The sequence below is a fragment of the Papaver somniferum genome, chromosome 3 (assembly GCF_003573695.1).
Source record: "Papaver somniferum cultivar HN1 chromosome 3, ASM357369v1, whole genome shotgun sequence".
In the NCBI taxonomy this organism is placed as follows: Eukaryota; Viridiplantae; Streptophyta; class Magnoliopsida; order Ranunculales; family Papaveraceae; genus Papaver; species Papaver somniferum.
In genome coordinates, this window is record NC_039360.1 from 228,636,654 (window position 1) to 228,708,742 (window position 72,089).

A 72,089-nucleotide genomic window follows, 5' to 3' on the forward strand; every position below is an offset into this window, starting at 1 on the left:
TTTTGTAGAAGGAAATGGAGGAAGTAGAGATCCAAGCTAGCCAACCAGGTTCTGATATTGTGCTACAAGGACGACATGATGCTTTTTCCCAAGTGCGAGGACGGGATAAAGGTGGCCGTGTTCGCTGTCTAGGAAATGGTATAAAGCCAAAGAAATATTAGGGTGAAGAATCATCCACCAATCCTACCACTGACCCAGATGCTGAAGTTTTGAACCTTAGACATCAATTGGAGAATACTGTTTCACAACTTCAAGCAGCAATGCAACGGATAGCTGAACTGGAGGCATTTCTTTCGCATCATGGACTGGGAACTGCCAGCACTGTTACCCCATCGACTGACGCAGAGATCGGGAACAGTCCATGAATGGAAGATCTTGGTGCACATATATAGATGCTTGACTGATATGCTACTAATATATAACCATGGCGACTCAGGTGCTTGTTTTTTTTTGCTACAAGGGACTGGTATCTCTTTTATTTTGTTTTCATGCCATCAAGTGTGTTATTATCATGTCCCAAACTTTCCACACGCATTTTGGATGTTGATAATCTTAGTTACAAGCTTTTTGAACTCTCTGGGTGTTGTTTGGTTGCCCAGAATTATGTTTTTTGAACAATGAAACATCTTACTGTTGTTTCTATAGTGCATCTATGTAAAACTTTGATTGGAATGGTATAAGAATTATGAATGGTACAAGAATTCTGCAATGGAAGGTTATCCAGTACTTCAAATGATGCAAGTTCTGAAAATCTATCTAATTTTTATGTGAGTCGCAAAATCAGTCGCCGACGACGGAAGACCGGTATCGAGGTCCGGCAAACATCGAGAAAAAGCCGCAGCCAATAGTTAATATATTAGTGAGGGTTTGTAAACCGTCACAACAGAAAAATCCGGCGACGGCTGCCGTTATCGGGAAAATATGACGGCGGCAGGAAAGTACTTATGACTGTTTGACCAAGCGTCACAAATATATTCGTGACGGTTTACCAAACGCCACAAATGGTCGCAACCGTCACAACAAACATTTGTGACCCCATTAGTCACGACGGATTGTTGCCCGTCACAAAGTCACATTTGTGACGGTTATTTTGATATCTGTGACGGTTTGAGAACCGTCACTAAAGGCCCTCTGTTTTGTAGTGCAAGATCGTTTTTCTTTCTTTTGTTAAGGCAAGCATCTTTACTTTTTCCTTTCTTAGCTTCCTTGGCTAACGCCCTATCAAAATACGTACGAAATAAATGAACGAAAAATAGTAATCCTATCTAATGCCGACAGAGAAATATTGAAAAACGACATTGCAACACCTAAGTCGGTATTGTATATCGGCAACACGACCATGCCGGTAACCTATGCCAGAAGTGTCTTTTGAAAACACGACCATGCCGAGACTGATTTCCGGTATTGACGAAAAAATTGGACGATGCCGATAATCCCAGGTATTCCTATGTTTTTCCTGTATACCAAAACTGCAGTGCCGGAATTGTCGAATAATACAGAACAATGCCGGTACTAAACATTGATTGTCTGGTAATTTTAGGGTCTAGGCCGGCTTGGTATCCATCGTAAATCCAATGCCTGAAAGAAAAACGACATCACCCTAACATCAATGCCGTAAGCAAATCCCGGCGTAGTATTCATCCTAATTTCAATGCCGGAGCTCGTTCAGTCTCAACTGTTTGAGTTAGGATTTTTTATTTTGACCTAAATCCACTGCTGTAAATCGATTGAAACAATGATAAACAGTTAAAAATCACTAACCTTCTAACAGAAGCCATTTCTTCGAGAGTTTGATGGTCCGAATCCTCTTGTTGTTGTTCTTCTTCTTTCTCTTGAGAAATCAAACAAATCCTTTGTTCTTGTTTTTTTTGAGCAATCGATTTTGAATTCGATTTGGTAACTGGGTTCTTTCGTGGAGGCATTGTTATAGATTCAAGTAGGTTAATCGACGAAGAAATTTTGAATTAACGATTAATCGTCGATGAAGAACGGATAAACAACGACGATGAAGATGAATTTTTTTTTTTTTTAAATCTAACACTAACCGAGTGTGCCGGCACAAATGGGAATGGGGGATAACTGATTTTGTTTTTGAATTTAAGTTTTTTATTTTGTGGGAAGGGTATAACAATCTTTTCAGAATGATTTTTAATTAACCAAAGGGTGTTTTAGTATTTTCGCCCCCAGAAAACACCCCTTAGCAGACACTATTGGTTGGGGGAAGTAATTCATATCCCCCAATTAGTTTTGATATCCCCCAATTGCGCGTTCTTGAAAAACAACCGTTTTTTTTCCAAAAAAACACCCGTTAAGGCGGTCGCACCCATATATTGTGGCCGCGAGGGTCCCCGAACCCTGTGCCTATATAATGCCGATAAATAAGAAATAACATCATTTTTTTAGGACCGTTTTTCCATTTTCTCACACGTTGTAACCGCTTTTCTAAAATTGAATTTTACGTTTTTCTATCTACATGACATTTTAATGTAAGTTTTTTAGACAATTTTTCCCGTTTTCATGTCAGTTATAACCGTTTTTTAATAATTCCCGTTTTCATGTCAGTTATAATCGTTTTTTAATAAAAATATTTTCTTACAATTATTTATATTTTAAATTAAATATTAAAAATTACAACAAATATTTTTAAAATAAAAGAATAAAATAATACCTCATATGTTTCTAAAAGACAGTCAGCTTTGACTTTGTCAAAATATTAAGGAGACCATAATACTTTACCTGACTATCCGTAATTATTTACCTATTTTATATTAATTAAAATGAAAGTATTAAAAACTTACTAAAATTGTTAAGAGCATTATAAATAGGAAATAAAAAAGAAAAATTAAAAGATATCGAATTTATGTAGTATAAACTATTTATGCAATTTAATTATTGGAGCCAAATATATTGTCTTTTAAAGGAATGAAAAATATATTTGTTTCTTTAATTGTACAAATTTCTTTAATATTTTAGATTAGGTCCCATTAATATGCATTTATGAATATAAAAAAATTAAAGGTTATAATAGCGAGTTCATTGAAAAAATACTCCTATAAACAGAAGTTGGACACAATTTTGAAACTGACGAAAATGGAATAGAGGACGGTCATTTTGAAATAGATGGAGTAATATGTAAAAAACTTTATAACAACGTTGTTAGATCCGTTATCACTATTTTCACGCACGTTGCAATTCTTTTCCATTTTTTATTTAACCGTTATAACACACGTTATTTTAGAATAACATTTAAAAAACGCGTTTTTTTCCTAAATAAAACGATTTTCATCCGAAATATGCTCATACCCGTCAAAACGCATTATAATGGTCACGTCGGGTGGTCGTGACATGAACCATGACCTGTTTTTCAAACCTTGCTGGATAGTAGGGAAAAAATTACCGAAAATATTTAATAGCCTTAAATCTGACATCAGGGTTCAAAGTTGCGGAAGTGATACACATCCAGGGGGATTAATCCCGTGGGTTATACCGCAAGAGAGAAAAAGGAATGGTCACCTTGTAACCGTCAGATTTGCAGAGGGTGGGTTCAGCGTGGGTTCCACCCCTGTGTCTTGCGGTACAATTCCGCAGGATATAAATCATTTCCGTCAAAATTGGGGGTCCCGATCTTCCGTGTCAAAATATTAATGTGCCTTATGTATTGCCAATACTTTTGTGACATGTGTCTTTCCCAATTTAAAATTAAATATTTGCATATATTGTTTCTTTATTCACTCTTATCAAGAAGACCGAATTTTTTTGGCCCTCTCCAGACCCCAGGGCAGCTATTACAGGTATGTTTCTATCTGATATTTGTAGGCCAGAGAAGGGAGTTAAGCTGCTAGGTTCTCCTGTTAGCCTTGATTCCCAATTCAACGCGGATCTGGTGGTAAAAAGAGTGCATAAAACGATGGAGCTCATTGATGTGGAAAAACTTGAAGATCCACAGTGTGAGCTTCTTTTGTTTAGAAATTGTGCTGGAGTTTCTCGTTTATATTTTGCCTTACGTACTACCTTTCTAGAATGCACATTTGCGGCTCAGGATTTGTTTAACTCTCACCTCTACAAGTTCCTACAGAACGTAATCACAGGAGATGGTCCGGGGTTCGTCCCCTTGCAAATGCGGTTTCCACGCTGCCCTTCAGATTAGGTGCTTTAGGTGTTTACTCGATGCAAGACACAAGACACAATGCACTATTGCTAGTTAGCGTCTTGTTTGCAAACTCTAGACTGCAGTCTGTCATCTTGAGCGTGCTGCAGCTTCTTTCAATTCTCTGTGTAGTCATGTTTCTCCTATATGCATCGATATCACTCACTAGTGGAAAACAGAAGTTTCGCGACCGTTAGGACAAGTCATATATACGAGTTATACGACTAGTTTTAACCGTCTCTGTTGGGGTCTCTGATAAAGCGTCTCTGTTTGGTACGACCCAAAGCCGTGGGTCTCAGAATAACGACCGATTTTAAGGGTGGCGAGGTACAGACCCTTAACCGTGGGTCTCAGATTTAAATTATAATATAAAAGAAAAATATAGATTCAGATTTGCTGAAATGCCTGAATGGCTAAATCTGAAATAATCTAACTGCATCAAAGTCAAGTCAAGTCAAATTGAACTCAAGTCAAAGTCAAGTCAAATTGAACTAAAGTCAAAGTAAAGTCAAATGGAACTCAAAATCAAGTCAAATGAAACCCAAACTTAAAATTCAAATACACATAAACATTGGAAGATCCAGTTTTCATTAAAGTCAAATGACACCCAAACTCAAAATGAAATGAAACTTCAAATTTAACTCAAATTTAAAGTACTTAAACTAAGAATTCATTCATTTTATCCATTAGGTTTAAAATTACACAAGAAAGGATGAAATTCTGAGTTCTGAACAACAAAATGATGAACTAATAGACATTTGATTAAACAACAAATTGGAGATCTCAAGCTTCTGCACATAAAACTAGCCAGTTCATTATTTAAAGATACTTGTATACAGAGAAATACACCTGTAAGATAAGTCAATAACCAAAATGCAATGCAATATCAATTTTTAAAAAGTAACATGCAACTGGTGGGAAGTTATGTGAATGGTTTAAAAGCATGAACTTTATAGACTACAGAGAAAAGCATTTGTATACTCAGTCTTTTCTCTGCATGACGAGCTATATCTTGGCTGCTAATTCATCTTTCTTCGATGAAGCTGCCTCACAAACCAAAGATCGACGTGCTACTTTCTCTACTTGCTTCAAATCTAAACCACCTAAAACATAAACAACAAAGATAGCGAGTCAGTCCGTATTCCCTGTCATAAACAGACACAAGAAAACCACCAGGCACCAACACCAACAAAACACAGGAAAAAGCACCAACGACTCTATAGAAAACCTGCATTAGCAGCTGCGTACAACAAACCTACAGGTACCTATTACTTAAAATTGCTGACATGGATTCATGTACGATGTATCTCGCTGCTAACTCATTAAAGACTAAACTATGATGAGTAAAAAATGGAGATTACAAGTGGTCCATTTCTATCTGAGTAAGAAATGGAGACCTATAATTCTTCTTCACATCCACCGACATCAGTATTTGTTCATATAATGAAACCAACATGATTCGAGTACGTGAGTATTTGGGTGTCATATCTTATGATGAAGATAATCAAACAACGATTGCAAAAATTAAAATCTAGTAACCCAAATTGAACATGCCCACTGAAATATTCTACAAGGTATGAATACTTCCATATTAACAGTTTTCAATACAATGCAATATGTTGGTAATTTTTACCCAACACAATAACAAAAACTAAAAGAGTTTGAAGCTAAGCATTCACTTTCCTTTGCTGGGAACCTCGTGTCTGTCAAGTGCAACACACTCTAATAAAAACCCCAAATGATGTAACCCTGCAAACAGAAAAATCCAACGATCAGTACAATGGATGATTAGAAAATCACAGTGCACTGGAAGAGAGCAACAAATGATTTTCATAACTAAACAATGCTCATAAATGCAAATAACGACATGAACAAGAAACAAAATAATGAACTTACACTAACAGATGCAAGTATTTCAGACCTACTAAAAGAGTTCTCCCCATCTTGTATCAATCCCACATTTTCTATATTATTTATTATAAATCAAAAGGAGGGCTAACAGTACATAACCATTAACCCAAAAGGGTATGTCTTGGACCAGATGATGATTTTGGAGCCTACGAAGATTATCCATTAAAACCAAAATCCAAATAAGCATCAAGTATGAATATATCAATTCACTAGAAATGGAATGTTGATTCTTACAAAGGCACCACCAAGCTTGTCAAGCACACACTGCTTAAGCGCATTGATCCTCTTCAAAGATTTTTCAACCCTCTTTCCTGTTACCATACCAAAACTAGTACACATGAAAGAAATAAAGGATATTTTTTTTACATATATATGTAACATATTCAACAATGAACAATAGACATAAAAATAACATCTACTACTACGGACTATATATCAATCAGTTAAACTATCTCCTCCTTTTTCAATTACCCAAGTTTGAAACGCAGAGTCATGAGATTTTCAGTGTGACATGATACATCACTTTAAGATTTCCATCTATTTTTACTGCCCTAAGCCACTAATATATGTTTCGTAGACCCACTGAAAGTCGAATAATAACTTTACAACTTAATACAACTTGTAATGATACCTGGAGAAACTAATTAATAACACCTAAAATGATAACAAGGACTACATTCTTGTGATTTACCTGAGTCTGAGCGGTGTTGGTCGATAGTACTACAACTTCTTAAGGAGTAAAAGTCATAGTTGAGCCTGGGATACGAGACTTGATTACAGTTTCTAAGTGCTGCAAAAGAAACCATTATGTATCAATTTTGGTACGAATAACCAAAGATCATAAATAACTAACCAAAACTTCGAGAAGAGTCAAACAACATAAAAAATAACAATAAGTGACAACTATATTCCATTTAATCCAAAATATATATGGAAGAAGAAATCTTACCTGTGATATCATCTTTCCTAGATGCTCAGAATTCATCCTATGAGCAAAAAGCCTGTACTCGGGGGGTGGAAGAATGTCAAAGTTTGAGTCTTTGACAATTAGTACCACTGTTGTGCATCCGACTGTAACTAAAATCCCTACCAGGGATCTTGTCCATACCTGCAATACCAAACAAGGAGCATTTAAAAGAGAACAATGTGCACATCAGCATAACAAACTAAGTTTATTTATCACTTTAAGAGAAATGTCTCAAGGTAAGGTAAGGAATAACAGCTTATCCAAACCTTCGTAGACAACACAGAGCCATTTGATCAGGTTAGCAGCAATTGTCTCTTCCTTGTTTGGGAGGTGAAGTCCTGCAATACAAACAATAGCTAGATTCCACATCATGAAACTGGCAGGCCCTCAACTGGTCCACCAAATTATGTTTAAAGACTAAATTCCATTCATGGGTAGAAATATCCCTGGCAAAGAAAACCAAACAAATATTTTAACAAAACTCTATTTTTTAAAATAATAGTAACTAACCATTAAGCTTATCAACAACTTCATGAGCTTCATATGGATATTTATATCGAAAAAGGAAATGAACACGAATTTCCAGTCCTAATTCAATATGATAGCATCCAATTCCAATATTTTTTAGTGCTTAAAAAGACTAGCAAACAAATCACTGAGGCCCACAGAATCTAGTTGATCATCTCTTTGGGATATGAGATTGTAGTGATCAAAGGGGAGAATAAATAAATTCCAATCAAATAACTGAACTTACCCATATCTAACACAATTGGAGCTTCAAGGACTCTCAGGGCATTCCTCTATGGTTAGATATGCCTGGCCTACCTTTCTCTCCAAATCCATCTGCAGCCAAGCATACAAACACCATCAAAAAAGGTCCACAACCAGAGTTACAAAAGCAAATGAAGATGGAATATGAATAGAACCTACAAAAGCCAGGAATTCTTGATAATTGTTTTATTCAATTCAAGGAACAAGAGTCAAGAAGCTTTTTCTGCCTACAAAACAAGAACAATAAAACCCCAAATTCACTCATTCAATCTTCAAAGTGCAAAAACTAAAACTCAAACAAAATCAAATGAAGTAAATCTATCAAATTCACTTGACTGAAATAGCAAACCTGAGTGCGTGCAACACAGTACTAAGTATTTAGAATCACCCAATTCTTGTATCATCAGAATGTCGTTGTACACAGAAGATACGAAAACATCGAGTTAACAGCTCTTGAAATCGATCCAAAAACAGCTCCTTTAAAAACTAGTTACCACTAAAACCCATGAGATCAGAGTTTTTATAAAACCCACAAAAACAAACTAATTAGCTCACCTTACAGAACAGAAGCAGTGTAACCAACAATCTCTTAGCAAACTGAGCCATCTTTTACTTCATCACTACCACCACACTATCGTTATCAGGAATGACAACACGAACCATTTGAAGTAAACATCAACTCTAATGAACAAAAATAACACTTCAATCGAAACTACAACCAGGAAAATCAAGAGCTTCGAAATTCACCCTAACCCTAATATTAAGAATCAATTTCTATAGTTGAAAATGATGAATAAAATTGAGACATAGATAATTACCCAAATGATTCGTAAGACGGAATTTATGACTCCGTAAATCTCAATTAGGTTTCTCTATATTCTACACAGAGACTGATCTCAAAATCACACTCTCCCAATCCATCAAAACCCAATCTCAAGCTCAATCTGATTAATCAATCAGTCGTGATTTCAGAATTCTTTTACAGAGAATTAACCACAACTCGAAAACTCAACAGCTCCGGAGACAATTTCCCAATCTGGAAAACCAAAATCGAATTCATCATATCCAACATCGAAGTCTCATACGTCCTCCAACAACCAAAATCAGATGCACCATCAGACTCCAAAGAACACAAGAAATCGATAACGGACGATTTCACTTGCCGGCACGCAATTCTGGGCATACTGGAAGACGATCTCACAACACACAGACTACCATTGAAATCGATTATTTTTTTGAGGGTATTGACTTCTATTTCACCTTCCGGATCTGGATCCGTTATAGAAGAAGAAGATGGTGGTGGTCGATCGAGAGAAATTTAATGTTTAAACTTACGGAGAGAGGAAAGAAGGGCGATGCATTCTGCAGTGAGTTAGTGAAACAGGTATGGCTGAATAAAGATAATGGATACGAAGATAGAGATGAGTACAGATACATCGATAATAACGAAGTCACGATCAAGCCGTCCATTCATCTATATCGATGGCTCAAATTTCTAACATTTTCAGCCGTTCATCTGACTACATATACATCACTAATCATGGGTAGTAGAATCGGTCTCTGAACGAGGGTAAAATAGTAAATATTCAGAGACTGTTTTTTAGGGATTAAATTTTTTTTTTTTGTATTTTTATTATATCACAGACCGATTTCTTTAGTCAACAGTCTGACTACCGTGAATGAGGGTCTCTGATGTGGGTGGTAAAACACCCATTTTCCACTAGTGACTGCCACCCATTCTATGTCAACTCTGGCAACTGTCTATTTTGATGCAGTAAAGAAGAAATTGACTTCCAATTTCAAGATGTCTGCACGTGATTCATTCATATGGCAGAGTAACCAAATGAAGCATGCCCTGGATTTCTTACTTCCTATTCCTATTGCTGGTCTAAATCAAAGAATTGGTTCTAGGAAGTTTAGTGCGATACTATGTTATAGACTATGTATCCCCTTGTTTGAACCATATAGTTTGTGCCCCTTCTGCAAGAGAGATATGGATGTTTTTGGCGACCATTCAGTGCACTGTGCGAATGAAGTGGCTTTAAAATTTTGGCATGATTTGGTACGCGATACGATTGCAGACATATGTTATCGAGCTGGGGTGCCTGCACGGAAAGAGGTGGACCTGGGTCTTCTTGCAGACAACGATACTTTTCTGAGACCAGCTGATGTTCTTGTGCTCAATTGGGATAACGGTCGGGACGTTTGCTTCGATGTGACGATTGTGCCTCCCTGTGCTAGGAATAATGGTCGTTCTTTGGAGGTGGGAAAATCTATCAAGGATGTTGTCAGTCGCAAGAATGCCAAGTACTTTGAAAAATGCACTTCGCAAGGATATGGGTTTGGCACTTTGGCCTTTACTACTCTTGGCGAGCTTGGTCATGGTACAACAAACTTTATTAAACGGCTTCGCAACTTTATAGCTAGCCAGGATGCTAATGTGCGTTTAGGAGATTTCCTTTTTCATAAGTTAAGTGTGGTAGTTCAAAAGGGGGTTGGAGCCCAGTTTGTTGCTCGGCTTCCGACTAGTTTTTTGTATGATGAGAATTCTTTCGAATTTGAATAAAATTGAAGAAAAACTTTGGACTTGGAGGATGGCCGAATAAATAACCATTTTTCTGAAAAAACCAATAGTGAATGAAACTTAAAATTCATCGTAAATATTAATGTATTAATCAGCGGTATACATCTTTTATTTTATGGGTTCGATTTGAAGTAAAAGACAACAACCACATATTTAGATGCAATTATAATTAAATCATCAATAATACAATTCGGATTTTCCTTCTTGTTAAATCAAACTTGCATCCATGCGATAATTAAGCCAAAATCTTATCTTATTCTCTATATAAAAATAGAGTTTTTTCGGGGACTCTCATTAACCGGAGCTCCTGGTTGATTGTGACCCTACCGTTGTTATTATTTTTAGAAATTTAAAATGTTTCAACCAATAGAATTTAAAAAGAATATTTCTTACCCCACAATATATTTTTTTGGCCAATCACATTCAAGAACTTTTTCTTACCTAAAACAACTAAATTTTATAAAATCTTACGCTATGCCAAAAATATATCAAAGAATCATATAAAAATATATTTAATTCTAACATTAAAATTCACAAAAATTGAAATAAAATCACATCGAAATATATATCGGTCATCATGATTTCATCGCAAAATTATCGGGATTTCATCGAAATATATATCGGGATTTGAAAGTGTGGCAGTTTGTTAAAAATCCCTATTATCATCTTCCTGGACTGTATCGGGAGCGTTGGTATCAGTTGTATTAGTAATCCGATCACCGTTGCATAGGTTCTGCGTTGGGAACCTACACAACAAACTGTTGTTGGTGTAAGCTGAACCATCGACGCTTAATGTATCAAAATGAGCTCCTCTTGGGATCCTACCACTCAAGTTATTGTAAGATAGGTTCAAATACCCAAGATGGTCTATAAAAGTCAACGGCTGTGGGATTTCTCCAGACAATTTGTTGAAACTCAAATCCAAGGACCCTAAACCAGTCATGTTTCCGATACTTTCAGTGATATTACCTGAGAAATGATTATAGGATAAATTAAGCATAGCAAGTCCTTTTAATAAACCAATCTCCTTTGAAATATTTCCATCAAGAATGTTACATGACAGATCTATTCCTGAACTGTAGATGTATAACTGCTCAAACTGTGTCATAATTCCTTTTACCACCATTTGCAATTGCAGATCAATACCAAAATCCTCCAGAGAATATGCATCAATAGTAGGCCTTCGTCTTAGATTCTTTAGCTTTCCCACCTTCTTAGAAACAGGGCCAGAGAGATTGTTTATAGACAAGTCTAATATTTGCAGATTATGCAAAAACCAAATCTCTTCAGGGATTGACCCATTGAACTTGTTTGACCTCAAAGAAAGGATTTGAAGTTCTTTAAGTGTACCGATGAAACTGGGTATTCTACCTTCAAGCCTGTTGCTCCCTAAGTTGAGAACTCTCAAAAGTGAAAGTTTTTCTACAAATCCTGGAAAAGACCCGGTAAAACCGTTGTCGTTCAGTTGAAGATAGATTAGAAATACTGCTTGTTCAAGCTTCTTTGGAATATTTCCTGAGAGATTGTTGCCGCCAAGGTTTAAAGATCTAAGAGCACCGCAGTACTTAATACTAGAAGGTATAACCCCGGAAAGATTGTTGCTGGAGAGATCAAGAGAGTATGGAATGACACTGTAGATAACAATTTCCCAACGTCGATTGAGATCAAGAGAGGTGCATTGCTTGATAAAGAAATGTATGCCACTGTAGATAACAATTTCCCAACGTCTATTGAGATGTCGCCACTGAAATTATTATGGGACAGATCAACAAAAGTAGCTCTTTCTGGTGGAAGAGGAAAAGGACCGTGAAAGTTGTTGTAAGACAAATTTAAGCTTGTCTCCCATTCCGATTTCATAAACTGAAAGTGCGGTAATGTCGTTTGGAGCTGGTTTTGCGAGAGATCCAAGTAACTGAGGTTTTTGAGATTAAAGAGACAAGAAGGGATAGCTCCTGATAGTTTTTTATTAGACAAGTCCAAGGTAGATAGTTGAGTTAAATCACAAATGAAAGCAGGGATAAGTCCTCTCAAGTTGCATGATCGTAGCCCCAACTTGTCTAGTTTAAACTTGGATACATGCTGCTGTTCATCTATTACAGCGGTTAGCCTATTTGGACTTAAGTGTAGGCTGTTTAGGTTTAATTCATTAATCAAAGAGATCACCGAAACATTTCCCTCAAGAGAGTTTCCATAAACATCAAAGCGGTTAAGGTTTCGGAGCTTGTTGACACAACTTGGTATAGTTCCCATAAAATTGTTATACGCTAAATCAAGTACTTGAAGAGTAGAAATTTCACATATTGATTCAGGGATGGGTCCTTGGAAATTATTATAGGATAAGGAAAGAAACTGCAGGTTTTTGAGATTGGAGAATGAACCTGGGAGGTAACCTGTGATGCTGTTGGCAGAAAGATCCAGATACCGCAAGCGAGAAAGATTGAAGATTGAAGAAGGAAGCTGTAGTAGTATTAAGCAACCAGAAGCGGTAAGACTCGTCAGAACAGGTGCATTTATAATTGAGCTTGGAAGTGATCCGTTTAATTTGGTTTCACTGATTGCAAGTGTTTGGAGTTCAGGTAGTTGATGTTCAAACAACAATGTAAGATTGACATTTAGATCAGGATTAGAAGTCACATCAAGTTCTTTAAGTTTAGGAAGATAGGGAAGATAACTAAGCGTACCTTCTAGCCCACAATGAGATAGGTTAAGTGTAGAAAGTGATGAAGTTAAATTAGCAGGCAGAATTGGAAATTGTAAGTTAAGGTTATTCTCACTCATTTGGAGAGACGTTAGACGGGTAAGATGAAAGAACTCATGCATGAGGAAAAGTGGACGTGAAATATTGCACCTAGAAAGTTCAAGATGCCGGAGATTGGAAAGAAATGATATAGATTTGACAAAATTCTTCTGTGTAGATGCAGCTTCATATAAATCAAAACCTCTTAACTTTAGTACCTTAAGATTGGTCAAGTCTCTTACCCAGTTTATGGAGGATGATGTTAGTAGGGACGCATAATCGCAAGAGATATCAAGGTATTGCAGAGAGGACATGTTTTCAAACTGCGTTGTAATGGAATCTAAGAAGTTTGGGCTGCCGAGATCAAGATGAGTGAGTTTCTTGAGGTTAGAAAACCCATGTGGGATCATGGAGTATTGAAAATCATTGAAGCTAAGATCGAGATGCTCGAGATGTGTAAGGTTGAATATGGAAGTAGATAACTTACCAGATAGTGAAGTGTTCCATGGATCTTGGTTCTGGCTAAATAATGATTCACCTTCTATGTTCCGGAGGTCGATTGAGATGACATGAGATGAATCACCTGAACATTGTATTCCATGCCAAGTGCAGCAGTTTTTATGACGCCCATCTATTTTCCATGAAGACAGCCGATTTGAAGGGTCTTCGAGAGAGGATTTAAAGGTCAAGAGCGCGATTCTGTCTTTATCCTGACAGCCGTTAGAGATTACTGAGAATCGAGTGATAAGTTTAGAAAATCAGTCTATGAATGTTTGGTACACTACTCCTCCAAATTACATTCTAGAAAATCTAGAAAAAGACCTTTGTTCTACGATTTAATGAAATGAATTTCTTTTCTTATCAAAAAAAAGAATCGAGTGATAAGTAGGAAAAGAAAAGTAACACTAAGAAGATGAAATGCTACTTGAACTTCTCCGGTCATGATCATGGTTGATATCTAATGCTGAACTAGACAACTACTTTATGATAAATAATTTATGTTTTTCTGCTGCTATATATAGGCGAATTAGCAAAACATCACTGCAATGATGGACAGGGCCGGCCCTGGCATTACTACTGCCCAAAGCGGATAAAAATAAGTTGCCCCTTTAAACGTTTGACTAAGTCAGGATATGTTGACCATCAACGAAATTCTGTCAGCAAGCTATTAGAGAAGATTGATTTCCATTTTATTGTTTTGAAGTTTCTTTGGGTTATAGTTACTTTGAACTTTGCCATTATTACCAAGGAATTAATTAATTATTACTACTAAAGAAAGTTAATCACCATTGCCAAATCTTATGGTCCATTTTCGACGGCCAAGAACCCTTAAAAGATCAATAATGGAGAGAGCAATTCTAAAATCGCATGCAAAATCGGAATAACTGATTGACTAATCCTTGTAGTTTCTTTTAATCAAGTTAAACCCCTCTACTTGTCATAAATCAGCTTCAGGACCTCCCCTCAACAACCATCTTTTATATTTACTGTTTGTCACCCCCTTTAATTAATTAAAGTTCATTTTGTTGCCCCTACTAATGATTAATCTTTTCAAATTGGGAAAATTAGGTCCAGGCCCCATCCATGGATAACCCATAATATGAGACCCTTAATTAAAAGAAGTTTAAATCTATGCCCCGAATTATTAAAAGACCTTGATACCCTTATGAATATTGTCAAACCCATAATTAAATAAAATTTAAATCTAGGCCCAAAATTATTAAATCTAGGCCCGAAATTATTAAAGTATAGTGCGAATGTGTAAACATAAGTTACATATGCATATGACATGTGTATCCAGAAGTTACACATCCTTATGGCATGTGTAATGCAAAGTTACACTTGTATATATATGCAAAAAATAGACATAAAATAGAGTACATAAAAAAAAATACATGTATTACTTTAATATTCATTTACAACAATTTTTTAGCATGTGTAACTAGAATTTACACATGCATCTGTCTAGTGTAATCGAGAGTTACACATGCATCTATCTAGTGTAATTGAGGGTAATATTAATAATCAACATCTGCAGATTGACACACCAATCCAAAACACCAATTGATCATCATATTCTTCTCTGTCATCTCAAGTCTTACGCAATCATACCTCCTAACTCATCTGCTCAGAGAGGGTAACCTGTAAAAAGATGGATAAATCAATATTTATGCATGGAAAGACTGACTGGTATTCCAGTATCAGACCAGAACATAAAAAAATATGAATGCATGACATAAGATATACAAATCTTAAGTTTTACACATATAATTACCACATGTAACCAGCAGTTACACATTCAATTGGCATGCCAATTGGCATGTGTAACTAGCAGTTACACGATTTCCGAATTTTGACATTTTTGCAGCCTAGTTAGATCGAACTAGCTAACAGGAGAAATCACAAAACATAAGAATGTTCATAACATGAACCTAACCCTAACTTTATTGAACCTGTGTTTACCATGTCAGTCGCCGTGTCGATGCACAAACATGTATACCCTTCTATATAGTAAAATATTTGACCATAATTGTTATAACAGTGCTCATTCTGTATAGTAAGTAAAATCCAAGATTTGATTCAACAATCTAAGAAACATGGCAACATCATTATATGAAAGAAGGAAAAGCATGAGCAGAAGAAAGATAACTATACAAGTAAAATCCCATATTTTCACCAATCAAAAATTGATTATTTGTATAAAAAAGGTCTGCAATCATGAAATAACAAGCAGTGAAGAACTGATAAAAAGAATTAAGGTTCAATACCTTAACAGATCAAGTAAGATCCACCACCATCACTATTGTAAGAGGGGAATGAAGTAGCTGAGCTAGAAATACAAGCTGAAATAATCATTCAAGAATAAAAAGTAAGTTCAGATTTTGGTCAACAAGCAAAAGTTAACAAATTTGAAATCAAGATAACGAAATCAAGATAAAACTGCTCTAAAAAACTACATCAAAATCAGTATGTGTAAGTAAAAGTTACACATCTAATTAGCATGTGTAACTACAAATTACACACCTATTCAGGTTGTGTAACTACAAATTACACACCTATTCAGGTTGTGTAACTAGAAGTTACACATCTAATTAGCATGTGTAACTAAAAATTACACATCTATTTAACTTGTGTAACTAGAAGTTACATATCTAGAAGTTACATACCCACTCCATGATCATAAATCAACGTATTATGTTGTTTGTGCAGTTGCTCCATCAAACTTACCAATCGGTGTCTTCATATCACTTTCTTCTTTATTTCAGACCTCTCTCCTAAATCTTTCAATGAAACAAAAACATTTCTTAAATAACATTACACATCTTTTCACAATTGCTTAAATAACATTTCAAAGCCCGCGTCTGACAAGCATTGTTCAACAGTTGCTAAAGTTCAGCAGTTCTTAGGAATATGAATCACAGATATAAACATATTATACGCAAATCAACGATGCACGAAGTAGTTTCTTCTAGCAACTAAAGCAATGATGATTTTCACATATATTTATATCAAATTGAAAGCATTACAAGTCCACGTCCAGTATTAACTAAACATAGGAGATAAAAAATTTGTATTCTCCACTACTATTAGCTCATAGACAGTTGAAGGGTTAGGAAAAACTGTACATAATAAAACTGAGTGCACCACCGAGACCAGAATAACATGTCATGCGATTAGGTACTGCTAGTCCTCCTACCTACAAACATCAATTGAAACAAAAATAAATATTACTCTCAATCAAATACTAATTAAACCACTTTGACAGATCTTAAATACAAATTGAGTTCATATGAAAACACATACTCCTAAATCCAGCTATACATACCTGATTTATAAAATTGAATCCACATACTCCTAAATTATTCTTCAACCCAACTGAAAATCACCTAATCAAAATGAACAAAACAAAAATTAAATTATCAAAAACAGATCAAGATTGGTTCCCATAGGAAATTAGATTGTGATAAAACTAAATCAAAATTGAAATCGAGAATGAAACTAAAATCGAAACGAGAATAATTACTAACAACAACAACAACTAAAAAACAAATTGTACCTTGATTCTGTTGCTATTCTTCCGAAACAGTGATGATTCTTCTTGATCTCAGAAATCAAAAGAAACAACAACAACTTCAAATCAGAAAACCTAACATGGAGTAGCTTTGAAACAACAAACTATAATCAATTGAGAATTCGTAGATTGATGATCAGTTGTTAAATAAATTTGAACCAAATCATTCAGATCTGTAAATCCATTGAACAAAAATCGATTAAATCAATTCCTGAGATATCTTCGAATCAACTGAAAAATCCATATTTAATCGACGTAGATCAAATCTATTTATTTCAATCGATTAGTTCATTGAGCTATTCAATCAAAATCATCAACGAAGATCCATAAGCATCGTCATCTGAAATCGATGAAGCTAAACTCGTTTTCTTCTTCTCCGTTAAACTACGACGTTGACGATCTGAAACTGAAAACCTTAATACTCTTCGGAGCAAAAACCAGAGAGAGAAAGTGATGTTGATGTAGAATTTTTGTTTGGATAATCAGGATATTTGTTTGCAAAATCTTAGATCTAAGTTTCGAAATCATTTTTTCATTGAGAATTTCGATTAGGAATTGTTTCTCGGACTGGTTCTTCATCCGAGAGAGAGCGCTAAAGAAAATTAGAGAGAGAAACTGAAAAAGAAAAAGAAACCAAAAATGAAATCTACGCCTAGTTTTATAACTATATATACTAAAGGGCTGTTTTGGTATTATGAAGTAAATTTTTTATTTACAGGCCCTGAATTCTAAAGTTATGGGCCTAGAAATATCAAAATGTGAAATAATGGAGTTGATAGAGAAGGATCCATTTTGTGGGGCTTCTCTATATTCAACCCATATAGTAGGGGGTTATAGTATTTTTCGCTTTGAAATTACACCCGCCCAAAAGGTGATTTCGGATTATATCCATTAGGTAACAAAACAGTGGAGAACAAGATTTGCTGCCCCACTTTTGCTGCTGCCCAAAGTTAAACTTCGCCAACTTTGGGCCAAGGCCGGCCCTGATGATGGAAACGGAGTGAGGATTTTAAAAAGGGAGAACAAGAATATTATGACTTTCTTTGTCTACCCAAATGTCTATTGTTGTTTGCTGTTGTAGAGACAAGCTTTTTGTAAGCGAGATGACCGAGTCTCTTTGACTTGTTTTTGGATGATTGTTTTTCTTTCTTTTCCCTTTTCCTTTCTTCCGACTGCCTAGCTCCCCTCGTTGTACCCCAGATAGTCCGCATCTCATTTTACGGCACTTAAACGTTGTTTACTTGGCAGGTACGGTTCGATTCAGTGATCCAGTCCGTGAGTTATAACAAAGAGCTAGCAACTAGATCTCTTTATAGTGTCACAAGAGAATTTCCTTGTATGATGGTTTGTATTATCTTAAAAATAAATAAAATTCGTTGACCAGACCAGAGTGCTTGACTATTATTAGTAGCAATTTTGTCCATCCTGTAGGTATGGTTTCTCCGTCCGGCGTGGAAGAATGTGGAATATGGCCAGACAAAACAGCTGTGCACAAAATAAGCATCCCAAGTTCATAATACCACGCACGCTCGGCAATGTTATTGCCAAGCTGCTATTGTTTGACATTTATAGGCAAGCCTTCAGTTCTACCTATTTGCCCATCCTTTTTGGGCATTTGCCTATCTCATAGTAGCCCCAAAAATAAGCAGAGATGCTTATTTTCCTATCCCATTCGATCTGCCCTGTCAAAACCTTGCAGTGAATAGAATACCGATGCTCAAGCATACCTGATGAGCTTGGTCTAATCTCATAGCTCAAATTTTCAACGCAACTTAGAACCCCCTTTTAGCCAATTTATTCACCGAAAAGTTTACCTCACTGCGTTAATGGCTAAACTATCACATAAAGGCTTAAAGGTATCATTGTTTGAACTATTAGTCTCCCTACTAAATATAACTATAGACTAATAGTCCCACATAACCTAAAACCTCTAGTCTTTATACACATATAATTCTATGAGCCACTCCACTAATTGCAAACGAGTTGGTTTTGAGTTGGAAACCCAGAAACCTTACATGGTTTCAGAGCGAGGCTCATGCATGAGGGGTTGCTATTTTTTTAGTCTCACTACTATACTAAATACCACTCTAGACTAATAGTCCCACATTGCCTAAGACCTCTAGTCTCTACACACAATTGGTTTTGATTTGAGTTGGAAGCCCAAAAATCTTACAGTCACTAAAATAGTACATAAAGGTTGAAGGTTAAGGATTTCTTTAATTCTATGGAGAACCTTTTGATCACTCACTTCAAAAATATCAGTACCACTTTTCATCCAGCCGACTCTTTTCAATTTCTACAACATATTCCTTCCTGCATTACTGATCAAGATAATCAAAAACTTATCAAAATTCCAGATGATGTTGAAATATATGAAGCACTTATGGCAATGCAACCATAGACCAGTCCAGGGCCTGATGGATTCCCACCAGGCTTTTATCAAACACAATGGCAGTTAGTGAAAGATGATGTTTGCAAGAAGATGAAGGCTTTCTTCAGTTCAGGATACTTTCTTAAAAAGATTAACAATACTAGAATCACTCTTATTCCTAAAAGCAGTGGAGCTCATAAACCTGAGAACTTCAAACCCATTGCACTATGCAATACAATCTACAAGTTAATATCAAAATTTATATCTCTTAGACTCAAGCAGCACATGGTGAATATCATATCTCCAATGCAATCAGAATATGTGCCTGGAAGACTTATTCCTGAGAATATTTGTCTGTTTCAGGAACTAGTAAAGGCTATGAACAAGAAAAGAGGTGGAACTGGTCATTTATCCCTCAAAATGGACATGTCTAAAGCTTTTGATAGACTAGAATGGGCTTTTCTTGATGGGGTTCTAAAACAATTTGGATTCTGTGATAAATTCTGTCATCTCATACAACAATGTATCAGCACTACAACTATTGAAATCATGCTTAATGGATCACCTACTGCTTATTTTAATCCTACAAGGGGAATCAGGCAAGGAGACCCCCTCTCTCCTTATTTATTCATTCTAGCTATGGAGGCATTTTCTAGATAGATGCATCACCTGGAAAACACTAGACAATTGACAGGAATGGATATTTCAAGATCTGCTCCTAAAATAAATCATCTATTGTTTGCAGATGATTGCCTGCTATTCTGCAAGGAAAATTTGGTTCTATTGATGGTGGCTTTTAGTTCAGGGCTAAAATTGTAAAACCCTGCATCTAATAGGCCAGCACTTTGTAAAGAGACATATCCGTATGAAGGTGATGAGTGTTTAACCTCTTCACTGGCACACTAATTGAGAAACTCAATATTCTATGATAAAATTTACCCAGAATGGTGCATGTAGTAACAATCCCAAGTATTCTGTAAATTTTGGCACCTTTCCTACATTCAATTAATATAAGTTTCTTTGAATGCTTCCGGTGCTATGTTCCCCGGCTGAACCCTTAATGTTGATATGGCATGAAAATTTGTGTCCACTCGCAGCAGAGTAGCACGAATTTCCAAGCATCAAGGATAAGGTCTTTGCATAAGGTATTCAATCATAAAGCATGCTGCTCTCTGGAAATGAACTTAAAATAACTCTATGTCAACATAGATTTCAATCAATGATCCAGACTAATTTGTAAAAGTTAGGGTTTTGCGCCTTGCGCAGTATATCAGACCTTGCTTGTCGAAATTAATCCTAGGAAAACTAGGTAATTAATCCTCCATGGATTAACAGGAGCAAAATCTTGCCCAGAATCAGAAAACAAGGAGCCGAAGGATAGAGAAGCAGCAAAGGGAGGCGTGGCCATGCCTAAGGCTAATCAGCGCCATTGGCCACACCCCATCCTAAACCGGTCCCATCTCCCTCGACCAATCAGGTTACTCGAAAGCCGCCACTCTCACACCAGAATTGTAGCCACGCCCACGCTTGGCCGGCCCCTCTCCTTTCAACCGACCAGTCAGGTCACTTTAAAATGTGTCACAAGCACTAGAGGTGTGGCCGCGCCTTATGTTTGGCCGGCCCCTTTTCTTGACCAATCAAGTCGCTCTAAACTCGCCACCATACATCAAAGGAAAACGCACCTCGCCGCGCCACCATACTAACTGGCAAGCCAAACACGCCCTGCCACAACAACATATTAATCGACACGCCAACATGGCACTCTGCCGCAGTAACATGCCAATATGCCACAAATCACGCCACTACGTGCTAATCCACTTTCTATTCGTGTCCAATGAGATAACGGACTCCAATTAGGATTTCATGATCGAAAGAAAACTTTTGCCTCAGTAGCGTTAGCCGAAACCCTAATTTTTGGTCATAGTTCACAATATGCCACGATCCACTTTAGCCTTGGTCATGCCGCCAAGCCCTAACTTTGGCCACGACGCCAAATCCTAGCCTTGTCCATGCCGCCAAGCCCTAACTTTGTCCACGGCGCCAAGACCTATACTTGGCCATGCCGCCAAGCCCTACCTTTGGCCACAACGCCAAATCCTAGCCTCGGCCATGCCGCCAATCCCTAAATTTGTACACGGCGCCAAATCCTAGCCTTGGCCATGCCGCCAAGCCGTAACTTTGGCCACGGAGCCAAATCCTAGCTTTGGCGATGCCACAACGCCATAGGCACGACTATGCCACCATGCCGTAGGCGCATGCCGAGGCTATACCGTTATCCACTAACAAGTGCCAACAAAATATGGCAACAATCAAAGGCCACTCTCTCCCCTGGATTACAATCTCAGTCATCCAAGTTTGCCACTGAACAGACAGACTTGCAAAAACTTTTAGGCGACCCGTCGCGTAAATCTAGTGGCCATGGCTACGATAGGAGCCACTTGCACCACCGTGCCACTGACATGCATGAGCCATGCAAGCCATGCTGCAATGTTGCTGGCATGCACCAAAGGTGCCATTGCGCCATTACCAAGCGCCAAGAGAAGGTAGCCATAATCAACAACTACCCTTCCTCATGAGATGCGATCTCAGCCATCCAAGTTTGCCACCAAATTTCCAGACTTGTGGAAACTTTTAGGCGACCCGCCGCCTAAATCTAGTGGCCATGGCTACGCAAGGCGCCACTTGCACCATCGTGCCACTGACATGCACGAGCCATGCCAGCCATGCTGCAATGCCGCTGGCATGCACCAAAGGTGTCATTGCGCCATTACCAGGCGCCAACAGAAGGTAGTCATAATCAAAGGCTACCCTTCATCATGAGATGCAATCTAAGCCATCAAAGTTTGCCACTGAGCCGGCAGGCTTGTGTCAAGTTTCAAGAGACCAGCCAAGACAAGCCTAACAACATCGCATGCTATTTTCCTGCGGTAAGCCTCTTTATTTTAACTTGCCACACGTAGGAAAGTGATACATGTTTTCCATGAAAACACTCAAGACATCAAACATTTCACAAACTGGGGGATACTCATCAGGGTATTAGTCTGGCGGTTTACAACATGCGGCGTGCAATACGCCCGTTACAAGAAAGTGTCATGAACAAGGGCGGTTAGTAATGGCAAGAAGTAATGGTGTAAACGTTTCCTTCATCATGGAAGCATAAGTTCTGACGTTACATGTTACTTCACCCTTCAACTACTCAATCGTTTCCACTTCCTACGAGACTAGGGTACGTTTTACTACGACTTGTATAAATAGTTTTCACCAATTTACACCACACGACAAGTTTTAGACAGGAGAGCAACACAGTATCCAGAAATCACCTGATAGCTTTTCATTCAGCTAGACATTTCTACTTTCTGATACAAGTCGTAAACAACCACAACTTCAGAATCAACTATTCTGGTCTCAACACTTTCTTCGCTTCCCTATCTAAGACCAACCCTTCTCCTTCACTTTGTGACCGAAGCAAGCCTGGAACGACCATTTCTTGGTTTACACCAGGGTTGTACAGATTGATCTCTTGAATTAAAAGTACTCCCGTGCAGTATATTGTTTAGGGTCTAGACTCGTTTCTCATCCACACACATGAATTTACCAAAACCAGCAGAAACCGTTTTCACCCTCAAACAATTGACGACCACAGTGGGAGATTAATCTCTCAGTTACAATATCAATTTCCAATTTCATTTTTTCAACCCCGGTCTCAAGATGGTAGAACTCAGGTCCGGATCGGCAACAAACCCTGAGAGCACCAGCGCTGAAATCATCCTCGGTATTAGCGCTCCTTCCAGTGGAATTAATATGCCACATGCCAACACCAGCGACGCAGAAAGTGTTCCTTCAGGCTTTACGCCTCCGACCACCAGAGCCAGAGCCGTTGATGCTACCCCAACGTTTCTTCAAGTATAACACCTCCAACCGTCACCAGAGCTGCTGCTACTCCACCATCGGGACGAGAAACTTGGGGAGCCAGAGGAAACCGTTCCCATATTACCATTGCTGATTTGATGGAAATACAGGAGGTTCTCGCTAGATCTCAGACGGACATGGCTTCGACTCAAAAAGAATTGCTTAGGGGTGGGACTTGGGTTGGTTGGTCGGGTTGGAAGGCTTGGCCGAGGCAGACCCGGGTTAGAAATCTTTTTCCCAGATTACCCATGAAACCCGTGGAACCCGTGGAGGTGTTGCCAAAGTCCCGCCCAAGTTATATTCCTTGGGTTCCCCGGGTTCCTCGGGTTGACCCATGCTAATACTTTACAACACAAAAATTGTGGACAGTTGTAGGGGTTCGGTTAACTATGCACCAACAATGTTTTCATTTTCACTTCTTCTGTATAGGAGCACTCAACTCAGTATATTCTATGTTAGTTTTTTAAAGAAATATTATCAAAACATTCAGTAATTATAAGATTTAATTATTGTATTTAGCTTAAATTTCCAAATAACTTATGATTATTGATAATAATATAAAAAAAAATCATATTGAATTAATAATGTGATAGATGTGATTTATATTTTAATTATTAGGTTTGAAGATAATAGATAAAATTGCTCTTAATAGATGACATTACCAATTATAAAAATAGTTTATATAATTATATTATAGTTCCTCGGGTTGGGTGGGTTACTCGGGGTTAGAAATATTTTTGCCCATGTGATGTAGTTTTTTTCAAGTGGTAAATAAAATGGTTCGTTCAAAGACTTGTAAATATTTGATTTCAGACTTAATTTTGGTTTCACTTAATGTTACGAGAGACTGGGACTCAGGATTCCACCAATAAATCCATTCATGCGATTCATATAGTTATTCTAGACAATTACAGCTCAAATAGAATATTGACTCTGTTTCTTTGCCAAGGTATATTTTTGAAAAGCAACGACTATAAATCTAAAGCATGGGACATCAAAATACTTAACCTAAGTATAACCCGTCGATTGAAATCACAACCGTTCAATAAAAACCATAAAACAATTAATAATCCTTGCAAAAAGTCATGAAATAATTAAATATAATTACCACACGCATGGAATATGGATTCCTCCGTCATCCCAGTGTTGGGGTTTAGCTCCTCATATTAATCACTTTCTAAAAATACATGTTTGTTGCTCAAAAATTGATTATAAGAGTGAAAGGTGTAAAGCAGCTGATTTGCAACAGCGTAAAAGTGTTACAGATCTCTGGTACAAAGAGGAACAATGATTGACTGTTGTATATAAACGTTACTGCTCTTCTGTTGTTGAACAACGATACTGTTCTGCGACTGTTTTTCGTGCGCCAATGTTCTTCGTGTTCTTGAGCTGTGCAACAGCAGCAGCAGAAACAGAGTTTGATAAAACTCTGATTTCTTCTTCTCTGTCCCTCCTCAGGTCCCCGAACTCTATACACCCCTTCTATATGACCCAAACAATCTATTTATATCAAAAATACCGATTAAGTCTCTCCCAAATATTCCAAAATCTCTTCCCCTCTCTTCACGACAAAGTTGCGGCAATTTCTTGTTTTAGAATTTCTACGCGTTTCTGAGCTTTCCTTTTTATTATAAACTCTTCCTTAGATAGATACAAATATTTGGGAAGGTTCATAGCACTTTAATCTCTCTAGAATTCCCTAACACAGGTCACACACATGACTTTCCATATATTTCTGTTGTGATAAAAATTCGTCGATTGAGCCCAGTCTAATCGATTTCAACACCCATATCAAATTCCTAGACCCATAAGGAGTCTATCCTATGAAAATCAGAGGTTTAATCGACCTCAAACTCCTCCAAATCACGATTGCCAAAACTTCCAGAGATTGCACCTGCTTTCCCGCCATTTTTGAATTTCAAACGGAGAAGATGGTGTGCCCCTTATCCTCTGATGGGGTGCGAATAGTATTTTCCTTGAGGTGGCCCTTATCAACTGGGTATCCCTTAGTAATTGAGGTTCCCCTTATCCAAATGAGGGGTTTCTTTAGTAATTTTCTCCCACGAGCGAAAAAACCACTTTTCGAGCCAATTTCGCCGCAAATGCTTATTTCTCCAAAATTACCTACAAAGGCATAAAATAACCAAATAAGTATAAAATCGAGCACTAACAATATATATAATTGAGATATATTAGACACATAAATGCATCTATCAAATACCCCCAAACTTATTTTTTGCTAGTCCTCGAGCAAATCAAGTAAAATAAAATCCTAACTCACTGTCACAGGCATCGTCGATTGCATTTAGCGTATGCAATAAGCCTTTAAACCCCTAGATGTCCCTAGTGGAGGAGTGTTTTCTCCGGAGGGCTTACCAGAGGTATACCCACAAAACCTTTATACTCCAGACCTTAGCTATCTACACAGAACCTTGGAAGGCACTAAAGAATCTCCTTGGTTGGCATACTTATTGACTACAGGAGGAAGTACCCTGATGCGAAATTCCAATTGCTGTACACGAGTTCGCACTCAAGCATACTAAAATTCATATAAAGTTACAGAGCTCTACTCAGATAGTCGCACTATGGACATCAATATTCGGAGTCAAAACTAATCACATGGATAGATCAAGAAGATGGATATAGAGAAAAACATAGATGGTTTTGATGTTTATTAGGTGAACGGTGTGTCTCATATCTGTCTGAAGGCCTCCGCCAAAATGAACCTATCCTAATGGACTGATATACTAGTCTAACTAATATCAACACACTGGCATACACAAGGGTACCAGTGGTCGATAATCCTAACTCTAGGTGAACACAACTGGCATATACAAGGGTTCCAGTGGTCGACTTTATTGAATTTATTCCAGTTGGTCTGATGGTCTGATCTCAATTTCTCTTTTTTTCTTTTTCTTTCTTTTTCAACTCTAATTCACTCTAGCATTGGTAAAAACTTGAATCGTGAGCCCCACTTAATCATTTAGAGAAGCATAGTTTAAAAACAAAACAAAATAAAATAGAAGTGAAAAGGAGTCAACGAGATATGGTGAAACTATCATGTTATTTCTAACACCTGAGCTCTGTGCTTCTATGAATAGACTCTTTAGATGTTGCCATATAATCAGATTTGTCCCTCAACTCCTACAACCAAAATGCTTACATCCACTTAGATTGGTTAGTGCCATCCTTAATAGGCATAAATTTCTAGGCTCTGGAGTTTAATTATGCAACTAAAAAGTTTCTCCCATACCCCCAAACTTAAATCTAACATTGTCCTCAATGTTCCAAAAATGAAATTAAAAGCATGAACAAGGAGAAACTGTTACCATTTGAAGCAAAAGAGATAAGGAAAGATATTACCGTGTCGCATGAATATTGGGTTACCTCCCAAGAAGTTCTAAGTTTAATGTCTTCAGCCAGACTAAGAAAGGATTAGTCACCTTAAAAAATCATAAAGTAATAGCCGAAATATCTGTGGGTCATCAAAACCAAATAGAGCTATCACAAGTAAAAGGAATCTGCAACATGCCAAGAAAATGAACAAATAAAGCACACCCTTGTCTAGTTTCCTGTTTAAGACAACTACATCTAGTTGTGGTTCAGATTCAGGATCTATAACTGGGTCCAAATAAAATATTTTCATGGGTTGCATTTCCTCATAAGTTAGATCCAAATGTTCAGGTTCTAGAGTCTGGAAAAACTCAAATAAAAACTTAAAAGCACATAATAATAACCTGAATAATTGAGGATCCTCTAAGTCAATCATATTTGACTTACACAGCTGACCACAATGAGAGTGGTGATCTTCCTTAAACAAGTATGTCGACCCTAATCTCCTAAAGTAATTAGGTTTAGTCTCAAAACTTAATATTCGACACATTTGAAAATCAAACATTCCCACATTTGGAAGAAAAATATTTGGTGGGAAAACAAAGTCAATCTGGGTATCATATCCTGGGTAAACCACATCAATCAGAGGATGGGTTTCTAATAACTGAAATTTCTTGTGGACATCACTAGGTTCAGGAAAACGTGTATGAAGATAATCTTATAAAATGGTTGAGGCACATATGTCAAGTCCCAAGTGAGGGACCTTTCTAAGAGTTAAATCACATGGAGAATCCGTGAAGCTAAGTCCGCGAACTCAGTCCGCGAACCGGCGAAGTTCTCAAACCCGAGAATTTCTGCTGGAGTTTATAAACTCTGCACGGTAACTTAAGTCAGCGAACCTAGTCTGCGAACTTGAGAAGGTTATATATCTGAAGATGATTTATGAACTTAAACTTAAAAAGACTAAGGAATGCAGTTTGCAAACCGTGGCTATAAAAGTTCATGAACCGATTCAAGTGAATCAAATCATCTTTGCTTCAATTGTGTCTTGTGTAGTACATGAGATTTCCTTGCAATTGAACAACTCTCTAACTAGTTCATTTGAAGTCATTTGAACTAGTTATGGTGAAGAAGAACATGGTTGATATAAAATGCTCATATCGCTAACATTTTGGTTAACTATTGTTGAACCAACAAGTGCATAAGTTTGAAGATCTAAGAAGATTTGAAGACAAAAAAGACTTTGAAGATTTCTGATTTTGGATTCATAATCTTTGGTGTGCACAACACTTGTTTCAGTAAAGAGGATCCAACTATAACCGGTTTATCCTTGTGATAGATTATATTGATTAGTTATGTAGATCGGCATCAATACAATTCTGTGTGATTAAATCTTAACAATTACTTTGGTAGTTGAGAATAAGATAGATTTAAGGACCTGACGAAGGAGTTTATTGAGATAAACAGAAGAGCCTTTGTCGATATCACATCACTTGGTTGAAGAGAGTTAATACCAAACAAATTTGTTGTTCCTTTACTGTTTGGAATACGAACCAAAGGAATTGTTCCAAGTACGTGTCTTATTACAGGTCGGAGGCGTGGGAATACAGATGGAACTAGGTGAACTATAGGTTTAGTTGCTTATTCTCAACTATACGAAGTTGGTTTATTTTGTATAGCGGCTTAATACTGAGAGTATTCAATTCTGGACAAGGTCCCGGGGTTTTCCTGTGTTTGCGGTTTCCTTGTTAACAAAATCTTGATTGTGTCATTTACTTTTATTTTCCGCAATTATAATTATTGTTATTATAATTTAAAGTAAATTACACAATCGTTAATTCCTATTTACTTGATAAGTAATCCTAGTGTGTTTGGTTAAGTCCGAACCTTTTATCAAGTAATCATACTTCGTTGTTGTATTGTCTCGATCTGGTATCCATAGACGATCACACGAAGTGTGAACTGATTAGTTGTATTGTCTCGACTCAGTCCATAGACAATCACTTCGGAGAAAGGACTTATAGGTAGGAAAAGTTTTAGATTGAGGTATATTTGGGTACCCTCGTCTTTTCAGAAACCTTCTCCTTGTTCTTCTCTGGGTCCACTGGCGATTTGAAAGGAAAAGTTGAGAGCCGAGATATATTTCTTTTATCAAGAAGAGCAGGGGAAAATTGAAGAGTTGTTATTGTTAGTGGTTTTGATCGCAGTGGTGAAACTCAACTGAAAAGTAAACAGAGAACTTAATTAGGGTTTTCCTTTTGATTTGTTATACATGAATTTAGAAATTGTGAATTTAATTAAAGTGGGTTTGGAGAATTCGATATGAAGAAGAAGATTGTTGGGTTAATTTGAGGATTCAAAATCATGATCTGAGAAATTGGAAAATAAGGATTTTCTGTGGAAGGATCAAATAAATTGGAATTAAAGATAATGAAACAATGAATTAGAAAAGATGATGCGTCTGTGATTGCTTTGAAATAGGTAAAAGGGTTTGTGTAGTTTGATTTATTCATTTTGGGTTTTATATGAATTTGTAATACATGAGGAAGAGTTGTTATTGTTGGTAGTTTATATTTAGGAAAGTATGTTGAGGAAATTAATTCTTTGATGAGTTTGAGAAGATGGGTTGCAAGGTGTTGTTGAGGGGTTTGAACTGAATTAGAAAGGTAAGAAGAAATTAAGAAGTTTTTGCTGACATTTGAAATATGGAATGATTGTCTCTGTGAGGTTATGATTAAAAGTATATCAAGAAATAAAAAGATTAGATCATAGAGTTTTAGAATCTATTGTTAATTTTTGGATGTTTAGTTGGTGTATGAATTAGATATAAAAAATGATTTGTGTGTCTGAGAATTGGTGGAAAAGGATTTGAGTAAATGGTGAACGGTAGAAGTTGTTGGTGGAGTTGCATGTTGAAGCTGTATTGATGGTAGTGAATACAAATTGCAAGTGATGATCGGTTCCAGGTATTATTATGTAAAGTGACGATGGCTTTAAAGTATGAAGGGGTGGTAGTGGTGCTGGTTTTGATATTCATTGGGTTGGCAATAATGTCACTAAAATGAATGTATGTAGATTAGATTGCAGTTGAACTGATGGTATGTTAGATTGTTATAAATGTTAAGTTGAGCTACAATTGATGGTGATAAAGTGAATTGAATTGAAGGTAGCTCATGGGTTGGTCGTTGTTGTGGAAATATTTGAATGTGCAGACAATAGAGGATGGTTGTGTATTAATACTGAAGATGACATGCATTTAGTGGATTAAATTGTAACATTTCTGATCCAAGAAGCATAATAATAGGGATGGACTTGAGTTCCTCTTAGTGTCGTGATTTAGTTGCAGTTGTAGCTGCAGCAAATGGAACATGATGAGAAGATTGCAACAGTAATTTGCTATAACAGAGTCCACATTAACTTAGCGGAGTCAAGATGGGTCAATGTCCAGTCCAGGTACCAAGCACTAACGTTGGACAAATGTTAGACCAAAGATTAAACCTGGAAAAAACCTGAGTACCAAAGTCCAATTATCACGTTAAAAAAATACTAAGCCTTAAAATTTGATTTGTTGTATCTAAATTGCAAATATAATAATATAATCATTTCTGGTCAAGCTTACTAATTTTTTGGGCACTCAGAGGTTGGAATTACACGTCTTTTTAAGAATAAAGTTATAACATTTTTGGATAGAGTAGTAAAAGTGTTATAGTTCTCTAAAAAGCAGATGTAAATCTCAAAAATCAAAAGCAAATACAAGATATTTTCATACTTTAATTAAACTAAGGCAAACAAATAATGCAATCACTGAGCTTGAAGATGAAAATGGAGTATTAGTTACAAATCAAAATGGGATAATTAGTATTTTGGAGCAGCATTTCGAAGACATGTTTAAATATAAGGAAGTTCAGTTTGTTGAATACATTTTTGAAGAAATCCCAGAAGTAATTACAATTGAAGATAATGGAATGATGGGGGCTTGTCCTACTTCTGATGAAATACAAAGTGTAGTTTTCCATATGAATGCAGGCAGTGCACTAGGACATGATGGGTTTCCTGGCTTATTTTATATATTTTCTTAGGGTATAATATGTGAAGATGTGATTAAAGAAATACAATAATGCTGGAATCAGGGTGTTGATGGTGGTTTTTAGCTTAGGGTTAAAATCGTAAAACTGTACAACTGACATGACGTCACTATGACCATTAGCACATTTATTGAATAGATCACATGCCTACGTAAGAATTACCAGGGTACCTTTTTTTTATATGTCATGTTCCACGGCAGAACCCTTAACATTGACCGACATCATCTATGTCAAACCCTAATTCTCATGCTACCGCGCCAAGGCATGCCAACCATGCCAGCCGCACCACTATGCCAATGGAAAACCATGCCATCCACATCTCCTCGCAAGGCATGCCAACCATGCCAGCTGCACCACTGCGCCAATGGCAAACCATACCAACCACATCTCCGAGCCAAGGCATGCCAACCATGTCAGCCGCACCACTGTGCCAATGGCAAACCATGCCAGCCACATCTCCGCGCCAAGGAATGCCAACCATGACAGCCGCACCACTGTGCCAATGGCAAACCATGCCACATCTCCGCGCCATGGCATGCCAACCATGCCAGCCACACCACTGTGCCAATGGCAAACCATGCCAGCCACGTATACCGCGCCAAGGCATGCCAACCATGCTAGCCGCACCATGCGCCAATGGCGTGCCAAACCCTTGGCCCCACCATTCCAAGCCAACCGCACCTTTCCTTGGCCCCACCATGCCAAGCCGTCCGTACCAAAACCTTGGACCCACTATTCCAAGCCATCCGCGCCATTGGTCTTGGCCACACCATGCCGGCCTTCCCTATGCGGCTACCAAAACGAAGGTGTTCGACGATCAACGACCACCTTTCCATCCTAGATGCAAATCCTAGCCGTCCAAGGTCGCCAAACAACGCATGGTAACCTTTGGCCCAAAACCCTAGTTTTGGCCACGCCAAACCGCGCCAAGACATGCCATGCCACACGTGCCAATGGCATTCCAACCACCTTCCCGCGCCATACCATGCCGGCCTTCCCTATGCCGCTATCAAAACGAAGGCGTGCGACGATCAACGACCACCCTTCCATCCTAGATGCAAATCCTAGCCGTCCAAGGTCGCCAAACAACGCGTGGTAACCTTTGGCCCAAATCCCTAGTTTTGGTCACGCCAAACCGCGCCAAGGGATGCCATGCCACATGTGCCAATGGCATGCCAACCACCTTGCCGCGCCATACCATGCAGGCCTTCCCTATGTGGTTACCAAAACGAAGGCCTGCAACAATCAACATCCACCTTTTCATCTAACACATGGCAACCTTTGGCACTAGTTTGGTCGCGCCTAAACAAAGCCAAAACCCTAACTTTTGGCCGCGCCTAAACTGGACCATATTAAAACCATACTGATAATACCTTCCTGCCACTGGCTACTAAAAGAAAGGTTGCAATAATCAACAGCTACCTTCCTCTTAAGATGCGAAATCTCGACCGTTGAAGGTCACCACCGAGCCGACAAGTCTCCCAAGCTCAACTTGCCAGAAAACAACAACATGCTACATGTTTTCCACGAAAACACTCGAGACATCAACACATGTCACAAACTGGGGGATGCTCATTGGGTATTGGTTTGGCGGTTTACAGCGTGCGGCGTACACTACGCTCGTTATAAGAAAGTGTCATAAGGATGAGTCGGTTAATAAATACAGGGAGTAATGGTGAAACGCTTTCTTTTATGGAAAATCAATTCCAAGCATTACCGGTTACCACCTCCTCCTATTTACTCACCCGTTTTACATGAGACCATAGTACGTTTCACTTCGATTTGTATAAATAGGAATTACTTATTTCCACCGAACAACAAGTTCTGGTCAGGAGAAAACAACACTCAGAATACGTTTGTTATCTTTCCCATCTGTTAGCTTCCCACTTTCTGATACAAGTCAGAAAACAACTACTCTTCCAGAATTAACTATTCTGGTCTCAACACTCTCTTCGCTTCCCTCCCCAAAACCAACCCTTCTCCTCCACTATGTGACCGAAGCAAGTCTGGAACGACCATTTCTTGGTTTAAGCTTGACTTGTACAGATTGATCTCTCGAATCTGAAGTACTCACTTGCAGTACATTGTTTTCGGTTTAGATTTTTTCTCACCCACATCACACGAAATTACCGAAACCAGCAGAAACTGTTTTCACCCTCAAACAATCGGCGACCACGGTGGGAGATTGATCTTTCGGTTACAATGTCAATTTTCGACCATCGATCTCATGCTTCGACCTAGACATCAAGGCGGTAGAAGCAGGCGATCCGCTCAGTGATCGACAACTCAGTTACCATACGACCCGATTATCAGTCTTGACACGGCGAGGGATGACTGGGGACTGCCTAGAGGTTAAAAGCGAACGATCCAACCAGGGATCGACGACTCGATTAGCAGATGAGACGACTGGGGACTTTCCACAATCACGGCGGTGCCTCCCGTAAAACTCGGTCTTACACCCGGAAGTCTTACCTAGATAAAGTACATGGTTTTCTATTTCAAGTTTTCATGGGAATGATGAAAACGATAGCCATGTTATGTTTCACCCCATGTCATCTACCGACACGCAACACTCACGGTTCCATGGTTTTCCTGGGATGTTTGCGTCACTTGCAATTGTAACCAAGACAACATCATATTCCCAAAACAGTCCATTCCAAAACAATTCATTCCAAAAGAATAATCCAAAACCCTCAAGGTAACATTTTTCTATCAACCCAAAAATCCATGAAATCAAAACCATAAACTAGGCGTTTCATTTGCCTTTAAAAAAAAACCTAAAAATAAGAAGTTCAGAAGACATAAATACATTCAAGGAAAAATTTTCAACAATGGCTTGCTCTTCTTAGCAAGAGCCTCCTTCGTGCTTTGGAGAGAATCCCCCTTCAACTTCAGCTTCCTGGACAATTTTTCAACTTCCGCTTCCTGCTTCTTTACCATATCAGCAGAAGGACCTTCGGCTGTTTCGACCAACAACTTTTCAACCTCATAGAATCCTTCAACGAACCCAGGAACATTGAACTCGAAGTTCACATACATGTCACGATGGAACCTCCATCTCGAGATTACATCCTCAGAAACAGTATTACCGGTCACGTTGCACATGTCGTCAATCGAAGACAAAGCTTCCTCCACACACTTAACCAACGCAAATCGACTAGTAACCTTCTTGGTCGTGGAGATATGTCCGTAGATTTCCAATATCATGGTGTATAGTGCCGCATGTTTGGATGGCACGCTAAATCCCCCGATCAACACATGATCCGGATAAGGAACCAGGTATGGAGGGTTGAAAGTGGCGCCCGCGTCTACATCACAAACCGACAAGGGATTCCTAATGTTAATTTCACCTGCGGCCACTGGAGTATTCTCCATTGTCAGAGTCACAATGACGTTTTCATCTCGATCAACATCCATTCCAAGGTCGCCCGGTGTGTCTTCCACAATTGGAGACAAAGCCGTATCACCGCCAGTCTCCATCTCAGGGCCATCTTCAGAAACGGTTTCCCCCTATGTCATCACAAATTAGATATTTTCCAAAGAGAAAAAAAAAACATGCGGGAGACTCACTGATTCGCTTTCATACTGGCTAGAGGAAGATTCAGCACTACTGTCGGAAGGACTACTCTCACCATCACTGAACTCTGAGCTTTCATCCTTCTCGGGTTCCCTATCGCCACGGATAGGCTCACTACCGCCACCCTCCGTCTCGAGAAGCGATGTTTTCTGACTGCTTGCAAGTTTGGTAAAGGCGTTCACGCTGCTGAGACCCTAGGAAAGATACAAATACGGATACTCAAGAAAGAAACAAGGATATACACGATCCAACTAAAGTCAAGAGGAAAATCACACGTACCCGCATATTGGACGAACCGAAAGTCGGTAGGGATTTCAAAACTAACCGGGAACCATCTGCACGGCATTTAGATCTTCGCTCCTTCACTTGAGGACTATCTGCATTCGGGCTAACGGATTTTCGCTTGGGCGAAGAAGGATCCCTCAGCAGTGGATGCTCCGCTAAAACCGCAGGAGAAGGCTTACCGCGACGGTTTTCTACCACATCATTCACAAATCCATGGAAAACGAGAAACTCATCCTGCCAAAATATGTTATATTTGGAGGTTATTGATGGATTTCATTCCGCAAGCAGGAAAGGGAGACTTTTACCCGACACAAGAACAGTAGCATCGAGAATAGTTGGAAACGAGACTTCTGGAACAACCGGCTGACGAACAAGTGGGACCCCTTGGTCAAAACCCATATGACGAACCGCCCTATCGATATTGTAAGATGCTGCTTTGCAAGATCCTGGAAAGAAAGACGACACATAACCGGGCATGCAGCTTGGGACCCCTTGCCAAGCCATCCGCACCATTGGCCTTGGCCCCACCATGCCGGCCTTCCCTATGCGGCTACCAAAACGAGGGCGTGCGACGATCAACGGCCACCCTTCCATCCTAGATGCAAATCCTAGTCGTCCAAGGTCGTCAAACAACGCATGGTAACCTTTGGCCCAAAACCCTAGTTTTGGCCACGCCAAACCGCGCCAAGGCATGTCATGCCACATGTACCAATGGCATGCCAACGACCTTGCCGCGCCATACCATGCCGTCCTTCCCTATGCGGCTACCAAAACGAAGGCATGCGACGATCAACGACCACCCTTCCATCCTAGACGCAAATCCTAGCCGTCCAAGGTCGCCAAACAACGCATGGTAACCTTTGGTCCAAAACCCTAGTTTTGGCCACGCCAAACCGCGCCAAGGCATGCCATGCCACATGTGCCAATGGCATGCAAACCACCTTGTCGCGCCATACCATGTCGGCCTTCCCCATGCGGCTAACAAAACGAAGGAGTGCAATGATCAACGACCACCCTTCCATCCTAGATGCAAATCCTAGTCGTCCAAGGTCGCCAAACAAGGCATGGTAACCTTTTTCCCAAAACCCTTGTTTTGGCCACGCCAAACCGCGCCAAGGCATGCCATGCCACATGTGCCAATGGCATGCCAACCACCTTGCCGCTCCATATCATGCCGGCCTTCCCTATGAGGCTACCAAAATGACCACTTTTTCATCTAAGATTCAGATCTTAGCCGTCCAAGGTTACCAGCTAACACATGGCAACCTTTGGCCCTAGTTTGGTCGCGCCTAAACAAAGCTAAAATCCTAACTTTTGGCCGCGCCTAAACTGGGCCATATTAAAGCCATATTGATCATACTTTCCTGCCACTGGTTACCAAATGAAAGGTTGCAATAATCAACGGATACCTTCCTCTTAAGATGCAAAATCTCGACCGTTGAAGGTCACCACCGAGCCGGCAAGTCTCCTAAGCTCAACTTTCCAGACAACAACAACATGCTACATGTTTTCCACGAAAACACTCGAGACATCAACACATGTCACAAACTGGGGGATGCTTATTGGGTATTGGTTTGGTGGTTTACAGCGTGCGGCGTACACTACGCTCGTTATAAGAAAGTTTCATAAGGATGAGGCGGTTAATAAATACAGGGAGTAATGGTGAAACGCTTTCTTTTATGGAACATTAATTCCAAGAATTACCGGTTACCACCTCCTCCCATTTACTCACCCATTTTCCATTTCTTAATGAGACCAAAGTACGTTTCACTTCGACTTGTATAAATAGGCATTACCTATTTCCACCTAACAACAAGTTCTAGTCAGGAGCATACAACACTCAGAAAACGTTTGTTAGCTTTCCCATCTGTTAGCTTCCCACTTTCTGATACAAGTCACAAAATAACTACTCTTCCAGAATCAACTATTCTGGTCTCAACACTCTCTTCGCTTCCCTCCCCAAAACCAACCCTTCTCCTCCACTTTGTGACCGAAGCAAGTCTTGAACGTCCATTTCTTGGTTTAGGCCGGACTTGTACAGATTGATCTCTCGAATATAAAGTACTCCCTTGCAATACATTGTTTAGGGTTTAGATTTGTTTCTCACCCACATCACACGAAATTACTGAAACTAGCAGAAACTGTTTTCACCCTCAAACACAGGGTTTTATACCTAGAGGTTTGAACTCAAACTTTCTTTTTATACTTCCAAAAGTTAATTGTGCTATAAAACCAACTAGTTCAGACCCATTGGACTCATTATCTTCAGCTTAAAAATATTTACAAAGATAACCACTTCTAGAATGGTTGGACTGATGGATAAACTAGTATCTAAACAACAATGAGCTTTTATAAAAGGAAGATGCATCTAAGAACAAAATTGCTCTTGCAACTGAAATGATAAATGAGTTAAACACCAAGATAAGAAATGGAAATGTAGGATTGGAGTTAGATATCACACATGCCTATGATTCTTTGAGCTTGGAGTTCCTGTTTGAAGTTATGAGAAAATTTGGTTTCTCAATGAAGAGTATTAACTGGATACATACAATTCTTATGTCATCTAGAGTATCAATTCTAGTAAATGGAGGTCCTATTGGTTCCTTTTCAGTGGGTAGAGGTTTTAGGAAAGGTACCCACTTTCACCTATTCTCTTTGTCATTGCAGAAGATGTTTTAAGTAGAAACCTAAGTAAATTGGTGCAAGATGGAAAATTATGTCCAATGGTGGATAAAAAGGGAGTTCATCCTACACATATATTATTTGCATATGATGTGTTGATATTTCTGAATGGCCATAAAAATAATATAAGTACTACCAAGAAGCTGCTAACTGAGTATCAAGTCTCATCTGGTCAAGTAAATCAAATGAAGAGCAAAGTCTTTGTAGGTGGTGTGAATGACATGAGGAAGAATCAAATAGCTGAAGAGTTTCAGATGTCACTCTCTTGTTTTCTAGACAAGTATTTGGGTGTGATATTAAAACCAGGTTCTGTGAAACCAAGTAATGTTTGGGGGATAATAGATTTGATGCAGAATAGATTGGCAAGTTGGATTGGAAAAAAAAATTCGTTTCAAGAATGATTAACTCTCATCAAATCAGTATTAAGTAGCATTCCTATCTATAATATGGCTGTGTATAAATGTCCAGTGAGTGTAATCAAAAGATGTGAAAGAGTTATCAAAACTTCTTGTGGTCAGGGGATCCTTCTATAAAAAAGTTAGTTGTTCTTAAATGGGATAAAGTTTGCACTCCAAAGGAAGAGGGGGGATTAGGAATAAAGAGATTGAGGGTCATTAATAAGGGAATGTTGATGAAAATGATGTGGAAGATTCAGAACTCCAATGAAGAATGGGCACTGTTCTTTAAAGCAAAGTTTATTAACAATAAGGGTGAAAGGATAACAGGGTACAAGAAATCTTCAATATGTCCGGGCCTTATATGGGTAATAGATGATGTTAATCAAAATTCAAAATTTAAAATGGCTGATAGGAAATGGATAAAAGGTGTCAGTATGGAGAGATGCCTGAATTAAGGAGAAACCACTGTGTGAGCTATTCCTTGAGGATGAATATATAAAGTAGACAATGGATTTGAAGGTGAAAAATATGATACATGATGGAGAATGACTCATTCCTCAAAGGATTCTTAACTACTTTCAGGCTAATGGGCTACCAGTCATAAAAATGAATCCTGATAGGAAAATATGGAGTGGCACTTTGACTGGTGATTTTACTGTGAAATCTGCAATAAATCAGGTGAGAACACACTACCTTGTAGTAACATGGTACAAAACAGTTTGGGATCCTTGTCTGCACCCTACTACTTTAGTAATAATTGGAAACTGGTTAGAGGTGTAAGTGCATCATAGGAGAAATTGCAGGAGAAAGGAATTCATCTGGCTTCAAAATGTTATTTGTGTGGTCATGAAGTAGAAACATTGGAGCATATTTTATGGAACTGTGCATTCAGTCAAAGTATCTGGAAATGGCTTGGGGGTACCTTTATGTTCTTAAAACCAACTTATATGAAGATGTGAGAACTCTTGGTAAAATGAAAAGCTCAGCAGTGAAGGAAGTGTGGATACTGACATCTTCAATAACAATGATGGAGTTATGCTTTTTACGTAATAGAATAGTCTTTGAGGAAGATAAGCCTAACTTATAGGTGCCTAAGAAGAGAGTAATAAAATTTACTAAAGACTGCTCAATAAGGATGAAAAGGTGCATGTAGGATAGCAATGATGATTACAAGGTACTTAAAAATTTTGATGTGGGTAGAAGACCAATAAAAGTTCAGAGAATTTGAGAGCTGGGCTTTTATTTACCAAAAAAAAAATCAAATAATGGTATGCTATGATGGAGCATCAAGAGGAAATCTTGGGAACGCATGATTTGGATTTGTATATAGAGATAGCCCAGGAAGTTTTGTTTATGCAGAACTAGGAGGAGTGGGTGTTTCCACGAATTTTATTGTGGAAATAATGGCTATTCGGTATGCAACTGAATGGGCAGTTAAAAAATAAGTCCATGATTTTCTAATAAAATCAGACTCTGCAACAACAATAAAATCTTACATGTCAGGTAAGTTACCTTGGTTTGTGGTTAATAGATGGATAAAGAATAAAGAAACTTTACAGATAGTGATCTTTAATCACTCCAAAAGAGAAATTAATTTCTCTGCAGACAAACTTTCAAAGAGAGGGGCTGGTTTAGCTCGTGGAGAAAGACATGTTTTCCAGTCTAGACCACGTTTCCTGGCAGTAATGGAATCAGAGGATCAAACTTATTATAGATTCGATTAAAATGTAAAATTTGTTTAGTTGTTCTTTTTCTTTGCTTTTCGTTTAGTCCTTTGTGACTTTTTGTATTGAACTAGAAATAACCCATGCCGTAATGGAACGGCATGAGAAGGAATAATTTTGTATCATAATAATTTTAATAATTACCACACACTATCATAAGACTTAATTTAACTTATAAGAACTTGTCGCTATGAATACTTTAGATATTTTTCATCCAAATAATTATAAATTCGATTACACTTACAACTGATTTGAGTGATAATTTTTAATAAAGATAAGTCATGTAGACTCTCTTATTTTGGCAGTGGATAATTTGTTTTACCCCCAAAGTTTAGTGGTCTTTGATCAGACCATTATGCAGAATCCTCATCTGATGAGGAATAAATGTAATTACATCCTTCCAGAAATTCTTCCTCGATCGCAGGGATTATTGTCATGTGTTCATCATCCATATGCTCTGGTGATTGCATTTCGGTAATATCCCAAGTCCTTTCCATAGATAGTTTCGGTGCAACCTCTATCCATCCTCTTATTCTCTTCTCGAATCATTAGTAGTTCCACGTACATGTGATGCATAAAGCATGGATTCTCCTTAATTTTCCTTCTTACATGAACATCAATATTCTCTCCTCGACACCATCATCTTAATTCCTCACGACGTTCTTCAACAGCCTCGATAAGTTGTATTATCCCCTTGTCGGCTTTAGACCTAGATCTCCTCAACGGGTGTCCTAGTCTAAATTTTGGGAGGAGAACCATTCGTTTCTCCTCATCTTTGTTCACGGATTCCAAGTGTTTGTATTCATGTTCATGGCATATGCGAGGTCATATATTTTTCGTCGACGTGGTTTCTTATTTGATTTTACCAGACTTCCATCCCTCATCATGGACATTTGGATTGTTTGAGTTTCAGAACTTCCGACACGATCCATTGATTTTTCTTTAACTGAGACACACATTAAACAATAACGATCACTGTATATATTATGTAAAAATCATGTCCATTGTTCATTGAAGATATTACATGTCGTTGTTATCCTAAAGTTAAACTGCATAACTCAAATCAAAGTGTGTTGAAACTTACATGACTTTAGATGCCCGGGAAATAGTATTTCCAGTCCACCCTGTTGTTTTCTGCTCTGGTTTTGTTTCTCAAATCTCATCACACCAACACTCTACTTATAGTCTCTGTTTCTTGATTAGCATAAGTAAATTATATTTTTCCATAATTTTCATGAATACCAATATTTCATGACTTTATTCCTGGGCTGAATTTAAGTTAAATAAATATTTTCATAAACGGCTGTTTGACATGTTGATACTATTAAGCTAAACAATTTACCGAAAAAATAAATCGGGAATGAGTGAATGAGTTGGAAATGTGTGAATGAGTGGATGAGTGTGGTTGAAGAAATACATTCCTCTTTTAATATTTTGGACGTTTTCTTCTTGTTTTTGGAATGGGATATTATGTGTGAATCATAAAGCATCCGTTTCTTGCATGGTATGGACGTTTCTATATTATTTTTTGTTAAGTATTTCTACCGATGGTGGGAGGATAATTAGGGGAGTAAATATAGGAGTGAAATCAAGCGAAAAAATTAGGTAAGTATTTCTAATCAAAAGAGGAAAACAGTGAGCTATAATCCTGGGTTACTTTTATAACATTTCCTTTTAAGTTCCCTTCTTTTCGAGAACTATTTTTATTCTTGTTATTGTTGTCACGATGAGCAGGATTAATATCAAGCAGCATTATTCTAACAAAACAATCTTTTTAAAGCATGACACAAATCATGATGATCTTCCATTCTTCCTCTTTCCACCTGCATCTCTATGTATCGATCTAAAGTAATCTAGCGCAGACTGTCAGACCCTAATGAAGAAAAAAAAATCCTGATCTACCATTCTTCCGCTTTCCAGTTTTATCTATGTGTATCAATCTAGAGTAATCTAGCTAAGACGGTCAGACCCTGACGAAGAGAAAAAAATTTCCAGAGAAAGTATCACAAATTTTTGAATAGATTTTTTTTCCCCAAAATATTTTTGGAGCGTTTCCTTTTTAAGTATAAATGCTTGAGGATGGTAAATTTTTTCTTAAGTTATTTGTTCTTTGGGTTTTACATCTTGTAACTCTAATGCTATTTATGGTTTGCAGGTTGAGGAAGGTTGGCTTATTCGATCCCCAAAAATATGTGAGGAAATTTTTGGTAAGTCATTTTTTAGATTCTGCATTTTTTTTTCGATTGTTCCATTTGTTCAATGAGTACAATAAAAATTATTCTTTGTATTTTTAAAATTTTCCCTATATATAATGAGTAGAACGAAAATTATTCCTATTATTTTTAAAAGGAGTTTGCTTTTTGTGTTTTGCAGATTGTGGAATGCTGGCAAAAAAAAATTAACATTTATTTTTTCAGTTTATTTTTGTAATGGCACAATTTAATGGTTGTAACATTTAACTGATGAAGAACTAATTACAAGGGTTAGAAGAGGGTTACAAACACCACATCCGCTAGATATTTTTGACTGGGATGAGACTGGGATGGTCGGATCACATGTTTATCTTTCAAAATGTTATCCGGCCGTCCAAGACTTCAAAACCCCTTCTATTTTGTATTACAAATTCCTTGCTTATTAATGAGAATTAATATTAATGGAGAAAAATAATCAAAAATCTGAAGTAAATTATTCCGATACTACGTGCATAAACTAATTTTTGATTTTTCTCCGTACTAAAAGTTGAGAAACTAATACCCAAGCAGCGTACTAGCCGTCCCACTTCAAGTTGATGACTGCTCATCCTTGCTTTTTGACCCACCATGAGTGGGCATCAATGTCGACATAGTGCTATCCCCTAGATTACAAGTAGTGGGTATAAAACTTTACCTGCTGTGTGGAGACAGAAAGAGGTAGAAGGGTAAGGCTAGACTTTGAGAGCAAGTGGCAAGTGAGGTCGACTGAGGATGAGATATTGAGATGCACATTTTCTAATGAGGTATCAACCAAAGAAACTGACAGTTATCTTATTGGCTGTCTTTCCAAATAAACCACAGCCTCAACCTTTTGCCATGGTAATAATTGCCAACAGGTCAATTTTGTCGGCACTAATGAATAGAGAGTTATCCCTTTGGTTGTCTTTCCCATACAATTGAAAGTGTCGGCATAGTGAATCAGTCCCTGAAAAGAGATTAAGGATGACACTTGCTCAAAACTATTTCTCCTTGTTCATTTTCTTAATTAATAAATTTGTTTGAAGTTTTGTTAACCGAGTCAAGATTCAAGAAGATGGTAGAGGCTGTGGTTTCGTTTGCAGTGGAGAGATTGGGTGATGCACTTATTGGTGAAACACTGTTCTTACTCAATGTTCGCAATCAAGTTGAAGATTTGCGTGCTGAACTAAGAAGAATGCGTTGCTTCTTAAAAGATGCAGATGCAAAGCAACAAGGAGATGTGCGTGTTCGTAATTGGATCGAGGATATTAGAAACGTCGCTTATGATACCGAAGATGTTGTCGACACCTTCACTCTTAAAATTGATGTCGCCCCAAAATTTGGAGGGATCCAAAATTTTATTATAAGGAAGGCTTTGATGGTCAAGAATCTGAAACATGTCCGAAGAATTGGGATGGAGATCCAAGCTATCCAGTCTAGACTCAAAGTTATCTCTGTAGAGTCACATACGGAATTAATGATTTACGCGACAACGAAGCTACGAGTTCTAAAGCAAATCAAATGGCACAACAAATGTTAAGAAATAACTATCCACATGTTGAGGATGATTATGTTATCGGATTGGAGGAGCATTCAGAGACGTTGCTGACTGAACTGTTGAAAGATGACGAACGGCGCTGCGTAATATCTATCGTCGGTGTTGGAGGTATAGGCAAAACCATTCTAGCAAAGAAAATATACAAACATGATATTGTTATGAGTCGTTTTGATTGTCGTGGTTGGGCTTCTATATCTCAACAACTTAACATAAGAGATGCTTTATTAGCAATTATAAACAAGTCTATGCACCCAAACGACGATGAGTTGAGTATTATCAAAGAACTGAACGAGGGAGATCTTGTGGAGAAGTTGTACAACCACCTCCAAGATAAGAGATACTTCATAGTGGTGGATGATTTATGGAGCTTCGAAGACTGGAATATGCTAAGTCCTGCCTTTCCAAATGGGAAGATCGGAAGTAAAGTATTGCTAACCACTCGAAACAGAGAGGTTTCTTCACTAGTAGATCCATGGAGTCTTCACCTCGAACCTAGATTTTTAACTGATGAAGAAAGTTGGGAATTACTTTGTAAAAAAGCATTTCCCAAGAATGTAAGAGACACTAATTGCTACCCTGCAGGTTTAGAGAAGTTAGGAAAGAAGATAGTGCAGAAATGTGGTGGCCTGCCCTTGGCTATATGTGTTCTTGGAGGGTTACTAGCAACAAAGAAATCAGAAATCAAGGAATGGGAATATGTCAATAAAGACATCACCTCTAGTATTAATAAAGGAAAATATGGAGGTGTTACGGGAATATTAGCATTAAGCTACGACGATTTGCCAATTCACTTGAAGCCATGCTTTCTCTATCTAGGCGTGTTCCCGGAAGATTATGCAATTCCAAGAAAGAAACTGATACAGTTGTGGATTGCCGAGGGTTTCATACCACATGCAAAAGAAGATGCACTAATAACAATGGAGGAGGTAGGGAAACGCGAATATTTGGCAGAGTTGATTCAAAGGTGTATGATTCAAGTAGACAAAGATGTTACTCCAGGCCAGGGAAAAACATGTAGGATACATGATCTCATGCGAGATCTATGTGTGTCAAAAGCGAAGGAGATGAACTTCCTTGATGTTTGCGATCATCACCTCATTGATGACATAACATCCGATTCTACCTCTAAAAGAATGAGGAGGTATGCTATCCATCTTAAAGAACAGACGACGAGGTACGGCGATTTTTATTTTAATAATTCAGCTTGCACACTTCGTAGTCTTCTCGTCAACATCCCATTGGGTAATCCTCTAGTGCCATTTAAGTACCAAAACCTTAAACTTCTTCGAGTCTTAGATCTTGAAACTGTAACAAAATTCAACACAGATATAACAACAAAAGTTTCCAAGTTAATCCACTTGCGGTATTTAGCATTAGGCGGTGATAAAGATACCACAATTTCGTCATCCATAGGAAATTTACGAAATTTACAAACCTTAAAGTTAGTTTTCTTTCAAGGGTTCTTACCGGACAAGATAGCAAACTTAGTACAATTAAGACAGTTAGAAATATCATTTGGTAAATTCTCAAAAAGTTTTCAAATCGAGAATATGATTAGCCTCCATACTCTGAAAAGAATCAAAGCTGGGAAATGGATTAGAAAAGGATGTTTGTGGAAGCTGTCAAAACTCCGAAATCTAAGTGTGCGGGGCAGCTCAAGGATGCAAACTGATATTCTCATAGATGAGATCGTTAGCAAGAATAATTCAGCATCATCAGGTGACCAATATCAGAACCCGCTAAGAGTTTTAAATATTCGTAGTGATGAAAATCTAAACAACAAGTTATTCGATTCACTTTCTTGTTGCAATAATCTTCGCCAACTCCAGTTGAATGGTGGACTAGATGTTCTTAACCTCGAGAAATACCCATCGAATCTTAGCAGGTTAGAATTGTATTTCAGCATGCTGAAGAAAGACCCCATGGAAACTCTTCAATATCTCCCAAACCTAACGTTTTTAAAGATGAATGCGGCATATACAGGGGAGGAAATGGTGTGCTCTACGAAAGGATTTCCTCGACTCCAATTTTTAAGCATGCGCGTACATAAGCAACTAAAGAAATGGACTGTTGAGGAAGGTGCGATGACACAACTTAAGGAGTTGCATTTAAGTATCATATGGGAACTGAGTATGCTTCCCAAAGGATTGAGGTTCATTACTACATTAAAAGAATTGAGAATTGGTTTTATGCCAATAATCAAAGGCAGGGTGCTAAAAGAAGTTGGAGAAGATTGGTATAAAGTCCAACATATACCCTCACTCATAGTTACCGACTCCTACTTTTGTTAATTCTGTTCCAGAAGGCTAAAAGTATGTAACTACTCACTCCGTCTCCCATATATATGCGGAGAAGTAGAATTCTCTTAAAATAAGAATTTTTTTTGTTTTTATAAATTTTTCTAATGTTGCCTGATTTATCCTCATCAATTCCAATATATTTGTCTAGGAAACACGGAAAATATCAATAAAATAAGAGTTTTTATCCCACTAAAATGTTAAAATAGTATAATTCTTGTTGGGAATTACCAAAGACATTAACTAAGCTTGTTAATATCATACTCTTTAATAAGGATAAATATGGAAGAAACCACATAGGAATTGGTTTTAATCCTATCTATTGAGATTAAAGAATTGTACTTCTCCGCCTTTATATTAGAGACGGAGGGAGTAGTTGGTATATATCAATCCGATAGGCATTTGTGTAAGTATATGTTCTCGATCTTTAGATTTTCACTTTTGATCCAAATGTTCAAAGAGGGTCACCCATGTCATGAGTGCTTTCGGGTTTCTCTTTTACTGTTTTTTCAGCTAGTGCTGAAACATGGTTTTCAGTGTGTTGAAGAGACAAAATTTTTGCATACAATTCTAGAATGCACCCTTTTAAATTGTTTTTATCCTTGTAGCGAAACATGTTATTGATCCTCATAATGTTGATGCATTTCTCATCCTCTAAATTACAGAAACATAAGCAGGATGGTTACACTTATCGTACACTGTATTAAGCCGCTACAGACATTAGACTACTCCAATCTAACTTCAGACTGGACTATAGTTGAACCCCAATCAGTCTCTCACTGATCCAAGGTACAGTTGTACTCCCTACTCCTCTGATCCCAGCAGGAAACTGTGCACTTGATACCCTTAGATGATCTCACCCACAACTAAGAGTTGTTACGACCCAAAGTCGAAGACTTGATAATAAACAAATCTGTCTCACACAGACAAGTCTATCAAAGTATCAATCTGTCTCCACAAATAAATCCTAAAGGTTTTTGTTACGTCTTTTGATAATAATCAAGTTGAACATGAATCAATTGATAATCTGGTCTTATATTCCCGAAGAACAACCTAGAATTATCAATCACCTCACAACAATCTTAATCGTATGGTAGCGAAATAAGATGTTGCGGAATCACAAACAATAAGACGAAGATGTTTGTGATTACTTTTTATATCTTGCCTATCGGAGATATCAATCTCAAGCCAATCAATCTGATTGTACTCGGACGATAGAAGATGCAAGATCAGATCATACAACTATGATAAAAGTAGTATCGGTCTGCCTTCACAATCCCAATGAAGTTTTTAAGTCGTTAACCTGGTTTTAGAAGAAGAAAATCAAAGGTTAAAGGAGAACCGACTCTAGCACGCAAACTAGTATCACACGTAAGTTGTGGGAATTAGTTTTGCACAGATGCTAGATGTCCCCTTATATAGTATTTCAAATCAGGGTTTGCAATTAAGTTACCTTGGTAACAAAGCAATCAATATTCACCGTTAGATGAAAACCTGATTTAGATTCAAGCTATTATTTCTCAACCGTTAGATCGAAAACTTAGATTTTTACACAGAAATGAAATGCACGCTTCTAGGTTTGTTAACCGTACCCAAACGTATGCACTTGTTGGTTCAACAATAGTTAACCAAATGATTAACCATATGAGCATTTCATATCAACCATGTTCTTCTTCACCATAACTAGTTCAAATGACTTCAAAATGAACTAGTTAGAGAGTTGTTCAATTGCAAGGAAATCTTATGTACTACACAAGACACAATTGAAGCAAATATGATTTGATTCACTTGAATCGGTTCATGAACTTTTATATCCACGGTTTTTAAACTACATTCCTTAGTCTTTTTAAGTTTAAGTTCATAAATCATCTTTAGAAATATTACCTTCTCAAGTTCGCAGACTAGGTTCGCGTACTTAAGTTACCAGGCAGAGTTTACAAACTCCAGCAGAAATTCTCGGGTATGAGAACTTCGCCGGTTCACGGACTGGGTTCGCGGACTTAGCTTCATGCAAATAGTTTGCCAACTCCAGCAGAAATTCTCGGGTTTGAGAACTTCGGCAGTTCGCGGACTGAGTTCGGGGACTTGGCTCACGCCATTCTTCCAGTTCTCATGATCAATAAAGTTCGCAAACTTTGGTTCAAGGAATAGGACTTATACATAAATGTGTTTCCGCAACAATGCTTATGTCCATCATTGGTTATGTAATCCAAACTCCCATTTCAATCATTGAAATATTCTTAGAGGATGTTATATAGTTGTTACACCATTTCTCGCCAAAACAATTTTAAAAGTGATTGAAACATAACATGACTTTCGTCACTAGGTAAGGATAAACTTGGTTGAAGCGAAAAGCTTACCAACACATATTTCGAGATATAGATAGGCGAGGTATACTCGGCTCGAAATACCAAATGTGTATAATCAAAGTCTATATATATCATATGACTTTTTGTCTCAAAGAGTAGGAGATAGAGTAGATAGACTTTTGAGTGATAGATAAGTTCAAGTATCCACATACCTTTTTGTCGATGAAGTTCCGCCGGTTCCTTGAGTAGTTCTTTGTCTTGTAAGATGAATCGCCATGGAGTCCTTGATCTCAACTACACTTTCTATCCTAGTCCGAGACTTAGCTATAGTAGACTAGAAATCAACACTTATAGTTTTGATCACTAACATTCAAACATTCTTGAGATAGCAACGCATGCGAGTTCGACCGAGCAATGCTCTAACAATCTCCCCTTTTGTCAATTTTAGTGACAAAAATATGGAATACAGAAAAGATAAAGAAACTTTAGTAGCTCCTATTTCACATGTCTAATCTTCAACATTCCTCGAAATCTTCGTCACTTCCAAGTACTCTAATGATCCCAAAGGTTGTAAGTTTAGCATCACCGTTGTTGAAGATCCGTATCTATAACAATGAGAAAACATAGTTCTCGATCATTGTTATACAATGTCATAGTATTATTACACAGTGTCAAAGTTCAACTGTATCACAACTTCAACAATAATACTATGGTAATATGTATCACTCCCCCTTATTCAATACTCCATCTCACATGGAAACCACTCCCCCTTACACAATGATCGAAAACCATATGTATTTTTAGTGTGAACTACATATTGATGCTCCCCCTTTTTATCAATAAAATTGGCAAAGGTACAAGAACGGGATCATAATGAAATTTCCGAAAGAGATATTTCATGATTAAAAAAAAATATACATACCAACAAATTTAGATGCAATCATAAAGCCTAAGCCAAATGCATTCATCAAGGAGTTTAAAGATACAAGATAACCCTTCTAAAATTCCACAGCCGCACACCCCTCAAGATATGACCATTAAGCACAAGTTCAAAAGAACTCTCCCTTATTTTATGTCATTTCCGATAGAACAATAAGAGTGACCTTAATTTCAAAAGAAAAGAAGGATTTTATTGGACACTAAAGCCATAAGAATGATTTTTAAATCCAAAAACTCAATCAAATTAATCACAAGTAAATCCATGATTAATTTAATCGGAATACACAACCAAATTGAACACAAAAAGTAATCAATTTAATTGATTATGCTCGACATAAGTAAACTTACGGAGCTACGACTAATTTAAGCATTCGAGAAAGATTAGCTTAATCGTCCATATACTCAACACAAGAGAACTTATGGATTAATAACTAAATAACCAAACAAGATGATTAATTTAGTTGAATATGCTCGACATAAAGTACCTTACGGAACAACAACAAAGCTAATCATGAAAATTATCAACTTGGTTGTTTAGTGCTCAACATAAGACTCATTACGGAGCCTCACAGTAATACATAAAACATGGATCGGTGAAGATCAATACTGCGGAATACACAAGGACTCATTTTATCTTACATCACTATTTGCATAACGACAATTAATAGACATAATCCTTGTTCACAAAAGATTTTAACCTATATTCCATCAAATATTTACAATATAAGCTTAACCTTTGTATTTCTCAAAAGTCTATTCATTCTTTTATCAATACATGCATATCGACATACGAAAGATTTTACTTCTGACAAGATATGGGACAATCAAGTTCATGGACGTAAACAAACATATCCCATAACAAATTGCAACATATAAAATCAAAAAGATTAAATACTGCAAAAATCATCTTCCAAACATATTTAGAATTTAAACTAATAAATCTAAAAACATGAGGATGAAAACGTTGGACATAGCTATGTGTAATCACAATAATTGCTATTCCAAACTCTAGTTATTCTTCTTAAAAACATAAGAATAAAATTCTCATTAGAATTTTTACTAGACAAAATCAAGACAAACTCGTAATGCACATACAAGATGATTTGTCCTTCATGGTAGAATCAATCTTTTTCGCTCGGATTTATACTAAGAATATCTATCAAAGGCGTATAAAAATATTTTATTAACAAAGAAGAACATACAAAGTCAATAACGACCATGCACCATAGTTCACATAGGATGATTGTGAACATTCAAGAATTCCATAACACTGCGTACTACTTTCCATTCTTGAACTTCCTTATTTGTGATTCACCAACAACATTCTTGTAAAAGCTACAAATTAGCTTATAAGAGTAGTACTCCAAGAATCCAAGTGCCCAAGTTCAAGAGAAGTGTAACAAGTGCAACGAAACGGAGCAAAATACTCAAAAACAAGAGTCAGGACAAATACCAATCCTAACTCATCCAAATTCAAGGTTTCTCATCTCCATTTTGAAGATAATTCAAAGAGGAAGAGAGTGCAAAAATAATGAGGTTAATACGAGTTCGGACGAAGAAGTTACGGCCAAAACCAGTTTACCGAATATCGACGTCAAGTATGCATACGGGTTTGCAAACGAATTTTCGTATCCTGGAGAAGTATGCAGACGGGGTTTGCGAACTTAAACCCCTGGATTTTGGTTTAAATGATGTTATGCATACTTGGTATGTGTATCATGAAGTCCAAACATTCCGAACTAATGTTTTCAAACCTAAACATTTAAGAACCTTAAACACAGATCAAGTTAGGTAGAAATGAACGATAATCAAGGTACATGGATCACTATAAGTACTCAAACAAGTAATAAAAACATAAAACTTTCTCAAGCTTATAAACATACCTTTTTATAAAAGTCCAATTTAATTCTACATCCTTGCCGAATATAATATGTGCGCGCCCCAGTTGTTGTGCTTCCCTTATGGTATAATAGCAGGGCATTTCTTGGTGAGGATGCACTTTCAAAACAAACAAGTTGTGTTGAGGTGAACAATTCCTTGCTCACCATGGCACCAAGAAAGAGTTTCTTTCCAACAACTCTTAAATCTTGTATTGTTGAGAACACTCAAGGAACTGTTTTTATAAGTCTATCAAAGAACTTCAAGAGAACCCAAAAAGATTTGTGTTTCTGATTTCTTGTTTTCCAACTTATAAAAAATAGTTTCTGCAGATAGTTATTAGTACTGCGAAGGGAAACTCTTTTGATAAAAAGAGACGTCCTAGATTCTTCATAAAAGAAGACAATACTACTATCTTGATAGGAAGTATCAAGAATTGAGCAACGAATTAATTCATGCATTGAGGTGATACAGTCAGATGACTGAGATTTAAACTCCTCTTGTAATTCGTTTAGTTTATCACAACTAATTGGATTACGCGGAGGAGGAGCATTGCTCTCACTGATTAGTAAATCAATATCAACCTCAACAAGAACATGAACATTACTCATCATAACTTGATTTAGCCTGTCAAGAGATTCTTGTTCTTTCTGAAGGTATAATTCAACATCAAGAGATAAGCTCTCAATCTTCTTTTCAAGACCTGAAAAAACTTCAAGGGATTTTAAACTTGGTGAAGGTTTAGATAGAATTTCTTCTACATATTTTATTTAATCAGTCATGGAAGAGAATTCTGAAATCCCGATATAGTGATGCATTTATTGAGATAGCACTACTATCCATAGAGTCAGATCGCTACAAACACAGACTTATAGGGTTTTAAACGTGTTTTCATGCTCTGATACCAATTAAAAAAGCGGGGGTCTAACAACACCACCCAATATTTCTCTTAGCAATTTGTATGGACAAACTCGAATATACTTTTAAGAGAATCAACAAGACTCAATCAATTAAAAGTATATCAACAAGTTTATATCTTTCTCTTGATTTGATTTACTAAAGCAGGAACTGCGAGTTCTAATCAAATATAAGGAATAACTTGGATGGTACCAAAGACCAATATCCAAGGATCAATCAATGACAATCAACAACCAAAGGTTGGATTATTCTAATTTATGATCTAAACGCACAACCTGTATTATTTCAATTATAAAGATCAAACAATATAATGTGGAAATAGAAATAACACAGACACCAGAAATTTTGTTAACAAGGAAACCGCAAATGCAGAAAAACCCCGGGACCTAGTCCAGATTGAACAAACAATGTATTAAGCCTCTACAGACACTAGACTACTCCAAGCTAACTTCGGATTGGACTATAGTTGAACCCCAATCAGTCTCCCACTGATCCAAGGTACAGTTGTACTCCCTATGCCTCTGATCCAAGCAGGATACTGCGCACTTGATTCCCTTAGTTGATCTCACCCACAACTAAGAGTTGCTACGACCCAAAGTCGAAGACTTGATAATAAACAAATCTGTCTCACACACACAAGTCTATCAAAGGATCAATCTGTCTCCCACAGATAAACCCTAAAGGTTTTTGTTCCGTCTTATGATACTAATCAAGGTGAACAGGAACAGATTGATAATCTGGTCTTATATTCTCGAAGAACAGCCTAGAGTTATCAATCACCTCACAACAATCTTAATCGTATGGTAGCGAAACAAGATGTTGTGGAATCAAAAACAACGAGACGAAGATGTTTGTGATTACTTTTTATATCTTGCCTATCGGAGATATCAATCTCAAGCTAATCAATCTGATTGTACTTGTACGATAGAAGATGCAAGATTAGATCACACAACTACGATAAAAGTAATATATGTATGCCTTGACAATCCCAATGAAGTCTTTAAGTCGTTAACCTGGTTTTAGAAGAAGAAAACCAAAGGTTAAAGGAGAACCGACTCTAGCACGAAAACTAGTTTCACAGGTAAGGTGTGGGGATTAGTTTTGCACAGATGCTAGATGTCCCCTTATATAGTCATTCAAATCAGGGTTTGCAATTAAGTTACCTTGGTAACAAAGCAATAATTATTCACCGTTAGATGAAAACCTGATTTAGATTCAAGCTAATATTTCTCAGCCGTTAGATCGAAAACTTAGCTTGTTACACACAAATGAAATGCACGCTTCTAGGTTTTTTAACCGTACCCAAACCGTATGCACTTGTTGGTTCAACAATAGCTAACCAAATGGTTAGCCATGTGAGCATTTCATATCAACCATGTTCTTCTTCACCGTAACTGGTTCAAATGACTTCAAAATGAACTAGTTAGAGAGGTGTTCAATTGCAAGGAAATCTTATGTACCACACAAGACACAATTGAAGCAAAGATGATTTGATTCACTTGAATCGGTTCGTGAACTTTTATAGCCACGGTTTGCAAACTGCATTCCTTAGTCTTTTTAAGTTTAAGTTCAGAAATCATCTTTAGATATATAAGCTTCTCAAGTTCGCAGACTAGGTTCGCGGGCTTAAGTTACCGGGAAAAGTTTACAAACTCCAGCAGAAATTCTCGGGTATGAGAACTTCGCCGGTTCGTGGACTGGGTTCTCGGACTTAGTTTAACGCAAATAATTTTCCAACTCCAGCAGAAATTCTCGGGTTTGAGAACTTCTGCAGTTCGAGGACTGAGTTCGCAGACTTGGCTCACTCCATTCTTCCGGTTCTCTTGATCAACAAAGTTCGCAAACTTTGGTTCAAGGAATATGACTTATACATAAATGTGTTTCCACAACAATGCTTATGTCCACCATTGGTTATGTAATCTAAACTCTCATTTCAATCATTGAAACATTCTTAGAGGACGTTATATAGTTGTTACACCATTTCTCGTCAAAGCAATTTTCAAAGTGATTGAAACATAACATGACTTTCGTCACTAGGTAAAGATAAACTTGGTTGAAGCGAAAATCTTACCAACACATATTTCGAGATATAGATAGGCGAGGTACACTCGGCTCGAAATACCAAATGTGTATAATCAAAGTTTATATATAACATACGACTTTTTGTCTCAAAGATAGGATATATAGTAGATAGGCTTTTGAGTGATAGATAAGTTCAAGTCTCCACATACCTTTTTGTCGATGAAGTTCCACAGGTTCCTTGAGTATATTTCTTCGTCTTTTATAATGAATCACCATGGAGTCCTTGAGCTCAACTACGCTTTCTATCCTAGTCCGAGACTTAGCTATGGTAGACTAGTAATCAAGACTTATAGTTTTGATCACTAACATTGACAAACATGCTTGAGATAGCAACGCATGCGAGTTCGACCGAGCAATGCTCTAAAAAATCCCATCCCCTATCCCATTCAAAAACCCAACACCCATCCACTACCAGTTACCATGACAACAGGGGCGGGGACGGGTATGGTAAATACCCATAGGAGATGGGTTTCTCATGGGTTACCCATAATTTACGAAAAATATTTGTAACTCTGTTTCAATCGAACAAATTGATATCAAGCTTATCCACATTGAATCCAAAATGTAAAAATAAACAAATATAGTATCGACAATAAACTATCAAGTACAAAGATTTTTTCTTCTCAATCTTGGTTCTAATCCAATAAGATTGATTATATATATATATAGGTGTACTAAAAGAAAATATAGTTAACATTATAAGATCGATCATCTATAGTATAATTTGTATGAGTGAGTTACAGAAATACTTTATGTGCATCATATCGTTGATAAATTGATATGAACATTGAGCTAAATAATAAATAAAATCTATGACAATACTTTTAACAAAACTCTAAACCATATACATGAAAAAGGTACGGAGCGAGAATGGGGTGGGGACCCCCACTCATCCCCGCATAACTAACTTCGTGGATTATCCATACCCGACCCATTCCTGTTTGTGCGGGGGAAAGCCTGCCCAATAGGGAAGGGTTTCCAGGAGATAGGTTTGGGTGGGGCAAATTTCCATCTATATCTCTAGCTCTCCGCCTCCATCTTCCTCTTCTCTTCTCTTCTCATTGTCTTACTGTCAAAATCTATGGCTATGCTAGTCATATGCTATAACCTGAGAGAAAATTAGTACTTGTTACAAAAAAGAACAATCAACGAAATGCCATCTTTATTCTTCCTCTATTCGTTCTATTTTTTTATTTTCTTTTGAAACCCTAATAAAATCCCATTTTTCAACTGGAATTTGGTTGTACTAGGTGATAGTTACGCTGAGTGTGGTGGAGGAGGTAAAGGGGTACTTGTAAAGTGCCAAAACATCATATAGGGGAAAGGTCTTAGTAGTGGTGAGGGAGGTAATTAGAATATGCAATCCTCTCCCAAGAAAGTTTTATTTATATAAAACACTAAATATTGGCACAAAATCTGATAGTAATATATTTTATTAGATTTTTTATTATAATAAAAGAGGAACCGAGGATTGTTTCCTCGCTTTTCACTTTTTCTGGGCGAGGATTGAATCCTCGCCCATTTTGAAATCCTCGCTGAGCTTACCTGCTTTCGAGCAGAGGGAAAGGGGATTCAAAGTTTTTAAATTTTAGTCCACAATTTTCCATCACTATCATTATCCATAATACATCCACTACACTCAGCCTTAGGTTGATTTGATCTTTCAATTGAAGCAGTTTCGGAAAGTGGGTATGGTTCCATTTTGCGATTGGGAAGAACCTAAGTATGAGATTGAATCTACAAGGGGTATTATCAATTAATTTGATTTCTTGGGGGGTTTTGCAATAGTAATAGTCAGTTGATATTTTGGGTACCAAAACAATGTGTTGGACATTTACCTGATACCAAACATTAAGTATTCCTAAGAGTATTAACTGGGAGGGAGGAAAAATCCCTTCATACTGATATGCATCCATTCTCTCCTACTAGGAATCTCGTTCTGTAACACAAAAAGAAGACAATACCTGGTGGTGCAATATTCGAACTTTCCGGAGACATAACGACTCCCTCGAGACTTGGCGTAGTTCCCGTTGAAAAACAAAAGAGACTTGGCATAATTGATAGATTTTCAAAAAAAATCATGTTTTAGGGCATACAAGAAAATTGTAGGAAATATAAAATGATTACCTTAACTAGGGTGTGGTGATAAGGGGTGTTTAAGGATAGGTAAATTTCTTAGTTACCCTCAATGAATTTATTAATTTAATTATCTATTATTTATTTTCTCATATATTCTTTTTTGAAAAAAGAATCTTTTTTTTTAAATTAATTTTTAAAAAAAATTAAAACTTTTTACTTTAAAAGTATTTACTATTTTTCTAAAGAAAATAGTAGAAAAAAAGTATTTAAATTTTAATCTTTCTAAAATATTTAATTTTTAAAAAATTTAAATTTAAAAATAAATAAAAATAAGCGAAGTTTTGGCATTAAAAAAAGTACATGGATAAGGGATTTTTTAGATTACTTTATAATAACTCGTTTCTGTCTTTATATGGTAATGCCCTAAATTTTTTAGGTATGCCCTAAAACGTGGTTCTTTCAAAAAACATCATCACTTGATTCATGGATAATAAAGAATTTGTGTGGGCCTGTGAGCCTATCCCGTAGTAGGTCCAAAATAAGTAAAAGGCCCGGGTGGGCAAAATATCCGAAACCACGGATTTCACCTATATCCGTCCGTAAAATTGCGGATGAAATCCAATCTGCAAGATCTATGGACCGGACACGGTTGGATTTTCTAAATCCGCAGTTCTAACAGTTTGGTTGCGGTTGGACTTTGAAATCCGCGGTTTCATCTGTACCGTAAGGCAATAAGGAAATTAATGCAACCCAAAACGAGTTGGATAACTGAATCTGCAAAATTTTGAAGTCGGCACTCTAACTGAGCACCTGATATATTTTCACTGAAGGCGGAAGATTGGGAATTTGGGCTTCTAGATGGGTTGGCTTCATGGATCTTTTTTCATGAATGATTCACTGGGCCTGTTCTGAAACATATTCAGATAAGTCGTCAAGCTGGCAAGTTGCTTCCACGTCCACCTTGGAAATTCCATGGAAAAGATAAGCGAGGAGGCGAGTTCTTCCACTGATCTAAAGAATCTTCTTGGGACGGAGCTTGTCCATTTGGTAATTCAAAGTTCTGTCTTGCTAAGAATCATTTTGGGATCTTTTTAAACCTTATCTTGCAGTTCAAGTAGGATCAGTCTAAACATACGAGTGCTGAAGTCGGTGTTTCATTGTAATCCCACTCGATGATTAATTAGGTTTGTTCTTTTTCGAATAAAGGAGAATGTGAAAAGGGTAATGGTACCTTGACTGGCACCTGACTTATTTTTATTTATTTTTTTGACAAATCCGCGGTTAATCTGTATCCGGTTCGTTGAATGATTAATTAAGTTTGTTCTTTTTCGGATAAACGAGAATGTGAAAAGGGTAATGGTACCTTGACCGGCACCTGATTTATTTTTATTTATTTTTTTGACAAATCCGCGGTTAATCCGCATCCGGTTCGTTGGATGATTAATTAAGTTTGTTTTTTTTCGGATAAACGAGAATGTGAAAAGGGTAATGGTACCTTGACCGGCACCTGACATATCTTATTTTTTTTCCTTTTTTTTTTTTGACAAATCCGCGATTAATCCGTATCCGGTTCGTATCACCGCTGATCCGCGGATGTTAAATCCGTGAGTGATTGGGCCGGACAAGGTTGGATTTTGCAAATCCGCAATTTTGACGGATTGGACGCGAGTGAACCCTAATCCGCATCCGTCCGTCCGTTGCACACCCTACCATCCCATTAGAATTGCCCTTCGTACTAGTAGGGGTGAGCAAAACATCCAAATCCGTTGATTTTAGTCAATTTGATCCCCATTTTGGCGGGTAGACACTCATTCGTTTTTTGATGGATTGGATGCGGGGAATTTTTGAAAACGATCATTTTCATGGGTTGGATGCGGGTGGAGCATCACCTATCCGTAGGACAGTCTGACCCTAAACATGACATTAGTATTATAAGTTTTAAATCTAAATTATATTACTCCATCTTCGACTTTTACTTGTCTTCGTTCGTATCTTTTCTGAATCGGCAAATCTATCCGCATCTAATCCGCTCCCCCGTGAATGTCAAATCCAACGGATAATGATTTGAACGTGGGTGAAAATCTCAAATTCGCCATTTAAACAGATTGGATGTGGGTGATACCAAATCCACATCCACCCATCTGTTATTCACAAAACCGGTGGTAACTAGAATGTTGATGCTCAAGTTACCCAATGAGGTTGATCTAAGCTCTCATAGCTCATACTTTTAGTCAATTTATTCGCCAAAAGTTCACCTCCATGCTTACATAGCTAAAAGGATGCTTAACAAGATTTTCATAACCACATATTTTGGAATGTTTCCTACAACGTCATGGCGAATATTTGTTTTAAGCCCCGAAAATTTCACTAAAATACTTCCTCCAATTTTGGAAAAGAGCTATTATCACTTTTCCATTTTAGATTAAACAGAGGGACTATCTACTGCTATCTAATAAATGATAGTACCTTTTTTCTAAAAACTGAGTGAATAGTACTTTAAGGTTTCGGGGCAGACATTTCTTTAATTTTTCCAAGCTCACCATCATTGGGATGGGGATGAAACAGCTAAAATAGCTATTTTAGATATATCCACCCGGTGGCAACGAAGTGTATGGATAAGTATGATTTTGTTACACTAAGCTGTGGTCAGTGTGAGTGGGGGAATGGAGGTATTAACATATACACGGAGACAGTGGTCTTAACCAATTTCTCAATCTTTTTCTTTCTACCAGGAAAAGAAAAAGATAATGAACACAACAACAATAACAACCGCAGATTCATCTCCTCCTTATCATCATCTACCATCAAATGAACACCTTCAACAACAGCAACAACCCATTACTAGAATCTCCCAGGATACAATCAACAATCTCTTGAACACAAAATGCAGCAAATCAATCCAACATTTGAAACAAACCCATGCTTTAGTTATCAGAAATGGTTTATCTCAAGACAATTTCATTGCTGGTTCATTAGTTAAATGCTACTCAAACCCATACTTTAATAGTTTATCCATTGCACTCAAAGTGTTCAGCTCTATTCCTCAACCACATCCTTTCTTATGGAACTCAATGATTAAAGGTTGTTTAGAAAATCATGACCCTAAGAAAGCTATATCTTTTTACATTGATATGATGGTTTTTAATTCTTCGAGTAATAAGTTTACTTATCCGCCTTTGTTTAAGGCGTGTATGGTGGCAAGAGCGGTTGATGTTGGTGTTCAGATTCATGGGCATGTTTTTAAGTATGGACTTGGTGGAGATTTGTATATTACGAGTGCTGGAATTCAAATGTATTCGGCTTGTGGCCGGTTAACTGAAGCGCGGAGAATGCTTGATAAGAGTGAGGAGAAGGCTGATGTTATCTGTTGGAATGCAATGATTGATGGGTATTTGAAATGTGGGGATTTGGGTTCTGCTATTGGTTTGTTTGAGAGTATGCCGGATAAGAATAGTGGGTCTTGGAATGCTATGATTTCTGGGTACGCCAAATCTGGGAAGATTGATGTAGCTCAAGAGTTTTTCAACAAGATGCCTGAAAGAGACGATGTCTCTTGGAGTGCGATGATTGATGGGTACATAAAGGGTGGTTATTTTAAGGAGGCGTTGAGGGTTTTTCATGAAATGCAGATGGAAGGAGTTCGACCGAGGAAATATGTACTATCTAGTGTTTTAGCTGCTTGTGCGAACGTGGGTGCTCTTGATCAAGGTAGATGGATTCATGCTTATGTTAAAAAGAATTCAATGAGTATTGATGCGGTTTTAGGTACGTCTTTAGTTGATATGTATGCGAAATGTGGGCGCTTAGATATGGCATGGGATGTTTTCGAAAAAATGAAAAGGAAAGAAGTGTTTACTTGGAATGCAATGATAGGAGGACTGGCTATGCACGGGCGAGCTGAGGATGCCATTGAGTTGTTCTTGAAGATGGAAAAGGAGAAGGTTAAACCAGATGGAATCACATTTGTCGGTGTCTTGAATGCTTGTGCTCATGCAGGATTTATCGATAAAGGACTTCACTTCTTTGATGCTATGGAAAATGTTTATGGGATAGAACCAAAAGTAGAGCATTTCTGTTGCGTGGTTGATCTGCTTGGTAGAGCAGGATTCTTAAATGAAGCCGAACAACTTATAAAAGCAATGCCTATACAGCCTAATTCAGCAGTTTGGGGGGCGCTTTTAGGTGGTTGCAGGATTCATGGAAATGTCGAATTGGGCGAGAAGGTAGGGAAGCTTTTACTTGAGATGGAACCAAATAATAGTGGTAGATATTCCCTGTTATCAAACATCTACGCAAGAGCAGGTAGATGGGATGATGTTGCAGAAATACGGAAATTGATGAAAGATAGAGGAATTAAAACAACCCCAGGTAGTAGCTTAATCGATCTGGATGGCTTGATTCATGAGTTCGTAATGGGAGATGCATCACACACGCAATCAAAAGAGATTCATTTAATGCTGGACGAGATTATGGAGAAGTTAAAAACAGAAGCAGGTTATGTCCCGAAAACTAACGAGGTATTGTTTGATATTGACGAAGAGGAAAAAGAAACTGCACTTTGTCACCACAGTGAGAAACTTGCTATTGCTTTTGGTTTTCTCAACACAAGTCCTGGAACAACCATACGCATTGTAAAGAACCTGCGAGTTTGTGAAGATTGTCATACGGCAACAAAGCTAATTTCGCGTGTATATAAACGTGAAATAATCGTCAGAGACCGTGTTCGGTTCCATCAGTTTAGGAATGGGAATTGTTCTTGTATGGATTTTTGGTAGTTCCAGTAGTTAGAGCTGAACATCAAGATTCAAGGGGTATCAGCCAGAAGTAAGAAAGTCATACTCAAGTGATAAGTGTACAACAATGACACTCCAGATGATGTAAAGAAAATGCGGAAACACTCAAATTATCACATGAACAGAACTGTGTAAAAAAACTTCACTTGTATTCCTAACAGATCAAAGAAGCCAGTTATGAGGATGTTGTATCTTGCAAAAAGTTTTGTGGAAATATATTTTTTGATTGTTTGTAAACATGCTGTGTTAACACTTTCGAGTTTCACTTATCTAAAAAGAGATTGGCAGAGACAATTGAGGGGAATGCCAGAATTCGAGCTCTATCCTGCCGGCGCAGACAAAAAATACCTTGTAAGTAAATGTTTTCAGATTCAGTGAGTAATTTGACTGAAAAATATTTCTGGAGTTAGTTTGTTTTTGGTACTCTTATTCTTTATAATGAAACCCAAGCGGATTATTCTATTGAATATGATGCTTTCCCATGGTTATTTTTTTTCTAATGAAGCAGTAAAACTGCAGAATGTGAAGTTAGAATTGACCCAACTTGTAGCCGGTTGATTTGCTTAGCTATCTTGAAGCCAGGGTGTTATAATTCATGGAAATGTACTCTCCAGATCCCATATGTTCCATTACTTTGTTACCTGTCGGAGTCGAGAAGAGTAGAAGAAACGCATAAATAAGCTATTGTGGTTTCTGGTTGATTGCTTTTGTTTGCAGGACCTGAGTCTTTTCTTTTTTCCTCTGTTTCCCATTAACAAAAGTGATACCAATGAATTTGCAAATGGCTTTGAAAGCTAGGAGTACTGGAACAACAACACCATTTAACTTAGACGATCTGGCCACCCTGGATTCTCCTGAACAGTCTTTTCCTCTCATGAATTTGAACATTGTGGCACAAGTAGTCGGCATCTCACTTTACACCAGGTGTACGTTGAAAAGGGCAGCTATGTCATTATACATGTCCGGACCTGTGGATTTCCGGATTATAACTACTTACTTGCCCAAACAATAAATTTCCCTCTTTACTTTTCTTTCGTAGCAAGAAGGCCCAATTTTTGTTTAAAAGGAGAAACCAGAATTCATAGCGTTATACTCTGGAGCAATGGAAGGAGAATTAGAACGAAATTGTAGAAAAGCAGCTTATCGTAAAAAGCTATTAGAAGACAGAGAACTTGAATCTAGAGTTAAAACAGGTTTGTATTCTTACTTGATTTCTGTTTCAAAAATTCCATTATGTGTTCTTCTACTTCTAATTAGGGTTCTGAAAGTGGTTTTAGATATTTGATGTCATTGTGAACTCTTAACAGCTTTCAAGACTCTATAATCCTATATATGCCTTTGTAGTGCTTCTTGCTGGGTTTTTTTTTACTCTGATAGTTAATGAATTTGATGCTTGTGAGTTTCGAACTCAGGTCGCTAGTATCATCACCCATTGGCTTGACCACTGCACTACAGTGACACTGGCCTTCTTGCTGGGTTTTAGGGCACACAGATATGTGTCTGGGTATTGTTCTGAGATAAAGAAACTAAGGGAGAGTTCAATTTTTATAATTAGCTAGGAGAGTGCATTATCTTTTTGGCTAACTCTTGAAATTTGGGTTGGAAGGAGGAAGCTGCAGAACCTGCATTATCTTAGCTTTGCATACAATAGAGCAATTGGGTCTAGTAATCACCCTGCCCAATTAAACCTACATAGGCTGCATGGTCACCCTGCCCAATAAAATCCTTCGGGAGAAACTTTCCTCGTAGGCATATCCTGCCGACGAGTGATATATTGTTTATACAAAAGCAATTTTTGTTGTATTCTTAGACATTTTTTACGTATTGGCAGTTAATTTAACAAGTAATGGAATTGGAAATGTGCAGTCAGGGAGAACTTGAGAAGTGCAAAAAAGGAACATGAGAAAACAGAAGATAATTTGAAGTCTCTTCAGAATGCTGGGCAATTAGTAGGAGAAGTTCTTAGTCATCTGGACAATGAGCGGTGTAAGCATCCTCTCTCTTGCACTTTTTAGAGTCAATGCATGTTTACTACAAGCAACTGAAGGCAGTAAGTTTTTTGGCCTATTAAAGGGAGAAAATACTGTGCCGTGCAGCAAATTAATTTCAATAATGATTACTCGTTTTCAGTAATAGTTAAGGTGAGTGGTGGACCGAGGCATGTTGTTGGTTGCCGCAGTAAAGTGAATAAAGAAAATTTGACAGCATGAACTAGAGTATCTTTTGATATTACAACTCTCACGGTTATGCGTGACCTTCCACGTGAAGTAAGGGATCAGACTTGGTTAGATGCTTTAAAGTTTCGCAAACCCTTACTCAAGTGTACCACAAAAAGAAAGTAACGATCCTCGGTGCCATCTTTCATGAATTGTATTTGATTTGATAACAGGTTGATCCAGTTGTTTATAATATGATTCATGAAGATCCTGGCAACTTGAGCTACTTGGCTGTTGGTGGATTATCTGATCAGATTAGAGAAGTAAAAGAATGTATTGACCACCTACCTCTTATGAACCCTGAACTCTACCAAAGGGTGGGGATCAATCCCACCAAGGTAATTCATACATTCGTTTTGTTGGTATTCAAAGTCCTACAGTAAGCATTGTAATGGACACTGATAACTGACTTGCTCTCGTTGATTGTAGGGCGTACTTCTTTATGGGCCTCCTGGAACTGGCAAGACACTATTAGCTAGAGCTATTGCTAGTAATATAGATGCAAGCTTTTTAAAGGTGATAAAGGTTTTTAGAAATTTGCTCGTCTAAGTACTTGTAATTGCAGGTTGGAAATTGCACAAACTTATGGTCCTTTGAGTTTGTTTTAACCCATCTGATCTGCATGTGTAGGTTGCCGCGAGCACTATAGTTGATAAATATATAGGTGAATGTGCGAGAATAATACGTGAAATGTTTGGTTATGCACGTGACCATCAAGTAAGTTTGAGTTCTTTGGGCAGCTCAGTCGTGTTTTAGATCAGTGTATAAATTTAAAGTTCTGCCATCTTTTTCCATCTAGCCTTGCATCATTTTCATTGATGAAGTCGATGCCATTGCTGGACGTCGATTTAGCAAGGGTACAAGTTCTGATCGAGAGATTCAAAGAACGCTGATGGAACTGCTTAGTCAGCTCGATGGGTTTGACCAACTACGAAAGGTATGGACCTAAATTTTTGGAACCGTGTTCCTCATTAGTTTGAGAGACTGTTGTAAACTTGCTAATAAGATATGAAAAATGATTATGTGAAGTGGAAATCATAATTCTTTGCTATAAACTGAGTTGTAGGTTAAAATAATTATGGCAACAAATAGGCCTGATGTGTTGACCCTGCGCTTCTCCGCCCAGGCCGAATAGACAGAAAAATCGAAATGAGCAGTCAAGAATGGAAATCTTGAAAATCCATTCTGCAGGAACCGCTAAACATGGTGAAATTGACTATGAAGCAATTACAAAACTTTCTGAGGTGAGTCATACTCTCAAGTAATTAATCTCTCAGCAATCACTTATAGGGTCACCGATGTAACGCTGCCGTGTCTCTGTTGTAGGGTTTCAATGGGGCTGATCTTCGGAATGTCTGCACTGAAGCTGGGATGTTTGCAATCCGTGCTGAACGTGACTACGTCATTCACGAAGACTTTATGAAAGTATGCCCTTGAAAATCATTACAGTATGATTTATTTTGTCTATATGCACTCCTGATTACATAAATTTGTTGGATTATTCGGATTACTTTTTGCTAATGTAATTTCTCTCCACTCTGGACGTAGGCTGTGCGAATGCAAAATGAAGCGAAAAAGCTAGAATCTAGTGCGCATTACAATGCCGATTTTGGAAAAGATTAGAATGACGAAAACACAAGAAAATTTAAGATGATCGAATTGAGAATAACTTCTTTTTATGACCTATCGAGTATCGCGAAATCTATATACTAGATTTGCGGGGGTAAGAAACTATTCTGAGCTTTTAAATTTACGTAATTAAGAGATTACAGTTCCATTTCTTTGAATTTACCTTGCAATCATCAGTTTTTCTTACAGCTTGTAAACAATAAAAAATTTACACTTCGTACGAATAAAATGCATAAATGTTGAAAAACAAAAACCAATTGACAGTATTAACTGATGTGCATCCAGCTTCCCCTACTAGGAACCCCATTTTGCACCACAAAGAGAAGATAATAGCCGGGTGGTGCAATATTAGGAGTTTCCGGAGCAACACAATCAATGACATGATAACTGCTGGTGACTTGACGTACTTGATTGATTTTCAAAACCAGCATCCTTTGATTCATGGAGAAAGAATGTGTGTTGAATGATGGTGCAACCATGGTCACAGAAACATTATCGATAACTTCATTCATTTTCGAAATAAAACCAATGGAAATTGGTTCCTTGTAAGATATTTCAGTTTTAAGTTTCGCCAAATTAATTTGCGGTCGAGAACCGCTACTCAAATATGGTGGTGAAAATACTTCAACACTCAGTTCAGTAGGAAACATCTCGGTGAAGTTGTAATTCGAGTTAGGATTACTCCCACCTACCAGTACTCTACCATCAGCAATCAAAATTGCAGTTGAATGATACATGCGAGGAATCTTCGATGCTTCCATGATCTCGTATATACTCGATTCCGGTTTGTAAATTACGGGGTTTAGAACCGGTTCCCTACCTAAATACCAACCAGCAGCGCCTTTCTTCGCACCGTTTATGAGTAAGACATCACCTGTTGGTAACAAGAGCATGTCACCCATGACTCTTTCCATCGGCATTTCTTCCATTTGCCATTGGGGTTGTGCCGCCGTGATCATTAAACGTCCGCATGATTTGGCAGCTGGTAAAAATGTTCCTCTGATGGCAGTGGTGTATGAATTCGATGGTGCCCCTCCACAGATGAAGACCTCAGTATCTGGTGTATCAACAGTAGTCTTGCTGAGACCAAGTTTCAGGGGAAGAAGTACAGATGAACCAGTGCTTGGATAATTGCGTGAAACTCCACCTGGCATGACTGGATAATCATCCCTGACGACTCGATCGTTTACGTAATCAAACAAAATTGATTTAGTATTTGCAAAGATGAAGAGGTTTCCATCAGGCAAGAGATGAGTAAATGGGTATAAATTGTTTTCAACGGCATCACTGGTTTCTAATAGAAATGGAAGTGCAAAGACTTTGGAATCTGATGGCAATGAGCTCTTAGGGATGAACTCGTAATTGAACTGACCTCTACCACCAACGACAATGACTTTCCCATTTGGTAATATTTGATTAGATGCATACCATCGAGGAACAACTAAACCTTTTTGATCCTCCGTCCAGTCACAGTTAGCGCATGGCCGAATACTCCGAACAACACGTTCACCATTCCAGTTTCCACCGCTTTGAAGTAGCATGCCGTCAGGTGCTAATGAACCCGAAGAGCACCACGTATCGGAAAGCACTGTAAGTGGACGTACTTTACGATCCAAAAGGTTTAATTCGACCGAGTGAGCAGTACAATCGGTGTTACCAACAGTAGCAAGTTCACTACATTTTTCTTCAGTTAATGAAATTTTTGACTGCCCAAAATCTACTCTATCGAACATAATAACTCGATCATTTGGCAATAGTTGAGTATGCATTGCTGAAATACCAATACTTTTCTTCAGTAGTTTCCAATTACCTGTAGTAGCTGTTTCGCCTAGGTTGAAGAGAGAAAAGATTAAAGCTGAGAAAACTATAACATATTTTGCTTCCATGGTAAATTTTTTTGTTGAACTCAAACACTCTCTTTTTGTGTATGTTCCCAGAGAATGTGAGTTGCTTATGAATGTCAAGGTTGATTACCTCAGAGATGCTTCCACCAACTATAACACTTACAATATAATTGTTTCTAATAATTTCTGCTTATGTTCTTAATTAGTTAACTATACTTAATTGTATTATTCTTTTTCATTTCCATGCAGCTTCTCCAAGTTGAGAGAGATCGAACGCATTTACTGCATATCTTTTAATATAGTACTAAATTATAGCATTTTGTACTTAATTGATAGCTAATAGCATAGACATTTATAATTCATGATCATTTTTTCTTTATGGAACATATCTTTCAAAATGCTAATCTTCCTTATAATTAAATCGATGATTATTTGCATATACCATTGACTTTCTATTCTGTATTGTTATTCATTGTATCTGAAGTTGATTAATGAATAAATTTAAGAAGGCATAATTGGTTGTCATTGTTATTTTTATTAGATAAGAGCAAAACATGCATTCTTGCAAAAACCCGTCCTAATTCTCGTAAACCGGATGTTAGAGTATGAATGACTGCGCTGTCATCAGGATACGAATTCAATTCACTTAATCAGTTTGTCAGTTGTTAGTTTTGCATGATATATTAACTGCATAATTTATGTGGTCAACTTTTATAGGTATCGATCAGAGCCGATAGTGAGTGTTTGTGCGATGTTGATCATAAGGATCATTTTTTTGTTATTGATTTTCGTCTAATATTAACCCGACTAGTTTGGGCTTAGGTGAATTATTTGGAATTTTTGTTAAAGGGATAGTAAAAACAGATTCGAGGAGAGTAAAAATCGTTGTTAATTCATTTACTGGGAGTGATTTAATATAAATGTGAGTCAGACATGATTACCCTTTATGGTCACAAAAAATTTCATGCACGTTTAACATTTACTAAAACCTAACCCTCTCATCGTCTTCTCCAACTCCAAGTTAAAATACACTATTTATCGAATCAAAAGTGTTAAGTTATGGTACCTGTTAGATTTAAAAAGAGGTGTGTTCACCAAAAATCAATATCAATTTCATAGGTAATGAAAATCTTTCTACTATTCATCAAAAAATTAAAAGAAGCAGTAGTATTATCGGTGATAAGATTATATTCAGTATTAGGACCCCGTCCTATAGTAGGCAACACCTCCATCTTGATTGAATGGATCCGTACGTTAGGATGCGCAACATTTTGGCGCAAATTTTTTTCCTCTCTGACTGAAATCTCTAGATCATGATCTTACTTCTGTTGGTGACGATATATAGATTTCTCCATCTACTAACACAGTTATTCAATTGTTGTATAGGCTTATGTGGATTTCTTTTTATATGCACGGCAGTAATTTCGTATTTATTATGATGACAATGGCAAGAAGAAAGTTCACCACCGTTAATGGAAGTTTAGTCTCTGTAATGGTTATTAGGATTGTAGAAAAGAACAAGACGAGGAGTAGGTTTGATGATGACTGGACTAGTATGTGAAAATTTTGTGTAGCTTGAAAGGATAATTTAGTCCGACTCGTTGATATATATATAACTCGGTTCAACTAGTGTGTTGGCTATGATTTTCGCTCTCTTAAGATCTCTTTTCGATCTCCCTCTAACAAAAATCATTATTTGGGGCCTATCGATAACAATTTCTGTAACCCATAGAATTGGATAGGGTGTCTAAATTAGATAAAAGTACTAAGTTATCCTGACTATTAAAATTCAATTCTAAATCTTATCCTTCTAAATTGGAAACCAATGTGGTAAACATCGAATATCGTTTTATCTCAACCGCGACCAATACACTGGTACAACTTTGTATCGGGGATATTATCGTTGAAATATCGGCACAACGTCAGTTGTAAAGTTTATACCTATAATTTTGTAACAAACATTTTTTTCACATATTTTATGTTAAGATATAATAAATACCATTAATTTTAGGAAAAAAATAAAAATTTTCATTAAAAGCACAAGAGTCGTCATACGAAGTTCAACCGGGAATAGAAGAGTAACTCCAACAACTAATATTCGACTGAGATTTAGGGATTTATCCATTCCTTTCACCTAAAAGACCTAATTTAACTACCCCCATTTTTCACCTAAAATATCTAAAATATCCTCGTATCAGTGTATATTGGCCGATATTATCGGAAGTGTTTCGTATTTCGATATTTTGTTTTCATATCGCTCAAGTGACAATACCGATACGACCGACATTTACTTCACTGTTTGAACCCTTTTAAAACCAATCTGATTCAAATTATTATTTCCCTTACCAAGTGAAAGTTAAAACTCAAATTCATCAATCGATTCTAACAACATCGATTGATTTAACGGAAATTTATTCATCCATTTAAAAAATAAATATAAAATTAAACATCGTTTATTGCAACCTATTACTCTTAATTATACATGTGATTGATTTATCTATTCAAAATTGAGAATAATAAACAATCTTGAGTTACTGTGTTTAACCAGTATCGATCATCGTTCATGTCTATATTTACTGATTCCTATGACAACCGGTCGATGTCATGACCACGTCAAACGATTTATTTTGCATGTGTTATCTGGTTGAATAACTTGTCTGTGTACTTTTTAATCCGAAATCAGATTACATGAACCGATTATTTTTATGCATTATCTGGAATCGGTTAATATGCGTGTATCGTGCTCATCTATTCTTATAATCGGGCTATGTGGTAAGTAATATGCACCGATTCGATGTTTTTTCATGATTTTAAACATCAACCCAAAATAGGTCCACGGGTGCATGAATTATTAAGCGAGTTGGTTAAAAGCTCTACACACGGTTAATTCGGCTGCTTATTGGTTCGAGCTATCGCAAATTATATCATGAAAAATAAATTTAGATTTCATTTTAATAATAAAACTCAACATCGTTGATTCATTAACATTTAAGTATCCCAAAGTATATTCAAAACATCCAACTACGATACATAGAGGACACCGGCTAAGTGGCTGAGAGTCTGGATCTTCACTACTGGCGGCTGAAAGTCTGCATCTTTACTTAGCTAAGCTCTCACTATGGAGTGTGGATATCCAGTTCTGAGTGTTCTCTGCACCAGCAATAACAATATGCAATGATGATCAGATTGCAACATAACGTGACACATCCATTACAAATTATTTTCCTTTATTTTTGAAACATATGCAAATCACATGGGGAAGATCTCAGTAAAAATAAAAAATGCCCTAACATATACGAGAGTGCTTGTGGGAGGAACATGGTTTGTCATGGGTCATAGATACTATAGAAACAATAGAGTTCCAAGTTACCTGTAACAGATTTATCTCTGTAAACCACATTTTCCAACACTGGCAAACAGAAGTTAATGTAAGCAAAACTCGTGGAGAACATCGCTACCAATACGACAGAAGACAAGGTAAACGAAGTTACCAGTTCCAAACTTGATGGCATTCCAAATCTCTGGTTCTTTGGCTGTAGAGAGATCAATACACTTGGCATTTTCACCACCCACAATGTTCGAGACACCATCCTATCTCCGGCAGTGCAACTCGTCTTCACTGAATCACCCGTGTTGATTCGTTGACAAAGTTGTATTTCCGTGTCTGAAAATAAAATAATCAAAATAAGCAAGGTGAGAATATGAAAGAGAGTTGTTATAGACTAGAAAGAACTTAATAGGTGTTTTATCGAAAGTTTAAGGTTCTGAAATATCATCAAAACCCAACTCTTCTGGATTCACTGGGATATTTCCCCAATGATCCATGAAAAGATAACTACAAATGTCAATTAGTAGTAAAGCTCCAAAGTCATTATGAGCAGAATGTGGTCACGTACTGACATAACCAACATCTTACTGCTTTGAATTATTGATACATATTATATAGCTTAGAAAAGATCTTACCATCATATTTTGTTCAGAATGCAAAATGTAATTTTCATTTATCTTTTGTGGTGTTATCGTAACCATACTCTCCAAATTTGTCAACAGAACTATTACGATAACACCACAAAAAATAAATGAAAATTACACTAAAAAGAAAAAATAGATTCCAGAAAATGGTTCCATCATGTATGAATCGTTGAGCCTAAACAGAAGCTCCTAAAAAAGCATAAAAAATGCAGGGGGAAACAAATATTTGTTATACATAGAGGCAGAAAAAAAATTAACCTTGAATTTGGCTGCGTGCCTTTGAAAGACAACAAGCTTGGCCTTGTATGTCGTAAGAGCATCTCCAATGCTAGGGGTGAAGGTCTTAAAAAGACAAGACACCTAGGATTTAGTACTTTTCTAACCAAGAATTTATCTCCAATGCCAAGGTCAAGGTAAGGTAAAAGCATGACATGGATGCCATCTCATAAGAAAGGGTAAAGGAGAAAGTCATATCTTTACCTTCTCCATGACCCAAGGTCTTTTGACACATAATCAATTCTTTGTTCCAAAATTAATTTGTCTCTAAGTTCTAGGGTAGTAATATCTTGGCATTGAAGATGAAATTTGAGGTAGAAAGTATAACTTTCATTTTTTTTAGCCACATAGTAATGACCCACAACAAAAAGGTATTAATAGGACCTCCACCTAGGATTACCTTCACCCCTAGCATTGGAGATGCTCTAAGACGCTGGACAATGATCTGGAGCCCTTCCAATGACTTGTTTCCACGCCTGTGGCCCACAGTGACACCAATTGTAGGAGCAAGCTTTATAGGAATTCCTCCCATTGATTCTGAAGGATAGGGACCTGTATAACAAGAAAGCTAAACTCCAACGTAAACCAAACTTCACACCAACAAGATAGAAGAATAGAAATCCTTCTATTAAAATGCCACCAAGCTCCGAAAACATAAGATAAACCCCCGAAAATGTACTTTCCTACACGAAGATGAACAAAAGACCATTAAACTATTACCTTAGCTGGTGTCAGTTCACTACTTTCAGATTTTCATGGTAAAATGTATTCCCTCTGTTCTTTTTTAATAGGTCAGTTTCTATAAATAAAAGTTTCAAAAAAATAGGCCAGTTTCCTAATTGGAAAAGTCAAATGTTACTTTAATTTTTTGGGATCACTTTTCTCTTAATTTCTTTTGATGATAAGTGTCATGTGGACCATTTCACTTTACTTCTTTTACTGACAAGTGTCTTGGGGATCATTTCACTTCTTTTATTGACAAGTGTCATGAGGACCACTTTCAATGATTAATTCTCTTAATTTCCTTAAATTTCTCTAAAAAATAAATTGGCCTATTAAAAAGAAATAGAGAGAGGGAGTAGATGATAAGTCGCGTGCTTATGTTCACACAACATGGGTTGACCAACTAATCCTCATTATAGCACACAAAAAAAATAAAAAATCCTCATACATTTAGTGAACAGATCTTATAAAATAAATCATAAGACAACTGTCCCCGCAGAATTGTAGCCAAAGTGAGTAATCCATAGACTTAATTATTATCATTATTGCCCACCAAAGTGGCTCATACGATAAGAGTATCCCCTGCTTCCTGCAAACACGAACCATTTTAGTTAGTTTCTGGGACAACTTATACAAGCAAGAGTAACGAATATAACAATGTCTAACTCTACCGAAATCGATACAGGCAACCAAGTTAAAGGTCTTTCTGAAACGATAATTCGATAACTTTAAGCAACAACCATAAATGTTTTACCTTCTCAACGGGGGGAGGATTTAAGTAACCAGGGCCTCCAATACTCAAGATCAGAATAT

General features: G+C 37.4%; 4 protein-coding genes and 2 pseudogenes across 5 annotated transcripts in view; 4 read left to right on the plus strand and 2 right to left on the minus strand.

The window, feature by feature from the left end:
* Nucleotides 1-659, plus strand: part of LOC113362230 — a 2,056-nt gene extending 1,397 nt beyond the window's left edge. For both annotated transcript variants that reach the window (XR_003365645.1, XM_026605174.1), the window contains one exon: nt 9-659. The gene's annotated coding sequence lies outside the window, so the exon portion shown is untranslated. The remainder of the gene's footprint in view (nt 1-8) is intronic.
* A 10,367-nt stretch (nt 660-11,026) lies between these two features.
* On the minus strand, nt 11,027-13,431 carry LOC113360796 (receptor-like protein 7). The gene is made up of 2 exons (XM_026604258.1): nt 12,095-13,431; nt 11,027-12,011 (listed from the first exon to the last, which is right to left on the minus strand). The coding sequence occupies exons 1-2, from the start codon at nt 13,429-13,431 to the stop codon at nt 11,027-11,029; spliced, it is 2,322 nt and encodes a 773-aa protein (XP_026460043.1).
* Nucleotides 13,432-42,714: 29,283 nt separating this feature from the next.
* LOC113358862 lies at nt 42,715-45,772 on the plus strand (annotated as a pseudogene).
* A 12,719-nt stretch (nt 45,773-58,491) lies between these two features.
* Nucleotides 58,492-60,853, plus strand: LOC113358863 (pentatricopeptide repeat-containing protein At5g66520-like). The gene has a single exon (XM_026602584.1). The coding sequence runs from the start codon at nt 58,571-58,573 to the stop codon at nt 60,596-60,598; it is 2,028 nt and encodes a 675-aa protein (XP_026458369.1). The 5' UTR covers nt 58,492-58,570; the 3' UTR covers nt 60,599-60,853.
* Nucleotides 60,854-60,875: 22 nt separating this feature from the next.
* On the plus strand, nt 60,876-64,516 carry LOC113358865 (annotated as a pseudogene).
* A 168-nt stretch (nt 64,517-64,684) lies between these two features.
* On the minus strand, nt 64,685-66,367 carry LOC113358864 (aldehyde oxidase GLOX1-like). The gene has a single exon (XM_026602585.1). The coding sequence runs from the start codon at nt 66,345-66,347 to the stop codon at nt 64,728-64,730; it is 1,620 nt and encodes a 539-aa protein (XP_026458370.1). The 5' UTR covers nt 66,348-66,367; the 3' UTR covers nt 64,685-64,727.
* Nucleotides 66,368-72,089: the final 5,722 nt, after the last annotated feature.

Bases quoted from the DNA above. Each gene is read 5' to 3' on its own strand.
- LOC113358864 (XM_026602585.1), bottom strand. From the start codon at position 66,347: ATGGAAGCAAAATATGTTATAGTTTTCTCAGCTTTAATCTTTTCTCTC.
- LOC113358863 (XM_026602584.1), top strand. From the start codon at position 58,571: ATGAACACAACAACAATAACAACCGCAGATTCATCTCCTCCTTATCAT.
- LOC113360796 (XM_026604258.1), bottom strand. From the start codon at position 13,431: ATGTCCTCTCTGCAATACCTTGATATCTCTTGCGATTATGCGTCCCTA. The intron at 12,012-12,094 runs GTTATCTACAGT...TGTTATCTACAG, and splicing joins TCAATAGACGTTGGGAAATT to TGTCATTCCATACTCTCTTG.